Genomic DNA, 57,430 nt, shown 5'->3' on the forward strand with positions numbered 1-57,430 from the left:
CTCAAGTTGCAATACAGGCATCTTTCATATAATTCTAACCATATTTCTCACAATACAAACGTTCACAAATTAAGGGGGCGCAGCCCCTTACGACGGTGTGAAGAGCGCCCGTAGGGCGCGATGAATCACCTAGTTTATTATATAAGGTCCCGTGGCCAAAGCATTAACCCTACTGACTAGTCAGCCTGGCCAGGGGTCCTGGGGGAGTGGGGACCCCCCCAATAAAGGGGTCCCCCCCTCCAGGACTTACCTGGCCAGGCTGAAGCCTGGTGCTGTCCCCGGGCTGATAAAATGGTGTTAAAAAAATAGAATGAACTATTGTCCAATACTGTGGAACTATAAGTCCCAGCAAGCCTCCACCGCATGCTGGGACTTGGAGAACCACAAGTCCCAGCATGCAGGGCATTAAAGGGCCTGCTGGCACTTGTAGTTCCACAGTATTAAAAATAGTTAAATAAACACACATACTAATGTGATTCATTTATATATATATATGTGCATGTAGTGATTTATAGGCATACAATGCCATACTAATATAAGATATATTGTGCTATAAACATATGCTATCCCCACAGGGGTCATTGTCTGAGAAATGAACAATTCCCAGCAGTCTCTGCAACTGTTGAAGAGGTCAGGAGTTGGTCACATGACCAGGGTCAGGGGAGACAGTTGAGAGTGAGGAACAGTTGTGCTGTGCAGTCTGTGAGGGGAAGATGGAGAGTCCCTGAGGAGATGTGTAACAGGCAGAGCTATGCAGCAGGCAGGGCGGACAGCGGTGCTGACAGGCGGTCTCTGAGGTGGAGAATCAGCAGTGACGCAGCATCCGGAGGGCAGTCCCGGCCAGAGTCACAGGAGAATACTAATCCGCAGTCATAAGAGAGGTGCGGTGAGTCCCGCCCTGACACCCATATATATAGCAAAGGAGGGGAATGGCTAACTATCTAATACAGGGGTGGGGAACCTCCGGCCCACGGGCCGGATACGGCCCCCGCACCCAGTATGTCCGGCCCCCCCGCCCGCCTATATTACAGAAGTATCATCCGCCCGGCCGCCTATATATCATACCAGCCGCCGGGGATGGCTGCTGCTGCCGCCGCCGGGGAGATGTGCATAAGACGCGCCCGCCAATCACTGCCGGCGCATCCCCTCCACAGCCACTGTGATTGGCTGGCGAGTCTTCTACACATCTCCCCGGCGGCAGCAGTAGCAGCCATCCCCGGCGCCTGGTATGTAATATAGGAGGGAGGGCGGGCGGGCGGATGATAATACATCAGTAATATAGGCGGGCGGGCGGCTGATACATCAGTTATATTGGCGGGCGGGCAGCTGATTAATCGGTAATATAGCCGGGCAGGTGGCGGGGGAGATGTGCAGAAGACGCGCCCGCCAATGCTGCTTCTCTCACCCTCCCTTCCCCAGTGACTGACACATCCAGGGGTTGTCATTTACCCCTGGATTCACCCCCAAACAGGTTAATGTGATTATATCTGATTCTCATAATCAGACATAATCACATTAACCTGTTTGGGGGTGACACCCCCCCTTCCTCCACACTGTCACTTTTTATGGTGTCTCTGCCCACATGTATATGCCGCTGCCCGTGTGTATAATGCCCACATGTATATGTCGCTGCCTGTGTGTATAATGCCCACATGTATATGCCGCTGCCTGTGTGTATAATGCCCACGTGTATATGTCGCTGCCCGTGTGTATAATGCCCACATGTATATGTCGCTGCCCGTGTGTATAATGCCCACATGTATATGCCGCTGCCCGTGTGTATAATGCCCACGTGTATATGCGGCTGCCCTGTGTATAATGCCCACATGTATATGCCGCTGCCCTGTGTATAATGCCCACATGTATATGCCGCTGCCAGTGTGTATAATGCCCCATGTATATGCCGCTGCCAGTGTGTATAATGCCCACATGTATATGCTGCTGTCAGTGTGTAGAATGCCCACATGTATATGCCGCTGTCAGTGTGTATAATGCCCACATGTATATGCCGCTGCCAGTGTGTATAATGCCCCATGTATATGCCGCTGCCAGTGTGTATAATGCCCACATGTATATGCTGCTGTCAGTGTGTATAATGCCCACATGTATATGCCGCTGCCAGTGTGTATAATGCCCACATGTATATGCCGCTGCCAGTGTGTATAATGCCCACATGTATATGCCGCTGTCAGTGTGTATAATGCCCACATGTATATGCCGCTGCCTATGTGTATAATGCCCACATGTATATGCCGCTGCCCGTGTGTATAATGCCCACACGTATATGCCGCTGCCAGTGTGTATAATGCCCACACGTATATGCCGCTGCCAGTGTGTATAATGCCCACATGTATATGCCGCTGCCAGTGTGTATAATGCCCACATGTATATGCCGCTGCCCTGTGTATAATGCCCACATGTATATGCCGCTGCCCTGTGTATAATGCCCACATGTATATGCCGCTGCCAGTGTGTATAATGCCCACATGTATATGCTGCTGCCCTGTGTATAATGCCCACATGTATATGCCGCTGCCCTGTGTATAATGCCCACATGTATATGCCGCTGCCAGTGTGTATAATGCCCACATGTATATGCCGCTGCCAGTGTGTATAATGCCCACATGTATATGCCGCTGCCAGTGTGTATAATGCCCACATGTATATGCCGCTGCCCTGTGTATAATGCCCACATGTTTAGTGTTATGCCGCTGCCAGTGTGTAGAATGCCCACATGTATATGCCGCTGCCAGTGTGTATAATGCCCACATGTATATGCCGCTGCCCTGTGTATAATGCCCACATGTATATGCCGCTGCCCTGTTTATAATGCCCACATGTATATGCCGCTGCCCTGTTTATAATGCCCACATGTATATGCCGCTGCCCTGTGTATAATGCCCACATGTATATGCCGCTGCCCTTGTGTATTATGCCCACATGTATATGCCGCTGCCCTGTGTATAATGCCCACATGTATATGCCGCTGCCAGTGTGTATAAGCCCACATGTATATGCTGCTGTCAGTGTGTAGAATGCCCACATGTATATGCCGGTGCCCTGTGTATAATGCCCACATGTATATGCCGCTGCCAGTGTGTATTATGCCCACACGTATATGCCGCTGCCCTTGTGTAAAATGCCCACACGTATATGCCGCTGCCCTGTGTATAATGCCCACACGTATATGCCGCTGCCCTGTGTATAATGCCCACATGAATATGCCGCTGCCCTTGTGTATAATGCCCACATGTATATGCCGCTGCCTGTGTATAATGCCCACATGTATATGCCGCTGCCAGTGTGTATAATGCCCACATGAATATGCCGCTGCCCTTGTGTATTATGCCCACATGTATATGCCGCTGCCCTGTGTATAATGCCCACATGTATATGCCGCTGCCCGTGTGTATAATGCCCACATGTATATGCCGCTGCCCTGTGTATAATGCCCACGTGTATATGCCGCTGCCCTGTGTATAATGCCCACATGTATATGCCGCTGTCCTGTGTATAATGCCCACATGTATATGTCGCTGTCAGTGTGTATAATGCCCACATGTATATGCCGCTGCCAGTGTGTATAATGCCCACATGTATATGCTGCTGCCCTGTGTATAATGCCCACATGTATATGCCGCTGCCCTGTGTATAATGCCCACACGTATATGCCGCTGCCAGTGTGTATTATGCCCACACGTATATGCCGCTGCCCTTGTGTAAAATGCCCACACGTATATGCCGCTGCCCTGTGTATAATGCCCACACGTATATGCCGCTGCCCTGTGTATAATGCCCACATGAATATGCCGCTGCCCTTGTGTATAATGCCCACATGTATATGCCGCTGCCTGTGTATAATGCCCACATGTATATGCCGCTGCCAGTGTGTATAATGCCCACATGAATATGCCGCTGCCCTTGTGTATTATGCCCACATGTATATGCCGCTGCCCTGTGTATAATGCCCACATGTATATGCCGCTGCCCTGTGTATAATGCCCACGCGTATATGCCGATAATTGATAATTTTTTTATGGCCCCCGACGGGTTTTCAAATTTTCCAAATGGCCCTCGGTAGAAAAAAGGTTCCCCACCCCTGATCTAATAGAATCAAGCTGCAGGAATTGATAGTCAGGGAGCCAGCACAGCTTCCTATGCGTGATATACCTAGTGCTATACTGCTGGAACATCACACAGCCTTAGCTGAGGAACAGTACATTAGTATACAGGACAGTATTTATACAGCACAGCAAAGACTTCCGGCAGAGAGTTACACTATGATCCAGCTAAAGTGAGGATTACCTCATAAAACGTCCAGACTAATTTACATTGAGGATCCTGCATTTGAGTAAACAGATCATATACCTAAAGGGTTTCACCGCTAGCTAGTAGCTACACATACCGGTCAGCCAGTGCCCGACAACAGTAACTGTCACCGTAGCAACCTACTCCAGCAACGTCCAGTACTAAGGGAGCAGAGTCGCTTCCGAAAATTGTCTACTTTCACTGCAGTATATGGTGAGATTGATAAGCAGGCAAGTGTTGAAAGAAAGATTTATTAAGGACAGAGGCCCTTATTCTGATCGGTGCGTCCGGATCCGAATATGCGGCCAGCACCGTGCGTCCTAAAATCCGCCTTCCATACGGATCGCCAACTCCGTCCGTACGCTGTAAGAAGCTGTCCCAACGGACCGCACGTGTATTTCTCATGAATACACCTCCTCCATCTCAGGGAACCTCCCCCATCATTCGATGGTCGCAGACCTTCGAATGCAGGACCGAGTGGCCAGGCAGCTCCCGCAACCTCAGACCACACGGGCATTTCTCCGTGCAAAAGCAGGGATCTGGGCGGGCAGCTGACATCCGGCAATGTCATATGTCCGCCCCCTACACGTGCGTCACGGCCGCATTACCATACGTACGCCCAGCGTTTGCATGGGAACGCCCATGAAACGCGGGGTGTAAACATATGGTAATGAGCCCAGACAGCCCTTCACACCCCTCTCCACCCCCTGTTCGTAGTGTACACATTTCATGCGGAATGTGGCCGTGCGTCCCGCTCGCACATGCACAGAGACACCTCTGCACATGCGCAGACACAAAACATCGGCGGCACGAACGCACGCGGATATTACCGCACCAACCAGAATAAGGGCCAGAGTGACATATAGCACAGCCAGGAGAGCTCTGAATATTGGAAACATTATTGTATGTTTCGTGGGCATTCTACTAAGGAACTGAGCTGTCCGTGCAGCGAACATAGAATAATGCAGTTCAGTCATCTACATCTCTTATATATTTGGCTACATCTGTCACTCAAAGTGTGTCTGGAGATATAACCCTGGGTGGAGCCTCTGACTCACATGACTGACTCACATGACAGAGAACAAGCCCAGTGAGCCCACAGACAGTGCCAGACACCCTCTGCCTCTCCATGTTACACAGCAAAGACACAGCTACACACCAGACACACCAGGTGAGCGCCCCAAACCTCCATACCTCCCAACATGACCCTCTCCAGGAGGGACAGAATGCTCTGTTTGTGGACTTCCATCTTAATTTATGATTGTCATCACCTGTCATTTTAAACAGGGTAATTGATAAGAAAGGTGTTTAAGCACAGGTGATGGTAATCCATAAATTAAGAAGTCCAGAAACAGAGCAATGTGTCCCTCCTGGAGAGGGTCATATTGGGTATGCACCTCCCTCCCTCCCCCCCCCATTCACGGCATCCCCACGATTAAATGGCACATGCAAAACACTGACATGGCTATGGTCGACAATGAAAAAGGTTGACAAGATTTATTTTTCACTTTTTCAATGTTTTCATATTCATTCTCATGTGTCGACATGGACACCAATGAAGTGCCACACTTATGTCAACATTTACATGTGTTGACCTTTCTTGATTTTTTTCTTGTGGCGATTCGCGCCCCCCCCCCTCGACCCACCTCCCGGAATTTGCAGCACACCCCCCCGCAATTCGCGGCACCCCTGGGCCCCCCCTCACGCAGTTCACGGTGCCCCCCACGACCCCCCCTCCCGCGGTTCACGGTGCCCCCCACGACCCCCCCACCGTTATTCCCCACCCCTGACCCCCCTCCTGTCATTGCGGCAACCCCCCACCCCCGCGACCCACCCTCCCGCGATTCACTGCAACCCCCCGCGCCCCCCCATCCCACGATTCGTGGCACCCACACCCCCCCCCAACGACCCATCCTCCCGCAATTCACGGCATCCACCCACGACCCCTCCTCCCGTGATTCGCGGACACCCCTCACCTCCTCCCTCCCCCGCGCGTGATTCACGGCAACCCCAGGATTAAATGGCACATGCAAAACACTGGCACGGCTATGGTCGACAATGAAAAAGGTTGACAAGAGTTTTTGAAGATTTATTTTTCTTTTTTTGAATGTTTTAATATTCATTCTCATGTGTCGACATGGACACCGATGAAGTGCCACACTTATGTCAACATTTACATGTGTTGAACTTTCTGTGTTGATTTTTTCTTGTACCAATTTTTTTCCAGTGACAACTATGAACTATGTGCACGTCAACCTACACATCATCAACCAATTCTTTGAATAATATATAACACCTGTTCTGTTTTACTGTAGGTGTTTTTAGGCAGACCTTATACTGCTACTATTACTGTTTATGTAAATGCATTCTGAATGACAGCAACATCCTACCATCCTACTACAAGAATATATAACCAACTAGGTGATTCATCGCGCCCCGTGCCCCCCCCCCCCCTCCTGCAATTCTCGGACCCCCCGCGCACCCCCCCGCGATTGGACACCAATGAAGTGCCACACTTATGTCAACATTTACATGTGTTGACCTTTCTTGATTTTTTTCTTGTGGCGATTCGCGCCCCCCCCCCGCGACCCACCTCCCGGAATTTGCAGCACACCCCCCCGCAATTCGCGGCACCCCTGGGCCCCCCCTCATGCAGTTCACGGTGCCCCCCACGACCCCCCCTCCCGCGGTTCACGGTGCCCCCCACGACCCCCCCACCGTTATTCCCCACCCCTGACCCCCCTCCTGTCATTGCGGCAACCCCCCACCCCCGCGACCCACCCTCCCGCGATTCACTGCAACCCCCCGCGCCCCCCCATCCCACGATTCGTGGCACCCACACCCCCCCCCACGACCCATCCTCCCGCAATTCACGGCATCCACCCACGACCCCTCCTCCCGTGATTCGCGGACACCCCTCACCTCCTCCCTCCCCCGCGCGTGATTCACGGCAACCCCAGGATTAAATGCCACATGCAAAACACTGGCACGGCTATGGTCGACAATGAAAAAGGTTGACAAGAGTTTTTGAAGATTTATTTTTCTTTTTTTGAATGTTTTAATATTCATTCTCATGTGTCGACATGGACACCGATGAAGTGCCACACTTATGTCAACATTTACATGTGTTGAACTTTCTGTGTTGATTTTTTCTTGTACCAATTTTTTTCCAGTGACAACTATGAACTATGTGCACGTCAACCTACACATCATCAACCAATTCTTTGAATAATATATAACACCTGTTCTGTTTTACTGTAGGTGTTTTTAGGCAGACCTTATACTGCTACTATTACTGTTTATGTAAATGCATTCTGAATGACAGCAACATCCTACCATCCTACTACAAGAATATATAACCAACTAGGTGATTCATCGCGCCCCGTGCCCCCCCCCCTCCTGCAATTCTCGGACCCCCCGCGCACCCCCCCGCGATTCGCAACCCCCCCTCACGCAATTCACGCCCCCTCCCACGCTTTGCGGACCCCCGCCCTCTCCTGCGATTCGCCGACACCTGCGCCCCCTCCCTCCCTCCCTTGATTCACGGCACCCCCTGCGCCCCTCCTGCAATTCACGGCACCCCTAAACCCCTCTTTAGTCCCCCGTATACTCACACACCCCTATCACTACCCAGCTTCCTTTTTTCCTGTGTCGTAACCTCCGCCAGTGGGGAGCCGCTGACTCAGAAACACCCTACTATACTATTGCACACACACACACCTAAACAACATGCACACACAGCCCCCCCCCACACACAAATGTCACTGTACCATCCACACTATCAATGTACATCTTACTCTGTAACCGCTTTTTAATTAAACAAAACAATACACACCCCCTTCCACATCATATGCTCTCTATTTAACACATTTCACCTATAACTCAAGTTGCAATACAGGCATCTTTCATACAATTCTAACCATATTTCTCATATACAAATGTTCACAAATTAAGGGGGCGCAGCCTCTTACGACGGTGTGAAGAGCGCCCGTAGGGCGCGATGAATCACCTAGTTGATAAAGAATTGTCTTCATGTGAAGTACTGAACACCTGTCCTAAGAACAGAGAAACCGATTCTCTGTAAGTGGATACTTACCCGTGATAGATTTCACACTGATACTTATCTATCTTGATCCCGTAGGTAGGTCCCTGTGTCCGGTGTCCGTGGTCCGGGGGTCCGGTGTCCGACGCAATCCATAGGGGAACCTGTGGAAGGAAATTCTACTTACAACTGTCCGGCGAAGATCACATCCTCTATTTTTCCAGCAGTAGTCCAGGGGTCTTGGCAAAAAAATAAACCGGCAGTACCTGTCATGAACCATCATTTGGGCACCCCCGCACCTGGATCATGAGGGGGTAGACACCCCAAAATTCCTAAATACAGCCCAGAGACACAGACACCCTCTTAGCTGAATTCATAGACTGCAACCTCCTGGGAGCCGTGCCTCTCACACTAATGGAGCTATCCACAGGACTGTGTGTTCTATAGTAATAAAATGTGACTTTATTAGATACCAGTTGTTTCGGGAAGTAGTCCCTTGTTCTTATAAGTGTTGTGCCTATCAGGGCATATACCCCTGAGCCTGATAGATGTCTGTCTCCGTAATGTACTGTTTATTGCATGTGTGCAATTTCCTGCCATCCAGTGTGTGAGTGATACATGGGAAAGCCAGGACTGACCCCCCCTCTCCCCCTGCGCTCACAACCCCCCTGCACAGGAAGCAGCAATCAGCTGAGGGGGCTGTGACATCACAAATGACTACAAGGGGTTAACATGGCTCATTATACAATCCCAAAGTGGACATTTTCCTTATCAGCATAATTACCTGGCCTTTGTTCTAAGGGCAGTCATTGCAGACTACATGTCTCCAAAACCACAGGGGGTCTCCACATAGCTCTGAGACACCTTCTAAAGAGCAGGATTGAAATCCCTCCAATCAGGACACTCCGTGAGGTCACCAGGGGAGCGGAGCATTCTGGGAGGATGGAAGTTTTGAAGAGGGCACGCACCAGGGGTGGGGGTTGTTGTTGAGTTTGAGAGACTGCAGAGAGAGGCGGCTGCCAGGAACCAAGCCTGTCCGCCTGGTGCTGGTAGATGGGGACACAGCCAAGCATACTGCCCCCACCAGAGCATCACAGGTGCCTGGCTTAAGTGTGCCAGCAGGAGCTGGGTGACTTTTCCAGGGTGCCCTACTCCCAGGAGTAGTGATTGGCGCAGGCCAAGATCAGCAGGACACCATCATCGCCCTCCCAGCAACCAACATCCAGCAGACGCAAGTATTCCCTGAGGTGGATATTCCTGGTATTGGGGGAGGGGTTCTTGCTTTGTGTGGTTCTAGTCATATTGGTCTATTCATAACTGTGTTTAATGTAATGCTACCTGTATATATATGTACATAGTGTGGTTACGGTTTACATGTTTATTTAGTCTCTATGTAATAAAGGTTCCGTTGGACCTTGCTATTGCGTGCTTTCTGTGTGATCGCAGAATCGTGTGTGGCCCCAGGACCCGTGCAAAGCTCTAAACGCTGCCTTTCTCAAGGCGGAAAATACATGAGGCAAAAGTAATGCACATTATGAGCCTGGGGTCGTCACAGTACCCGAACCCAGACGGACTGAGCAGGAGCAGCACGTTGTCTTTGTTTACATAGTGCAGCTCCGCCCACCGAATACCACTATTGGCCGGTTGTGGCGCCTAGCGGCCAATCAGGAGCCGCTAGGCCGCAAGACAGCTAATAGCGGTCATTTCATAGTAAATCCCCCCCACCCGTTATGTTAAGCAGGCTGAGGGCCCATGCGAAAATGATACAGGATTCTGATCATTAGGTTCATGTCACTTTATATGCCCTTAAGAAGGCAGGCAGTAGCCTGAGCCCCTCTTGATTGGCTGGGCATTAGGGCATAATGTGCAACAAGGAGCCATACTGTGTGGGCATAATGTGCAACAAGGAGCCATACTGTGTGGGCATAATGTGCAATATGGACCCATACTGTGTGGGCTTAATGTGCAACAAGCGGCCATACTGTGTGGGCATAAAGTGCAACAACGGGCCATACTGTGTGGGTATAATGTGCAACAAAGGGCACTACTGTGTGAGAATAATGTGCAATAAGGGGCCATACTGTGTGGGCATAAGGTGCAATAAGGGGCCATACTGTGTTGGCATAATGTGTGGGCATAATGTAAAATAAGGGACCATACTGTGTGGGCATAATGTGCAATAAGGGGCCATACTGTGTGGACATAATGTGCAATAAGGGGCCATACTGTGTGGGCATAATGTGCAATAAGGGGCCATACTGTGTTGGCATAATGTGTGGGCATAATGTAAAATAAGGGACCATACTGTGTGGGCATAATGTGCAATAAGGGGCCATACTGTGTGGACATAATGTGCAATAAGGGGTCATACTGTATGGGCATAATGTGCAATAAGGGGACATACTGTGTGGGCATAATGTGCAACACATATTGGTACTATTGTGTGGACACCCCCCCCCCCCCTCCCTCACTGTGTGGACACTGTTTTTTTTTTTTTTTGCATAAAGGTCCCCACCTGGGAAATCTTTACATTACATTAGGCATCTATTGGGGCATCTATTGGGGCAATTCCCCATTCTACTGATGCCTAGGTCGGCCATCAACAAAATCCAAGATGTTGTAAATCCTAGAATGACTGATTCCATCCCAAAAATATTTTCCGCGTCCCCTCGCCACGCTTCGGGCTCGGTGGCTCGCTGCGCTCGACACGCTATATAAAATCAACTCTATGCCCACTTGGATAGTGGAGAAATGTACAGGACCATGTTAACATTGAATCCTATGGAAAATCGCATCGAATCGATCTTAAAATAGAGCGCCCAGATACTACATAAGTAACTAAAGTACTGCCAGTGACCACTAGTCGGCACTCAACGGACCAAATTACTCCTTTGTGTGCTAAAAAAATAGAAAGTGACAGCAATTTTTGCAGGGACACTGATCTGCTTCAATCTTGCTGGATATGGGGAGAGGGAGCTGTGAAGACAGAGATTGGAGGTAGGAGCAGAAAGGGGCTGGGGTGGAGAGTTTGTGGGCTAAAAACAATCACAGCTGAAAGTGAAAGTAAAAACTGCCACAGCTCAAAGTAAAAGTACATTGCAGGAGCCGTCATTTTGATGGACTTTTTATTAGTAAGACATAAAAACACAAATTGTAGGAGCTTATCTTTTAAAATGAGATATGTTCAGGAATCACCCAACGCGTTTCAATGTGTGGAGCAGGCTGCATTGTTCAGCTCCTACCTCTTCTGTTGATGCCTTAAAATGGAGGCGCGGATGTTTCTTCTGCCCCGTGGCTGTGACAGCAGCGCGCACATAGAGTAAGTAGATCCGCAACAGGTGAGGGAGCGGAGGGGAGATAAGGAGGTACTGTAGGTGGTTGGTCATAGTTAAGAGAAACTACTTTTTAGAATAAGTTTTTTTTTAAGATAATTGGGTTTTATTTTTGTGTTGAAGAGGCTAAGGGGCCCATTTATCATACTAAGGGGCCCATTTATCATGCCAATAGCTGCAAATATATTAAGTATCATTGGAATGTATCAGGAGGGACCACAGCAAGAATCTCTGATCCCTGCTGCGATCCCTCCTGCACTGCCACCGGCTGCTTCCCCCATAGGTTACTATGGGGGGATGCGAAGCTGGCCGATGTATCAACATCGGGCAGCAACGCTTCGCATCCCTGGGCTATTGCCATTCTGAGATGGCGGTAGCCCATTGTAGCCTATGGGCTATAGATTGCACTTCCGCTGGGGCAGTGCGGTTAGTGGGGTCGGTAAGGGGTCAGCACTAACCACACATGTGCGCCCGGCTCAGCACATCGCATGGACAGGCTCCTTTCGGAGCCCTGTCCCTGTGCGCCAGGAATGATACATCCCGCCAATAGGATCGCATTTTTACAATGCTATCCTGGGTGGTAACAATCCTCCCAGATCACATTGTAAATGCGATCTGTGATAAATGGGCCCCTAATGCTTTTAACTCCTTTGCCGCTGAGGGTTTTCTCACCCTGGTGCTTAGGGTATTTATATAGTAATTTAGTTAGAATCAGGGCTGGGTGCCGGGACACGGAGGCAGCACGAGTGTGGTGCAATGGGGGCCTTGATGGCCTCACTGGTGTCACCAATGTGGGCAGTACTGCGGCGCCAATGTCAATATGGGACGGGTGGTCCCACCAACGACACCGATGGAGGCGTGCCCGGCACTTACATAGGAGAATGGGAATAGATGTCGTGTGTGTGTGTAGGGCATCTATTCACGTGACGGCACGGGCAGGGTGTTTTAGCAGGGTGCTGCTAAAGTGCCATACAGAAAAGGAAGAACCACAAGTCTAGCTATAGCTGCTGTATAAGGAGTGTGTAAGTATCCTATAAATTGATAGGCCAAAAAGAAAAAAGAATTATACAGCGCTAGGTTTGACTGAATGAAACACACTACCACATGTAAAAAGTTAATAACACAGGGTTGCCGACCCTCCCGGAATTATCAGGAGTCTCCCGAAAATCGGGTCCCCCTCCCAGACCCCCCGGAAGGGTGAGCAACCCTCTCGGAATCAGACCCCCACTGAGCCCCCCCCCCCCCCCCCCATCACGGCATTTAAATGCCGCAATCCGCGGGTCTCAGAGGAGGGAGCAGAGCTAAAATGACACTCGTGTCGTTTTAGCCCCGCCCCCTCCATGGAGATCAGTGATTTTGACTATTTCCCTAGGTACTTATGTATTAACTGGGCTCCCATGTTAAATGCACCCCATTTTTTCATACCCCTACTATCCAACTACGCATGGATTTGATTTTATATAGTGTGGCGAGCCACCGTGCCCGAAGCGTGGTGAGCACACGTGGTCTCATAAGAAAAACGGGAGCCCAGATATTACATAAGTACCGTTTCTCTTCGTGGAACCCTTACTCTGCGACTGCAGCCAGAGTCCAGACACTCCTGTGCTGCCCGCACCTTTAATGACACCAGCGCAGGGTTGCCTAAAACCGGTACACTATGATTTAGCCGGTACAGACCATTTAAAAACGGTACTGTACCGACTAAATCAGTACAGTTGGAGGGTATGCTGTTGGTAGCTCTCGAGGGCTAGGGTTGGCTACCACTGCAATAAAGGACCTCACAAGTTAAGGAGGCGGAGCAATGAATCACCTAGTATAATAATATGTTTTGCAAATTAAGCTGAAAGTTGTCAGTACAGTCACACAGCGAGTCTGACAGCACAGTTACACGGTTCTAACTTAACAACAAAATGAATATTGCGTTGGTCCATGGTGGCTGTGCCACTACCAATTCTGAATGAATTGGTAACCCCATCGCCAAGGGGCCACGCCCGATAGCCATGCAATAACAGCCACGGGTGGGGGGGGGGGGGGGGGAGGGGAGGGGGAGTGGGATGGGATGGGTTTCTTTGTCTCAGGTTCCCAAGCCTGTATGTGGGTCTCTTTGTCTTCGGTTCCCAAGCCTGTATGTGGGTCTCTTTGTCTTCGGTTCCCAAGCCTGTATGTGGGTCTCTTTGTCTTCGGTTCCCAAGCCTGTATGTGGGTCTCTTTGTCTTCGGTTCCCAAGCCTGTATGTGGGTCTCTTTGTCTTCGGTTCCCAAGCCTGTATGTGGGTCTCTTTGTCTTCGGTTCCCAAGCCTGTATGTGGGTCTCTTTGTCTTCGGTTCCCAAGCCTGTATGTGGGTCTCTTTGTCTTCGGTTCCCAAGCCTGTATGTGGGTCTCTTTGTCTTCGGTTCCCAAGCCTGTATGTGGGTCTCTTTGTCTTCGGTTCCCAAGCCTGTATGTGGGTCTCTTTGTCTAACTCATGCTGCACCCACAACGTTTCAGAAATTTGGAGGCCCTTGACCTGGATGAGCCAGGGGGCACCTGCTCAGCTGGGCAATCAGCCACAGACAGGGGTGGGCATTTGGGAGCATTGACCGGGTCTGCTGGCTTGGTCTTGAATTTGTCTTCCGGCTTGGTCTTGAATTTGTCTGCCGGCTTGGTTTTGACTGGGTCTTCTGGCTTGATTTTGACCGGATCTGCCTGCTTGTCCTTGACCAGGTCTGCCGGCTTGGTTTTGACCGGGTCTGCCGGCTTGGTTCTGACCGGGTCTGCCGGCTTGGTTCTGACCGGGTCTGCCGGCTTGGTTCTGACCGGGTCTGCCGGCTTGGTTCTGACCGGGTCTGCCGGCTTGGTTTTGACCGGGTCTGCCGGCTTGGTTTTGACCGGGTCTGCCGGCTTGGTCTTTAATCTGTCTGCCGGCTTTATTTTGACCGGGTCTGGTGGAAAGATGTTGAATGGGCCTGCAGACTTGTACTTGAACGGGTCTGCCAGCTTTCTCATGCGTAGGTCTGCCAGCACGTACTCGAATGGGTTAGCCGGCATGTACTTGGATGGGTCTGCTAGCAGGGACTTGACTCTTTCTGCCACCAGGTACTTGACTGGGTCAGCCGGCCTGTACTTGGATTGGTCTGCCAGCCTGTACTTGAATGTGTCTGCTGGCTTGGATTGTTCTGCCGGCTTGGATTGTTCTGCCGGCTTGTGCTTGACCTTGTCCGGGTCTGCCGCCTTGTACTTTAATGTGTCTGCTGGCTTGGTACGTTCTGCCGGTTTGTGCTTGACCTTGTCCGGGTCTGCCGCCTTGGATCGTTCTTCCGGCTTGTGCTTGACCAGGTCTACCGGCTTGGCCTTGATCGCCGTTGCCGGCTTGGCCTTGACCGTGGTCGTCGGCTTAGCCTTGACCATGGTCGGGTAAGTGGCCTCTGGGTAGAGTGAGATCCGCTTAGATGTTGGGGGCCTTCGCGCCGGATGATTATTTACCACAAGCCTATACGGAGGCCAGTGTGGTGTTGCTGATATTTGAGCAATAGGCATGTTAGCTGTGACTACTTTGGACACTCTTGTGAAATGAATTTCCGCTGTGACTTCTCTAGACTGTGACTTATCTTCTTAAGAGGCTGCAGCAGAATGAGGACCAGGAGCTCTGAGCATTCTTATTTAGAACCTCTGTTTGGGCATTGTGATGTCATAATAGTTGTGTTCTATGCATTGTGATGTAATAAAGTACTTTCTAGATGCCCAGACATGCCCAGACATGCCCAAGCCAGTTCAAAAGTTTGGAATCGCATAGATATTTCCTTATTTTATAAAGAAAAGCAATGTTTATTTTTAAAATAAAGATAACCTTAAATTAATCAGAAATACACTACACTGTTAATGTGGTAAATGCATAGTTGCCTTCTCTCCTAAATTTTACAGGAGACTCCCTGAAATAGCAGCAATCGCCCTCTCTCCCTGATTAGTCTAGCAATCTCCCTCATTTCACCTAGCCCACATTATGTAGCTGTTACATTTTCGGAAAAAAAGGATAGAAGGATAGATGAACAATCCCTGACACGTACTAGTGACTCTTCTTTAGCAAGTATAGTAGCTCTTACTAACTGCTTTGGGGATCATCTACATTTGGATATGTAATTTTAATAGTTTCCTCTCAGATGTAGTAAAACACACCCACGCTTCTAGGTGCCAAATTCACAATATCTTCAAATATGGAACTAGACACGCCCTTTGGGTGGAGCATGACACACCCCCCCTCAATGGGCACTGTGCTACATTCTACTACCAACCATAATCTCCCTGAAATTAGTTTTGAAAAGTAGGCAAGTATGATCTTAAGCAATAAACCACATTCTAGAGCAGTAATCCTAGATAGTGTCTGGAAAACAGAAAGTGAAACTAACACTCTGGTTCCAGCTACCAAACACCATGAGGTGAGGTAGGGGACATGTACCCCAACACTAGGACAGTGTTGGTATTGAGTAGTAGTAACCTTCCTCTATCACACTAATCACCATGAGGTGAGGTAGCTGTGCATGACATAGGGCTGTTTCACACAGTACGGTTCCTGCCGCACGGTGAAATCCCGTACGGTCAGGGAGCCGCGCCGCACTCAGCAGTTGTGAATGGACACTATTGTGTCCATTCACACGGGACGGCCACGGCCCGGCCGCACGGCTGCAGCCGGATCCCACCACTGGAAGGGACGGCTGCCGGGCTGTGGCCATCCCTGCCATTATAAAATTCTGAGTGCGGCGCGGCTCCCTGACCGTACGGGATTTCACCGTGCGGCAGGAACCGTACTGTGTGAAACAGCCCATAGGCTGTGACAGGCAGCTCCACACTCCTCTGCTATAATGCCTAACCCACAGCACCTGGTGTGCACATGTGGTCTCCTACTCAGTACTAACCAGTAGGGATGGGTGATCATATGATGTTTCATCGGTAACATCGGATTTATGGTTCCAATGTTCGATGTTTAACCCTGCAATGTTGAGGGTCCAATGTTTCATCTACATCGCTAGATTTCTCCCCCGATGTTTTTCTCAATCTTCCAATGTTTTTTCTTTTGTGTGTCAATGTGTGCTGCTTTCAAATGCTTTGCAGCCAGCTCACTCTCTCCTTGATTTATATTCATTAAAAACTTAAGAGACTGATAAAAAAAAAAAAAACCATTAACAAACATGATAGTATCACTGCTGGCTGGGCCTTCATATGTGTGTGTGGCTGTGTGCTGCTTCTGTGGGTGGTAGCTGACAGTAGAGATGGGTCGTTCGTGAACGATCCGGTTCTTTTGAACGGTTCTTTCCAAAGAACGAGGGAGGCGGCGATCCCAAAATGGTGATCCGGATCAGTTACGCTTTACATTGCATACAATACAATGCATTGCTTGAGCTCAGCACTGCCACCTTTGGCAGCTGAGATATTTTCTTCTAATTGGAGACTGAGTGAATAGAAAAACAAGCCTGCTTGTGCTGCTGCTGCTGCTGATGCTGTGTCATGTACAGATCTAGATTCTTCTTGAAGCCCTGAAGGAGGTCAACAGCAGACTCAGCAGAGGCATTGTAAGATTGCTTCACCATCTTCTACTAGTACAGTATCACAGAAAGTTATGTAGAAGTATGAACACACATTCTCACAGACACACAGACTTTAGTTAGGGAGTGCACATGTTTTTTTTTTTTTTTTACTAGATCTGTGTTTGCTGGGCTGTGTAGTACTTTTAACTTTAATTTGGAGGGGGAGGGGGCCTTCTTTTAACTTTCATTTGGGGGGGGGGGGAGGCTTGGGAATAAGCAAATTTAGTCCCCCTTGGCAATGAACAAATTTAATCACCCTTGGCAATAAGCAAATTTAGTCTTCCTTGGCAACGAGCAAAATTAATACCCCTTTTACACCGCCGTAAAACCCCGGGTCTTCAGCGTGTCAGACCCCGGTCAGCGGCAGTGTAAATGGGACACGCCGTGTCCCTTTACACGGGACTTCTACCCAGGTCCTGGGAACTGGATTGTTCGTCAGACAAGCGTTGGTCAGACAGTCACTAGGTCGACATGCAGAAAGGTCGACATGGAACAAGGTCGACGTGGTTTTAGGTCGACATGGACGTTAGGGTGACATGAGGAAGGTCGAAAGGTCATAAGGTCGACATGGGGTTTTCGCTGTTTTTTGACCCGAATGTCAACACAGTTGGAAGTGAAATCGGACCCTCGCATCGCTCGCAATGCTTCGGGCACAGTGGCTCACTTGCCACACTATTATAATCTCACTCCATGCCCTAGTGGATGGTAGGGCATGAAATACCGCCTGTCGGCACATGTCGGCTCAAAAAAACAGTGAAAATCCCCATGTCGACCTTATGACCTGTCGACCTTCCTCATGTTGACCTATAACCATGTAGACCTTGTTCCATGTCGACGTAAAACCACGTCGACCTGTAACCACGCCGACTTTTTCAACACACCCTGTATGTTACCTTGTCATTTGTTTTTTTGTTTACTATGTACGGCGCTGCGGACACTTTGTGGCACCTTATAAATAAACCTACTACTACTACTAACCACGTCGACCTTGTTCCATGTCGACCTAAAACCACGTCGACCTAAAACCATGTCGACCTTTCAGCATGTCGACCTAGTTCAGTCGACCAAACGACCGTTTCCCCAGGTCCTGACCTGGGTAGAACATGACTATGACCTGGGTAGAGGGCAGTCGGTGTAAATGGGTACACTGGGTCATCCGACCCGGCTCCCATTTACATCAATGGGGGACCGCAGCATCCGCAGGTTGGACAGGGGGGCACAGACAGCCTGCGCTGCTGTCTGCTATATTCAGCAGACAGCAGCGGAGGAGGTGAATGGATGCCGGTGTGAGGCATCCATTCACCTCCAGGACGATGGCTGGAGGGGTGCACGGGGGCTGGGGGCAGCCCAGCAGCTTACCTTGGTGCTGGGCTGTCCCCAGCACGGCGATCAGTGGTCCCGGCGGGGATCACCGCGGGCCTGGCGCTTGGAGATGATGTCATTACATTTCTCTAAAATGTGCAATGTACAGAACGCTTTAAGGAGCCGCATCCCGCTGTAAGCTCCTCTTCTCCTTCTGACACCCTCTGTGTACTCCCTGGCTAGCAGCTGTACATGTACCAGAGACATGGTATCTTCTACTCTAGTAAGCCAGTATCCCCTAAATGTATCATCGGGGAACTGCAGCAGGAATCTCCGATCCCTGCTGCGATCCCCCTTTCAGCGCCGCCGGCCGCATCCCCATAGGTTTCTATGGGGGATGCGAAGCTGCCCGATGTACCAACATCGGGCAGCCCGGCTTCGCACCCCTGGGCTACCACCATTCTGAGATGGCGATAGCCCATTGTAGTCTATGCCTACACATCGCACTGCCCGGCTCGGATGAGAGGGGTCAGCAGGGGTCTGACCCCCCGGCTTCCAGGTTAGGGCTTCGCAGGGACGGGCTCCTTTCGGAGCCCTGTCCCTGCGCCCTCAAAATTGATAAATTGCCCCAATATGATCAATACCCCAGGACACCACCTCACAAAGGATTATTCCCTGTATTTGTCATTGTACAAGTATATAGGTAGGCATGAGGGAAATGGTTGTATTTAATGGGTGAGTAGACACTTATTTTTATATCATAGGGACCCCCTCCTCCCTCCCGAAACTGGCAATGAAAAGGGGTCTTCAAGAGGGAGGCCTGATTTGTACAGTGAGCCACAGAATGTCAGACTCCACCTCCCCCTACTCAGAGCCGAATTTCCCATTAGGCACGTGAGGCACCGGCCTAGGGGCGGCACATGTTTGGGGGCGGCACTTGGATGCTTGTGATAGTACTGTCAGCCCAAAATGTACCAATAACTGCAAAATATCCACTGTACTGTACTATATTCCATCTTAAATAGAGTGTAAATGGATAGGACATGCAGATACTGCCCCTATAAACTGTCCTACTTAGTAAACATTATTGTTATGCCTAGGGGCACCCTCATCCCTAAATCCGCCCCTGCCCCTACTGCCGTATCCGGCGGCGTGTATGCCTGAAATGCTGAGGGCCTATTGGGGAGATATTCAAGGGGAGGGGCTACAGGCTAATTGTAGTAGTAGTACAGAGACCGGTAGCCCCACAGGAAGGGACCCTGAGATATATATGGGGGCAAACCCAACGTATTCAATATTCAATTATCTACTGTGTTTACCACGCAGGGCTATTCAATTATTACTCAATTTCCCCTGTGTGTATAAACCGCTGAGCGCCTGATGCCCCTCACCAGTCAACAAACCTTGAACCCAAAGCATCATCTCCTCCCCTTCTTTCCCCTTTTGTAACCTTCCCCTTGTACCTGAAATAACCAGTCGGAGTCTAGTATTTTTGGCGAATTAAATGGTCACAATTTATTAACTTGATTTCAGATTTACTGTTACTTAATTTGGGTGGCAAAGATAGCACTGCGGTCCACCAGCCCTTATCAACTGAATCATGTAACCGCCTGGGGGGCCGGGATCCCCTTCTCGCAACTGACGACCTGTACCCGTGGGTGATCCCGTTTTGCCCCCCGACGCCAGGCCTGGCGCCCATCTTGGCTGGCCCGCAGTACTTCCGCCCCCGACGCCAGGCCTAGCGCCATACCATGGCTGGTCCGCAGTACTTCCGTCTGCTGCTTTGCCTTCTTGAAGTTGCTTAATGTTGTTCCTTCTTCCTCTTGTGGTGGGTGAGATCCTTGCGGGGGGTTGCTTCTGAGTGTAATGACCCCCTTCCTGCAAATTTACTGTTACTTAATTTGGGTGGCAAAGATAGCACTGCGGTCCACCAGCCCTTCTCACAACTGAATCATGTAACCGCCTGGGGGGCCGGGATCCCCTTCTCGCAACTGACAACCTGTAACCGCTGGGTGATCCCGTTTTGCCCCCCGACGCCAGGCCTGGCGCCCACCTTGGCTTGCCCGCAGTACTTCCGCCCCCGACGCCAGGCCTAGCGCCATACCATGGCTGATCTGTAGTACTTTCGTCTGTTGCTTTTCCTTCTTGAAGTTGCTTAATGTTGTTCCTTCTTCCTCTTGGGGTGGGTGGGTGGGATCCTTGCTGGGTTTGCTTCTGAGTGTAATGACCCCCATCCTCCCCCTTCCTTAAGTATGGCCTATCCCCTGGGGAGGGGCCATTTACCTTTTGTCCTTCCCCTTATCTTCCCTCTTGCTTCAAGCTGGCACCTACCCTACCTGCCTTCCCCCTGCAGCAATTATGTCTCTTTTTTGTGGTGCACAGGCTGAGTGTTTATACTCATTCGTTGCTATTTGCAGCTCATTCTCTTTAAACCGCTGAGCGCCTGATGCCCCTCACCAGTCAACAAACCTTGAACCCAAAGCACCATCTCCTCCCCTTCTTTCCCCTTTTGTAACCTTCCCCTTGTACCTGAAATAACCAGTCGGAGTCTAGTATTTTTGGCGAATTAAATGGTCACAATTTATTAACTTGATTTCAGATTTACTGTTACTTAATTTGGGTGGCAAAGATAGCACTGCGGTCCACCAGCCCTTATCAACTGAATCATGTAACCGCCTGGGGGGCCGGGATCCCCTTCTCGCAACTGACGACCTGTACCCGTGGGTGATCCCGTTTTGCCCCCCGACGCCAGGCCTGGCGCCCTCCTTGGCTGGCCCGCAGTACTTCCGCCAACGCTAGGTCCTAGGACCGTAGCCCGCCACCCTACCGTGACCCTACCTCGCCCTGGACTCTAGTCTGATGGGTTTTTCTGTCCCCTAATGCCTGCTGGTGTCCTAGTCCCCAGCTTACTCTCTGCCCAGATGGCTGTGACCGAGCTATGTTCTTGTCCATACTGCGCTCTGACTTTTGTTGCCTGTTGTTGTGGTAACATGGGTTGTGGGTGGGAATGGCCTGTAGCAAGGGTTGCGGTACTTATGTAGTATCTGGGCTGCCGATTTCTAAATCGGGTCGGATCGGGAGATCGCATCGCATCGCATGCGACCATGCGATTCGATGCGATGCGATGCGATGCGATGACCCGATTTTTCCATAGGAATCAATGTTAAAATGGACTGAGTCCATTTTAACATGGAATTCAATGGGAAAAATGGGTCCTTTTCATACCCCTACTATCCAAGTGGGCATGGAGTTGGATATAAACCTGTGGCGAGCGTAGCGAGCCACCGAGCCCGAAGCGTGGCGAGCGAAGCGAGCCCCGCGAGGGGACGAATACCGTCCCCTCGCGGGGCTCGCTTCGCTCGCCACGCTTCGGGCTCGGTGGCTCGCTACGCTCGCCACAGGTTTATATCCAACTCCATGCCCACTTGGATAGTAGGGGTATGAAAAGGACCCATTTTTCCATAGGAATCATTTTAACATTGATTCCTATGGAAAAATCGGGTCATCGCATCCGATATCGGATGCGATGCGATGCGATATCGCATCGCATCGCATCTGATTGTATGCCTTAACTTAAGGCATACAATCAAAAAATCGGCAGCCCAGATACTACATAAGTACCAGGGTTGCTAATGAATCCCTCACCATCTTGTTCACCTCGTCTTCACAATCTGCCATAAGTGAGGAGGACAGGTTAGACCTTGCAGCTGAGCCTGCGGTGCTGCCTCCCTAAAGGCTTCGCATTTTCCCCTGGAGAGGGCATCGGCTATTTTGTTGTCTACACCTGGCACGGAAGTTAATGTTGTGTTGCAGACACCCCAATACCAGGTGCCTGATCAGGTTAATCGCTGGCGGGGAGGAGGCCTTTCCTTGTTGACCGCCTGCACCACCCCAAGTTGTCACACCAGAAAGTTATCTCCTTGTTGGCTAACCTGCTGCCCCACAATTCCACTGCTACTATTATTGGGAACAGCTCCAGAAGCAGCAAGTTCTTAGTCAGCCCCTCCTCTGCCCAGCTCTGGGGCCACAGTGCAGCGCACCATTCTCCCTCTAGGTAATCTCCGAAGCCCCTTGACCCCGCTGCATCAGTGTATAGTTGCAGCTTCTTGTTTGGCACAGGCGCTGCCAGCCGGATCCTTACTCCATTGACTTTCTAGAAAAAGGTTTCCCACGTGAGCATGTCTTCTCTAATCTCTGCTGTTAACCTAAATGATGCCCCTTTTCGTCCCCGCTGTGGCCCTTTCCAGATTGCGACAGAAGATTCTGCCCATGGGGATCATCCTGCATGCAAAGTTTAGTGACCCCAGCAATGATTGGAGCTGTTTTAGTGTCAATTTATTTGCCCTTGCGTGCTCGCTAATCTGCCCCAGGAGGTTGGACACCTTGTCTTCTGGTAACCTAAACGTCTTGTCTGAGGTGTCTATTTCTATGCCTAGGTAGGAGAGCCTTGTTGTTGGTCCTTCCGTTTTTTCGGTTGCTATTGGTACCCCAAATGTGTGGAATAGTGCCTGGGTGGATTTGAGCAGCTGCTCGCGTCTATCGGTATTAGCCCGGCCGACCATTAGAAAGTCGCCCAAGTACTGTGCCATTGTCTTACTGCCTGTTCCTGCTTCCACACACCAGTGCAGGAACGTACTGAATTTTTCGAAGAAAGCGCATGAAATGGCGCAGCCCATTGGTAAGTATAGGTCAATGAAATAACTGCCCTCAAATTTGAGTCCCATGAATCTTTGACTCTGGGGGTGAAGCAGAAGGAGCCTGAATGCTGATTCGATATCTTTCTTCCCCATAAGGGCCACTTCCCCGCAGCTGCGCACTATTTTGAGCACGTCCTTAAAAGACTGGTAAGCCACGCTGCACTGCTGCTTTTCTATAGCATCGTTTACCAACCCTCCTGCGGGGTATGACATGTGCTGTATTTATATGAATTTTCCAGGCGTCTTTTTTGGTACTACCCCCAAGGGGGACACTACTAGCTGCTGTAAAGTGGGTTCCTTTTCCAGAAACTCTGCATCTTCTTTGTTGTGGTACCATCCTAGCCATTTTTGCATGTTTTCAGTTGTATCGGGGTTGCTGCCTTACTTATTGCGCTGATGTCATTCTGTTTCAGGCACTGTGTAACCCCCTGCTCTCTTGTAGCATTACTTTGCTGGGTGCCCTTTGCCGCAGTGTCTGCATGCGTGCCTGTATTTGCAGTACTGGCCCCTGGTGCTGTATGTGCTGTTATATGTGAAGCATTATTGGGGACAGCTCCAGTAGCAGACCCTCCTCTTGCCTGCATGACGGGTACCTCATACCTCCTCCATGCTGGCCTTAACTTGTTCTTTACTGGGGCCCCATGAATGGCCATGCTAGCTTCACCCCTCCTTCCTGTCAAGGAAGAGTACTTTTGCATACTACACTTTCGGCATTGTCATAGCTCAGCGTCCGTCCAGGTCATCAGCCTGCCCGCCTCCTCCGATCATTAGGCATCTGCAGGTGGAAGAAGAAGGGTTGCACTGCGAGGTGACATAAAACATGTTAGTTTGTATTGTGTGTAAATACGTTGAACCATGCAGCCTCCCAAACCTGAGCAATAATCCTATAATGCCACCTCCATACATTCTCCTCTTTCCGTTTCTTAAACTGCCTCTATCCATATACAAGTGACTTAATTTGCACTGATAACTACCCCCATGGAATTTGTAACGTCCCCTTAAGCCCCATTGGCATTAGACACTTCACTAAGCTTGTTCAGTAAATAGTTCATTACCTTTGTTCTAAATGACCATGATACTTGTACTAAGCTTAAACGGAGAACCCAATTTCCTAATGAAAATTGGGGTTGCTAAACTGCTAGCATGTTGTCGAAGGGGCTGTTATCCCTCGTATTTGCATAAAGGTTAGAAGATTTAGCCACCACATTGCTGGCAGGTGCACTGCGCATATGTCTGCTTGCACCCTTCTGATACCTGTCATTATTGCAGCTATGATGGTTTACTACCCAAGTTACATAAAATGACATAGCTTTTCTTATAATTATTTTGCTTTGCTTATTCCATGTCAGAATTTCCAGCACATTCCTCCTAATTGGCAAGCTAATGCCCACTGAGCAGTTACCTGTACTGTGTAGTTAATTTATTGATTTATTAACAGCATCTTATATAGCGGCAGCAGATTCCGTTACAGTGTCTTATATAGCGGCAGCAGATTCCGTTACAGTGTCTTATATAGCGCAGCAGATTCCGTTACAGTGTCTTATATAGTGCAGCAGGTTCTGTTACAGTGTCTTATATAGCGCAGCAGATTCCGTTACAGCGCCTTATATAGCGCAGCGGATTCCATTACAGTATGTTATATAGCGCAGCAGATTCCGTTACAGTGTCTTATATAGCGGCAGCAGATTCCGTTACAGTGTCTTATATAGCGCAGCAGATTCCGTTACAGTGTCTTATATAGTGCAGCAGGTTCTGTTACAGTGTCTTATATAGCGCAGCAGATTCCGTTACAGTGTCTTATATAGCGCAGCAGATTCCGTTACAGTTTCCTATATAGCGCAGCAGATTCCGTTACAGTGTCTTATATAGCGCAGCAGATTCCGTTACAGTGTCTTATATAGTGCAGCAGGTTCTGTTACAGTGTCTTATATAGCGCAGCAGATTCCGTTACAGCGCCTTATATAGCGCAGCGGATTCCATTACAGTATGTTATATAGCGCAGCAGATTCCGTTACAGTGTCTTATATAGCGGCAGCAGATTCCGTTACAGTGTCTTATATAGCGCAGCAGGTTCTGTTACAGTGTCTTATATAGTGCAGCAGATTCCGTTACAGTGTCTTATATAGCGGCAGCAGATTCCGTTACAGTGTCTCATATAGCGCAGATTCCATTGCGCTTTACAATTGTAAACAGAGATAAAACAAACTGGGTAACAACAGCTAGACTTGGAGGGAAGATTATGCGTACACCCATTTTTATTTATTTATTTACTTATTTATTTTGCCTTATCTGTTAAAGGATCCATCTACCTTTGCACCCAGCATCAGTAATATTTCTTCCATGCGAAGGCCATGCATGTACCGCAAACTTAGTTGCTATCAGAACTATGGTTCCCTCCCTGTGCCCTTATTAATAATACCCATTACATATTGCACAGCGCTTTACAGAGAATATTTGAACATTCAGTCTAAGGGCAGTATTCAATGTGAAATATTGTCCGTGCATGGCGAGAGATTTTTTCTCTCGCCATGCACTCTCCGTGTTCCGGAGCCTCCTGCTCCCCCTATTCAACGTGTTAAAGACTCGCCGCCACTCGCGGCGAGTCTTAACCCCTGCAGCGGACGAGCGTCCGCGGCAGGGAGCTGTCAGGGAGCCGGGGGACGTAGCAGCCAAGAGAGATTAAAGTCTCTCTTGGCTGCTGCAGGGGATATGGGGAGGGGAGCAGGGCTCCCCTGGACCCAGACAGCACAGGCTGGCCCCCCTTATAGCCAGCGGGGGGCCCAGTATTCACTGCACCGGATCGTGCATACGGTGCAGTGAATGTATGAATATCTAATGAGCGGCTCGAGCGCTCCGGCCCCCTGCTGGCTGCACTGTGTAAAAAAAAAAAAAAAAATGTAAAAAAATATTTTTTTTACAATTAAATATATATTCATGTGCTATAGGCACATGAATAAAAATAACATGGCCCTTCACAGAAAAAAAAACCTGATTTTTTGACACCAAAATTAAAAAAAACACCCTTTTAGTTTAAAAGTTCACATTCCTGCTCTCCATCAAAAGATGGAGAATTTCTACACGGAGAGAGACGGCGAGAATCACTTAGAAAGACGGAGAATATTTCACATTGAATAGGGTGGCTCGCCTTTGGAGAAAAAAAACCTCTCTCCACCGCGTGAAAAGCACAAACTCTCCAGAAATCACAGCGAATTTTTCTCATTGAATACTGGCCTAATACTGAAGTAAAATGCTAAACATGCACAAACATAATTAATTCACTTATTGATATCATGTACTACCATTATGATTGTACATATAACATGTAACAATGAAGTTACTATTTTGTATGCAACACCATGTTATACTTCTGAATGCAGCTTAATCTAACCTGATACAATATATCATTCCCCCATTCAGCAACATCTTTCTTTTTTTTTTTTTTTTTTTTTCAAAACTTTTTTATTAAGACATTCCGTGCATGTTACAAGTTATTTCAGTTGTTACAGTAGTTTACATGTTTATCGTTTTTAAATGAACAAATAAACATCTCCTTTTACAATAGCAAACATTTGTGTATCTTTAATTTCTTTTGCTTTCCTTCATGAGTTCTGACACGTTATCATGTTTAGTTATTAGTGGTCATTCAGTGGGACCGGAGGGTCTAGTGCGGCTAGTCTACCCAAGTACCATGTAGTAGATTGTAAGCTGCTGTGTATCATCTTCCTGGTACTTAGTGGGAGTGTCGGTATATATGAATCCCAAAGCATAAAAAACTTCCCAACTGTTTTACCTCTATCCACTATGGCCTCCACCCAGTCCATTCTAAACAGGAAGTGTAGTTTAGATCGAAATAGAGTGAATTGTGGGGGTGCGGGATCAATCCAGCCTTGGAGAATGGTCTTTCTGCCTGCTGCACTCAAAGCCAGTAGCATTTTTTTGCATTCTTTGGTCGTGCGGGTGTTTGGGTCAAATATTCCCAAGATTGCCCATTCTGGGGTAAAGGGGACAAAGTTGACAAGGTTTGCCTCTGCATATCGTTTTACCTTTAACCAGAAATGACGAATTATAGGGCATGCCCACAGACAATGGTAGGTGTCTGCGTTGTCTGAGTGGCATTTGGGGCAGGTGTGGGTGTCTGAGGTTCCCATATGGAAACGTCTGACGGGAGATAGATATGAGTTATGATAGGTGTTTAGGAATAGTTCGGTGTACATACTGGCTTTGAGTGTTTGTCTGGAGTATAGGAGGCCTTTCTGCAATTGTGGGATTGTAAGTGTGGGGAAGTGATCTAACCAAGTAATCATGCCACCTTTGATCTTGGTATAGTCTAGGATCTGTCTTAAGAAGGTGTAGTGAATGGATATGGCTTTTGAGGTCGGGACCGTATAAGTGAGCATTGTGTCCAAGGTGTTGTTCCAGTCCTTATTAGAGAAGTGTCTTATCACATGTAATACATAAAAATTGGTTTGCAGAAAGGCCAATGGGTATGGGCTGACCATAGGGTATTTGTCGGATAGTTCCGCGAAGCGTACAGCTCGCTTCTCTTCTTTTACCACTAGAGAATCTATTGATTTTATCCCCACTGCTGCCCATGCGGTGTATGGATGAGCAGCCATGCTGTCCAGGAATGCGGGGTTCTTAAGGAGGGGTAGGAATAAGGAATGGTATTGGTTTAATCCTGTTTTATGTTTTAGTATATGCCAGATTCTTTTGGTTGACCATAGTAAAGGGTTGTTTCTAACTTGGTCGGATATCTCCTGATTATGTAGGTGTAGAAAACTAATGAGATTCATGTTGCTCAAAAAACCCTGTTCTAGGGGTGTGTTCGTGTAAATTGAACTTGAATGTAGCCAGTCTCTTAGGTGTCTAAGTAAGGCTGCGTGGTTGTAGGTTATTATGTCCGGGAAGTTGATGCCTCCATTAAATACCGGTTGTGTCAGTTTCTTCATGGCTATGCGTGAGCGGCCTCCTGCCCATATGAATTTGCGGGCGATACAAGTAATCTGTTGGGAATCTTTCTGGGTTAGTAAAATTGGGAGCATTTGTAGTGGATAGAGTAGTTTTGGGATTGCTACCATTTTCAGTAGGTTGGCTCGACCCAGATAAGATAATGAGAGACGTTCCCATTTGGCTATATCATGTGAAAGGGTGCTGACGGCTTTGGTTATGTTTAGGGCATATAGAGTGGCCGGGTTTCGTGGAATTTGGATACCTAGGTAGGGGATCTGTGTGGTCTGCCATTTTAGTTTATATTGCTGTGTCCACGGGGGGGGAGTTTTAGGTCCATAAAGAGGTAGGGCAGATGATTTATCCGTGTTTATACTAAAGCCGGTCACATGTTCTAGGGAGGACAATTTATCTAGAATTATATGTAAAGTGTGTTCGGGGTCGGCTATGTAAAGAAGAATATCGTCCGCGAAAGCTGATAGTTTTAATTCCTGGGTGCCTATTTTTATTCCCTTGAATTCTGGCCAATTTTCTAGTGTTCTTAGAATGGGGTCTAACGCTATATTGAATAGGAGTGGTGACAGGGGGCATCCTTGTCTAGTTCCTTTTTCTAAGTAGAAGCGTGGGCCTTTAGATCCGTTAATCAGTAGTGAGGCTGAGGGGTTATGATATATTGTCCGTATGAAATTGATAAAATCCGCATCAAATGCCCTTTTCTCTAGTACATTGAACAAGTGTGGCCATAGGATCATATCGAATGCCTTGTTCGCGTCTAGACTTAGGAGCATGTTCCGGGTGTTAGGTGAGTTGTGTGATGCTATGACCGCTGCCAGGGCTGCACGTACCGCTTTAACAGAGTGTCTATTCCGTACAAAGCCTGTTTGTGATGGAGTAAGTATATCCGGGAGGATATTTTGCAGGCGTAGAGCGATTATCTTTGTCAAGATTTTATAATCTACATTTAGTAGGCTTATAGGTCTATATGAGGGCATTAGGGCGGGGTCTCTGTCTGGTTTGGGGAGAAGTGTGATGAAGGCTTCATTAAATATAGGGGATGCGACCCCATCTTTATATATTTTTTGGTAGAGCTCTAGAAGGGATGGTGTGATGTGGGGCTGAAGTATGCGGTAGTAGTCTCCCGTGAAGCCGTCAGGCCCTGGGGATTTACCATGTGGGAGTTTAGATATTACTATGTTGATTTCTTCGGGAGTTATGTTCCCTGTCAGGGCCGTTTGTTGCTCTGGGGTAAGTGATGGTAGAGCTTCGCTTGGAAAGGGTGTGTCTTGGTCGGTTATGTGTTCAGATGGTGAGGCAAAGAGGTTTTCAAAATATGTTTGAAACTGTGAGGCAATCTCATTTGATTTCGTTATATTTGTTTTTGTAATTGGATGCTTTAGCATGGTGATGATATTGCGTTTCTTAGGAGGTTTTGAGATCATTGCCAGTAGTTTTCCGGCTTTGCCTCCCCATCTGTAATATCTATGTCTAGTATGGTCTAATGCATGGCTTGCTTGTGTTGCTAGGTATGTCTCGAATAGTTGTCTGGCCGTTTTGTATGTTTGAAGGGTGGTGTCTGAGGGGTTGGTGTTATAGGCTTGAAATGCGGTTTTCATAGTGTTGTTTAGTTGGTCGTGTTTTATTCTAGCTTCTTTTTTCTTTTTAGAAGTATATCCTATAATATGACCACGCATTACGGCCTTGGATGCGTCCCAAAAAAGTTCTGGTTTGTCCCAGAAATCTATGTTTTCGTCTATGTAGTTGGTCCAATTATAGATCAAATATGATTTGAAATCCTCAGAGGCAGACAAATAGGACGGAAATCTCCATATGTAGTCAGTTTGGTGCATAAATGCGTGGTTCAGGGCCACCATGACTGGCGCGTGATCCGATATTAAAATATCGTATATGTCAGCTCTGGTGACCTCTGTCATTAATTCGTCTGCCACCAGGATTCTGTCTATGCGTGATGATGATCTATGGACCATTGAGAGGTGTGTGTGTGTCCTGTCTGTGGGGTTCAGCAGTCTCCATGGGTCGGTGAGGCCTAGAGTGGCTCTCAATGATGTTAGGGATCGGCTCTGGTAATCCGAGGTTCTGGGTGTGGTGGGAGATCTGTCTATTAAGGGGTCTTCTACCATATTAAAGTCTCCTCCTATTATCAGTGAGTAATTTGTTCTAGCTTGAATTAGGTGTTCTAAGTCTTGGATGTATGTGTGTGTGTTAGTGTTCGGGGCATATATGTTCACTAGAGTGTATTTGGTATTGTATAGTTCTATATCTAGGATTATATAGCGGCCTTCAGGGTCTAGGGTCTCCGAAAGGATTAAGACTGGGACATTTTTTGAGAATATTATCGCCACGCCTCTTGTTTTCCTATGGAAGGAGGCTGTGTGGCATTGGCCTAACCACGGGGCTTTTAAGGTGTTTGTTTCCTCTGAGTTCCAATGTGTTTCCTGTAGGAAAATCACATCTGGATTGAAACGTTTGAGACGTGTTAGGACTCTTTTTCTTTTTACAGGGTTGTGTAAACCATTGACATTCCAGGAGATAATAGTCAGGGGTTTAGGGGGCAGTGTCAGTTGGCAATCAGGGGACGGCATGGCTACTCACCCATTTTGTGGAAATTCTGCTGAGTTTTTTCAAAACAGTGTATGTGGTGTAACACAGATCTCGGGGTTCCTCATTCAAGCAAGGAGGGTAGTATTCAGTGAGAACGCTACTATAAAAACATGTAAAAGGGTATAGTGTTAGTTTTTCTTTTTGCATTGGTGTTAAACTTACATGATAACTGCAAAGTAAATGATTATTTATGCACATAGAATGTCTCATTTCAACTTTTTCAAACATTTTCCAAAACCAATAGAATTCAGGTGTGGGCACCCCCTGTTTGTAGGGGCACGCACTTGAATCCTTCCAACAGTAACATAACAATTTAAGAACAGTTAGAACGAACAAAATGTATAATAACATCATACTATTATGTCATTCCCGCCCGGGGATGTGGCATTATAGTGTTTAAGTGCTTATGATATGCATATGCGTCATCTATTAGGTGATCTTCTTGGTGAGGCATCAGACATGAAGTGTCTTCTTGCTTCCTCCGGGTCGGTGAAAAATAGTGGGGTGCCATTCTCCATTACCCGTAGTTTGGATGGATATAGGAGGGCGAATCGCACTCCCTGTCTGTGTAAGTGGGTGCATACACTAGAGAATTCTTTTCTCTTTTGTGAGACCGCCACCGAGAAATCCTGAAAAATTAGGATCTTGTTATCTCCTACCCTTAGCTCCCTGGCCCGTCTATATGCCGCCAGAATGGCCTCCTTTGCTCTATAGTCTAAGTATCGGGCTATGACTGGTCTGGCTCGAGTAGGTTGGCCTTCCCTTGCTGCACCTAACCTGTGTGCTCTTTCTATATGTGGCAGTTCAATGCTCTCTAGTATACCCAGGGCTCTAGGCAGTTCCTCGCTTAGGTAGGTGAGGAGGGTTGCACCTGTTACAGATTCAGGGATACCTACGAAGCGGAGGTTATTCCTGCGCGATCTGTTTTCTAATTCTTCGAGCTTTTCTTGCAATTGCTGGATGACCCCCTCTTGGGTGGTCGCCTCATCACAGCATTTTTGTAGTTCATCCTCTACATCACTAACCCTAGATTCCAGGGCAACAATACGGGAGGCATTAGCTTCAATTCGTGCCAGCCCTGCATCCACACTAGTTTGCAGGCTATTAAACCTCTGGTCGATGAGAGGCATCATAAAATCAGATATGTCTCTGGCCGTCAGACCAGGTGGTCTGTCCTCGAGTATCTCAAGGCTATCACCTGCAGCGCTACTGGGAGATGAGGGGCCTGACCTTTGAGACATGGTTTTGTTTTTCCCTGCTTTGGTGGTTGTGTTTGCGTGTTTAGGAGGCATGTTTTTCCCAATAAATTTATCCATGCCCTGTATGCATGGGTTGTATTAAGATGTGGCACCTGTACCACACTGAATGGGGGTTATTTTACTATACAATAAGGGTAGGAGAATGGATAAGCACGGTGTGAGTCCGGGCTAGAATGACATTAATATACTAGAATCCTTCTTGCTTTTCCAACATTTTAAAATCTGAAGCAGGTCAGTTCCTGTAATAAATCTTTTCTCCACTAGATGTCGCTCAAACCTTATAGTATTATTTAAAGCTATGTGCTTTTGGCTTAAGAGTGTGTAGAATACTTGTTCTGAGCATACATACAGGGAACAATGAACCTGAAAACAGAGCAATAAAGATTATCACAGGTATAGCTTTGCAGTGCTGAATTATGTCACACAGTTGGCAACTGTCCTTCTGCTATTATGCCGATAACAATAGTGGTACGTTGGGGGGGGTACATAAACCAAGACAGTCTTTAGTTAGCAGGCTTGATGTCCTTAGGATCACACTTTATATCTGGGTGTTACAATTGTTTTAGGGATGCAAAGCCCAAAGGTGTCACCAGAGGGCAATGGGGGTCTTTGGTTCTGTGTGTCAGATAAGTATGGAGCTGTGCAGTCTCAGAGGTAGGGGCTTTGCAGAGAATTGTCCAGCACTGACACGGTATTGAGGTTCAGATGTGGCGGGGGGTTAACTCAGTTCTTTAGGTATGCTTGAAGAGCGTTGAAGGGGCGAGTGTGTTTCACAGGTTTTCCCCAGGCAGAGTGGGGTCAGGTATGAAATATAGGCAGTTTTTATCACCTGTAACAATTGGTGAAGTCACGGAGTCAGGGGTATGTCCAGGGGATGTGTTGGGCTGATGGTCAGTTTTTCCAGGGAACAGGGGCTTGGGATTCAGAGGTATATGCCTCCCAGGTAGTGGGTAATTCTGAGGTGGTCCGCAGAAGGGGTTGGGGGGTCTGGAGGTTGCTAGTGTAAGCAGTATCTCAGCCTTTAGTGAGATTGTGGAGCAGGCGATGACTGTTAGAGGTCGTGTAAAAACAGTTGCCTCAGCACAAAATAAGCCTGGGGTTGTGGTTATACGGGCATTGGGGGGGGGGGGATATGCTGGTCTTACCCCCTTTATGAAGCTGAGTTTATGGGGCCTCTGCCGCGTTGTTCCTCTGCTATTTTTCCTCTGTTCGCTGCTCCCTCCCTTTGCAGTGGGATGTCTGGAGCGTTGGTATAGGGGTTGCTCCGTGGGGTCTGTGGGGGATTTGGTGGGGGTTATGCGGGCTGTGGCGTTTTCTGTGTGTCGATCACCAGAGTAAGGTGCGGCTGGTTACAGTCTTGGGTGTCACACTTCTTGCTCCCTCCTGTCGGTATCTGTGGCCAGTTCTGGCGGGGACTGTATGGGCTTTGCTGTGTCCTGTGTGCCAACCACCGGGGCAAGATGGGGCTGATCGCAGTCTCTAGCGTTGTATTTTTTTTTTTTTCCTCCTGTCGGTGTTTATGGGGGGTTCTAGCGGGGACTGTGCGGGCGTTGGCGTGGGCTGTGTGACGGCCGCCTGGATGGAATGCGGCTGGCCGTGGTCTCCAGCGTCGTGCCTCTTACCCTCTTCTGACGGTCTCTGTGGGGGTTTTAGCGTGGGCTGCGCGGGCCGCGGCGTGGTCTGTGCGCCTGCCACCGGGGTGAGACGCGACCGCCTGCAGTCACGGGCGTTGCGTTCCTTACCCTCTTCTGCTGTGTCGGCGGTGTGGTGAGTATTCGGGGGGGTTTCTCCCGGCGTGGGTCTCCAGGTTCAGGCTGTCGTCTCCCAGTAGCCGGGGATCCGTTCCCCTTGTGATCTTTCAGGCAGACGCCGGGTGTGTTTCGCGGGCAGGTCTCCCGAGTCGGAGACCGGACTTCGGTGCTTGGTCACAGCTCCGGGAAGCGGCTTATCACGACCAGCGTGATGTCGGCTTCTCTGTGGGGTGCTTGCTGTTGTTTTTGGTGCCTTTTTAGTCCAGGATGGTTGTGGATATCCAGCAACATCTTTCTAATACTGTATATTATAATCCTATGATGCCTTGCACGCTGAAAAATGTGCCACCATATTAATTCTCCTGCCTTATATTGCATTATATTAACATTATAAATATACACTTGCAACCATGCATTCCCATATTTGCATTCTGCCTCTTACATTATTGATTAGCCGTATCTTAATAACGCTGCTACGCAATATTATATTATGTTACATTTATCTGTACAAAACTATGCATTTGTTTTCCATTGCTAGGCAGCCTGGTTCATGGTTCATGTTGGGAGGAGTAGATGCAGGGTGAAAGGCGATATCATCTCTATCAAAGAAAATCCCCCCTGCTATGTCATGTAAACAAGCCCTCAGTAATTTCATTAAGGGGGGTGGGGGGGGGGGGATCATGAGACTTGTTTTAAACTTGCTTGTCTCCATTGGGCCTAATTCTCTGCTGCTTTGCAAAAGGTTGCAGGGAGTATAATCTTAAATCCCATATATATATATAAAGTACTTATATTTTGGCCTTGTCCCTTGTAGTAACCTCCTATTAAGCAGCTTTGAACTACTCCTGCCCTGAATCCCAACTGTACTGTTAGGTAATTGGTGTACAAACCCTATAAGGTGCCTTTATTCCTTAGGGGAAAGTTGCCCAAACAGTATGTGGTATTACTGAGAGAGGACAGATGCATAATAAGAGAGCAGCAAAGGTAATCATTCCCACTGTGACCAGGCAGAACCAGAAACAGAATCTCTATATGCTACATTGACTATTGAATTCATAACATACATTGGGAGCTTGTGACGGGCGACTATAGAGGGTGGCAGGGGGCCGAATAGGAGATTAAGTAAAATAATAAGAAGGAATACTTGTAAATAAATATTTCCAGATACTTAGGATAATTTCTGGTTCCTTTTTCTTGCTGCTGGATGATCCTTGCTGGGGTTGCTTCTGAGTGTAATGACCCCCATCCTCCCCCTTCCTTAAGTATGGCCTATCCCCTGGGAGGGGCCATTTACCTTTTGTCCTTCACCTTATCTTCCCTCTTGCTTTAAGCTGGCACCTACCCTACCTGCCTTCCCCCCTGCAACAATTATGTCTCTTTTTTGTGGGGCACCGGCTGAGCGTTTATACTCATTCGTTGCTATTTGCAGCTCATTCTCTTTATTACAAGCCTTCGTTGGGAGTTTTCAGAATTGGACCTTAGCTTTACAGTCTTTATTCATTTCAAAACATATCTGTGGCTTGCCCCACAAAAATGTCTTGTGGGGGGTAAAGGGGGATGCAATGCTGGTACCACTTTACCTTATTTATTTATTTACAGTTTCTTATATGGCCGCAGGGGTCTTCAACCTGTGGCCCTCCAGATGTTGTGAAACTACATGTTCCAACATGTATTGCCACATTTTTTCCTAGAAGAGCATGCAAAAAAACCTCAGGGCATGCCGGGACATGTAGTTCCACAACATCTGGAGGGCCACAGGTTGAAGACCTGTGGGCTACACATTGCATAAATAGCCTGCAGAAAGGTTTTCTGGAAACGCCCACGGAAATGGACGTTGTGCATGTTCGTTGTCAGTAGGACCGCACCCAGCTTAGTTGTCCGGCTTCCACACTGAGTACATTGCAGGGACTTGGTCCTTTCAGTGCCGCTGTCCCTGCAGGTGCACAATACATGATCACACTGAACATTTGATAATTGAAAAATAGACCCCACAAACTGGTGTTTCCCTTTTTTTAATGGGGTGTAACTAGAGACTACGAATACCATCGCCGAAACGTGAACCGGCCCCCAATATAGAAAATAATAAGAGCAAACCTACAGATTTCCCATTTTTCCGCCTCCTCCCTAATATTCGGATGATGTAAGTGGCATATGTATCATTATTCCTCTATTGCTACCAACACAAGGTCCCCGCAGTTCATTTAAATCCTAATAAAACATTTTTTCAATGTCTTCTTTATTCAGTCATAATAGGCGATCTGGCTATTCCCTACATAATTATATCCTTTTATATAAACGTCCTATTCTTTTGTATAAGAGTCAATGTGCTCCTATATACTGTATGCTGGGACTTCCAATTGTATAGCAGTTTCCATGTATATACAGAGTAGATGGGGGTGTACTGGCAGGGATGTATTCCACGTATACCAGCTGTCATATAAAACAGAGCTACAACGAAGGATAATTAAATATAACATTATAAATATAATGAATATTATAAATATAATATTATATAAATATAACAGTATGTAATGATATATATACTAGAAATCCTGAATGGGACAGGTCCCAATGGCTGATAATTAGCAGATGGAACGCACATCCGGAAGCAGGTGGAGCGCAAATACGGAAGCAGGTGAACGCTTATCCGACACGTGGAACACACAGGCCGGAGGTGATCTGTATACGATGAAATAGCAGCTGTTGCGCATGTGCAGTAGGCGGCGGGAGGATCCGACGCTGCCCTGGCTGTAATACCGGTAATTGCACTTATTGCTCCGTGTAGGGGGGTGGAAGTTCAGCCATTATACCCTAATGCTAAACTAATAAGAGGTGCTACCATGCTGATACTTGTAGTTCCACTCTGAACAATTAGAATAAATCCTGCAGTTTAACATAGGGTAAAGTTGAGGTTCCTAGCATAATTTTAGCCCCAAAATATATGGTTCATGACCATGGTCAGGTGACGTTATCCGTCAGGTCCAAAACCAGGGACCCACCGAGTCGGCACAGCCCAACCGTACCATGGTGTCACACAAGAGAAAAGTAGCAATGCTAATGTTAAGTCTCTGCATGGGTGAGAAGAAGTAGCATGGGGGGGATTACAGCTGCCTTGAGTATTCATTGCAAGAGCTGCTGGGTACTCGAATGGTCCCAATTTGATGCTAGCAATTTATAGATCTGTGTGTACCTTGCACTCACCTCTTGGTGCATGCAGATGCGTGGAGCGGAGATGTGTATTACCATACTTGCCTACTTTTGAAAAGCAAAATGAGGGAGATTTTAGATGCTAGCAAAATGCACCGAGAGCAGCGTCGCGCACCATTGACGGGGTGTGTCATGTTTCAAAGGGCTTGTCTAGTGACACATATGGACGGATCTATGCTGTTAATATAGAGGATTTAGTTTTGTGCTCGCCGAAGGCCACTGGAAAAGGGGACATGTCTTTAAGTGAAGTGTACCACACAACATACCACTTATACACCAGACTAGTAGGACTCCTTATTCTATCTAGTACATGTGCCCTTACACATTGTGCCACACAGTATGAGCCAAAATTCAAGGACAAAGGGACAGGGAGAGTGGAAACACAGAGAAATTGACAGCAGGGACACAGAGACAGCCACATATGTACTGTATATTGGGCATCATGGTATGTGGCATATGTATAATGGGCATCACGGTGTGCGGCATATGTATAATGGGCATCACAGTGTACGGCATATGTATAATGGGCATCATGGTGTACAGCATATGAGATCCAGAGGTCCGGCACAGCCACTATAAAGATTGCCACACTGGGTGCCCGCTCAGTGGTAGACGTACAGTAGATAAAGCAGGGAGCAGCACACCAGCGATTTCTTATGCAGGAAGGAAACTTTATTTGCAACGTTTCAATGCCTCTGCGGCATCGTCGTCACTGTATATGCTGCTTGTATCCGGCGGCACTCAGGGACTGAACAACTTGTATTACCATTAATACCAAGTAAAATGTTCACTTGGTAATACAAGTTGTTCAGTCCCTGAGTGCCGCCGGATACAAGGAGCATATATATATATATATACACACACACATCTATCCCCAAGACTGGTGCTAATCACAGAGAAACACAAGTTTAATGAGACAGTAACAGTGACTATTGATGCTGTTACTTTGCTAAGAATAACACTGACCCTGGTCTTCCTCCCATATACATTCAGTACATACACATTTAAACATCTGCAGTCACCCACCTCTGCTGCTGACTGTTCCTGGCTGCTGGGGAGTACCACCTGCTGCTGGAGTTCTACACCTTGGCTCCCATAGCTGCCAGCTGACCCCCTCCTGCCCTGCAACACGGCGGAAGAATGCCTTTCTCCCCCGGTGGTGCAGAGTGGCTGCTGCCACTGCCAGGTGCCGCCGCTGCGCAGCAGGACATGAAACAACCTGCCTCTGCGTGCGCCACTTATCCGGGCAGAAGAAGAGAGAAGACCCTGCCGGGTGCGCTGCAGCACCAGCGGCGGGAGAACACAAGACTTCAAAAAAGGAAAGCCCATAGTGAATGGGCAGCCACTGATTGACTGAGAGAGGTCTCAGCCAATCGTGGATTGATTGAGAGAGGTCTTAGCCAATGAATGGCTTTCCATTCATTTGTATGGACTTTTTTTTTTTTCAAGTCCTGTTCTCCCTCCGCTGACGCTGCGCGCTGTATAGCAGGGAAGGGAACCTGGGCGGATGGCAGCTCTCTCACCAGCGAAACAGGGACACACTCTTCTGTGTGTCCAGTTCCCGGACACGGCGTCGCGCATTTAGGCCCCGCCCCCGCAATGACACATTCGCACATGCGCAATCTCGTTTTTGGGGTAAAGGGGCCGAAAAACCGGGAGAAACCAAGGGATTTGCGGGTGGCCGGGAGAATGATTGACAAAGCGGGAGACTCCCGCTAAATGCGGGAGGGTAGGCAAGTATGGTATTAGTAACTCAGAATATGTGAAGATATGCCCCCCAAAAATAGTACGTGGGATGTCTGTGTGTGTGTGTATATGCGCTCTCGTGCCAGATTGGCATACAAGTTCCGTTAAAATGCTTTATTGACTTTGTATACACTGACCGGTATACTGCATATTTCTGAATTACACCAATAAGCCAGTTGAAGGGAACATCCGGTATGCCAGTCTTGTAGGAGCATGCACACGTGCAGGTGACAGCCGAGGAATAATATTATTCCATGCTTTTTCGCTATAATAACCCGTCCCGATTTACTTTGTGGGGGTAAAGTTCGGCCTTAAGGTAACTGCCATATGGCTGTGCCAATGTAACTTACTGATGGCACCATTACTGTATGTACATTGTGCTGCAACATCAGCCTTTCCGTACCACAAGCATTAGATCCTACATGCCAGTTGTATACCCTTCCTTACATGCACATGGGCAGTATGACTGGTGAGTTCCTGAGCGCCCATACACATTACAAGGGGAGCTACATGTGTATTAGCCTAGGGTACCTGGAACTGTTAATAAGGCCAAGAGCCTTAGCTTGGTCCCTACCATTACTACTTTTAACAGTTATACTCCATTGTATTGGCAGGGGAAATATTGTTATTTTTGGCTTATAATAGGAAATGGTACTTGTTTCCTAGCACGGCCACACCGATTTGTATCGGGGTGATCGTGTCGGAAGAATCGCGTCGGTCGCATCGCATGCGATGCGATGGACCCGATTTTTACATTGAATCAAATGTAAATAAGGCCCCTGGGACCCTATTTTACATTGGATTCAATGTAAAGTATTCCCCAGACCCCCAATTTTACCCCCTCAACGGCACCCCACGATTGACGCCAACCCGAAGCGTGGCGAGTGGCGGCGGTGCGCGTCCTCCGACCTTTTCATACCCCTACTATCCACGTCGGCGTTGAGTTGAGAATATAGAGTGTGGCGAGCGCAGCGAGCCTCCGAGCCCGTAGCGTGGCGAGCGGACGCGTATAAGTTCACAGGTATACGCGTCCGCTCGCCACACTTTATATTTTCAACTCCACGCCGATGTGGATAGTAGGGGAATGAAAAGGTCGGAGGACGCTCACCGCCGCCCCTCGCTGCGCTCGCCACACTTCGGGTTGGCATCAATCGTGGGGTGACGCTCACAATGGGGTTGCGTAACTTTTTTACCATGACGGGCCCATATGCAATGTGAAATGGGTCATATTGGCCCATTTCACATTGTTTCCTATGTGAGATGGACTTAATCAAGTCCATCTCATCTTGTGCCATTATAATGGCACAAGACCGGGGGCCATGTTAATGCACGCGACCGACGCGATGCCCCCGATTTTGCCTTTGCCGGCAAAATGGACCTGATTTCAAAGGAAATCGGGTCCATCGCGTCCCTTAACTTTAAGGTACACGATCCCAACGATTGTGGCCGTGCTAGGAAACAAGTACCTAGGAAATTAATTAATGTGAGCAGTTTATTGGAAAATTCCCAAACATGCTGTATTCCAAGCTGATGAACAGCTGCGTAATCCAAAGCAAATGCAGCTTTATTAGTATTTAAAACAAACAGTCAAGACAGTGGGCAGTATTCAATGAACATAGTTGCGGCGTGCAGCGAATCCTGTTTAGGATTCGCTGCACAGTTGCCGTGTTCCAGAGCCTCGCTGTCCCCCTGCTATCCCCGTATTCAACGTTGCAGGGGCTCGCTACCCCTGACGGCGAATCTTAACCCCTGCGGCGTCCCGCAAGGAGCCAGGGGACGGCGGCAGGCAGGGAGATGGAATTCTCCCTGCCTGCCCCAGAATGTATGTGGAGGGGAGGAGGGCTCCCCAGGACCCAGGCAGCACAAGCTGCCCCCCGGGAGAGCCAGCAGGGGACTGGGTATTCACTGCTCCTGATCGTGCATATGTAATGATCGGGAGCAGTGAATATATGAATATCTAATGAGCGGCTCCCGGACCCCTGCTGGCTGTTATGTGTAAAAAAATATATATATATTTTTTTAATTAAATATATATTCATGTGCTATAAGGACATGAATAAAAATAGCATGCCCCTTCACAGAATAAAATTCCTGATTTTTTTTACACCAAATGTAAAGAAAAAAAAAAAGTTTATTTTAAAAGTTCACATTCCATTTCACCATGAAAATATGGCGATTTGCTACACGGTGACACACGGCGAAAAGTGCATGTTGAATAGGGTGATTCACTTTCTGACACAAAAAATCATCTTCCAGACTTCCGGTTCCGGAGCTGGAGGAGCAAGCTGCTTTAGCTTAGAGCTCCGTGCCTCCCAGCCTTACCATCGCCGGACCGGACCCGCAGACATCCCAGCAGACCTGCCTGACACACCACTAAACACCCCAAGACAACCCCCGCTGCCTACCCGATCCGCCTGAGACGCGTCCGCCCGCCCGCCCTGACGCCGCGATCCCGGCTCCCTCCCGCAAGCCGCCATTGATCCTAGCCGGCCGCGTCCACGTGACCTGTGGCGCGGCGGCTGCCCCGCTGCTGAGAGTGACGGGGGAACGGACTTTACCGGCGGGGCGCACCGGACGACCGCCCAGCCTGAATCTTCCAGCCCAGCGGCCTTGAAGGGGACAAACGCCAGAGATCAGCACCCTGTGATCGCCCGCCATTACGCCTGACCGCCTACACCCAAAAGACCGGTGACACGGAGGCGCACGCACACAGCACCGCTGGGGGTCCTGGAAAGGAACTCACCTGTGGTACCAACCACCCCACCCTCAGCCCATTTAACTGTGAGTAACCCATAAGTGGAGGACACGCCATTACTACTCCCTCCTGACTCCCCCTCCACCCCCCCCACCGCCAAGTCATTGGGAGAGACAGGGCTCTATATACCTAGCCATTTCACTACCCTCATCCCCTGGCTGAATATTACAACAGCCCAGCTACAATGGCTACTATCAAGCCTGATAAGTCACAGGGGACCCCAGCTCCTGAGGATACCCCCAGGCACCGCTCCTCTAGTCGCAGCACTAGAGACAAGATGGCGCCCGCCCCAGCCACTCAACCCCAGAACAAGCAGCCACAGCCCACTGGCAGAGGGAGAAAGGGGACAGACACACTGGAGACTCTGGTGCCTGAGCCACTACCCACGAGCGAGGACTCATCCTCGATACCAGACCCTGGATCACCTACCCTTGCTAGTGCTGCAGATAACCCCCCCCGACCCACAGATGCATCCCCGCTACCACCTCCCCATCAACAACAGGAGCCTCCTATAACATACTCCGCTATGGTGAAAGCCATTCAGGACACAATCACTCCTATAATGGAGGCCCATGCAAATAAGGTAACACAGGCAGTGCAAGACTTAAAGTCACAATACAAGCAGATGTCTAAGAGGCTCACCACCACCGAACAAGTGGTGGGAGGAGTTTTCCAGGACGTCGCAGAGCTGAAAGATAAGACGACGCTTATGCAGAAAACACAATGGCCCTTATTCTGGTTGGTGCGCCTCCACCATGGTGGGAGCTGCCCCCTGCATTCGATGGTCGTCGACCATCGAAGGCAGGTCCGCACGCCGCGGCAGCTCCCGCAAGCTGAGACCACACGGACAATCGTCCGTGTGGTAGCTTGTATGGGGGCTGAAAGCTGACATCCGGCGACGTCAGCTTTCCGCCCCCATGAGTTGCGTCATGCCCTCATTAGCATGCGTACGCCCCGCGTTTGCATGGGAACGCCCATGAAACGCGGGGCGTATACATAGGGAAATGAGGGCATGAAGCCCCTCACTCCCCTATACGCCCCCTTTGCGGCGTAGTAAATTTCTGTGCGGCGAATTCGCCTGCACATGCGCAGATTGACCTCTGCGCATGTGCAGACGGAAAACATCGGCGGTACGGCCGCACGCGGGCCGTACCGCGCGAATCTGAATAAGGGCCAATATCAGATCCAGGCCAAACTAGATGACCTTGAAAACCGATCCCGTAGGAATAATTTGCGAGTGGTGGGACTCCCTGAGTCTCTGAAGGGACAGGCCCTCTTTATCTTTATCCAGACCACACTTCCTGAGCTCCTAGGAATCTCCGAGGAATGTGAGGGAATAATTGTGGAAAGAGCTCACAGAATAGGCCCGCAGAGACCCTCAACTGACTCCCGCCCCCGCCCCGTAATATTCCGATGTTTGAACTTTGTTCATAAGGAGGCGATGTGGACCGCGTCCCGACGCAAAAGAGATCTTACTTGGAACGATACAAAACTATACATCTTCCAGGACTACTCGGCTGAGGTAGCCAGGGCGAGGAAGGAGTTTGCCCCCTTATGTTCACGCCTAGCAAGGAGCAACCGAAAATTTGCTCTGATGTACCCGGCCCGGCTCCGTCTGTTCTCTGGTTCAACGTTTAAAGACTTCTCCACAGTAAAGGACGCGGAGTCCTTCCTACAAGAAGAGAACACCGGGCCGGCCTCCCCATCTTTGTTTTCCCAGGACCAGCCTGCTGATGAAAATAATGACGCCTAAGACGTTTTAGGGTTCATATATCATCTAATGCTAAGTGTTGTTGAGAACTAGAAGTTAATTGAATTATTGAAAACTTATATAATGCTGTTCTGATACTGAAGTGTCGGGGTGGGAGGAGGGGGTAGGGGGCATTTTTCCTCCCCCCCCCCTTCCCGACTGAACATTGTTTAGATATTTAGATAATTGTTTTCCTTCCATGTTTAATTGGAAACAGGTTTGCTAGGAGTATAGATTAAGCAAATTAATACATTGATAATTGATTGGGTCCGGAATGGCGGGCGAAAGCCCTAATCGACACCTGATGGGTGCCATATAGTACCACCCCAATGAGGCAGAAGAGGCCCATGGTCTGCTGGCTCGGATCTTGGGGCGCCTGCCTGATCTTGCCACACCTGCCACTACCCGGAGGTTATTTAATCGTAGATTGCTATATTTGTATTTGTGTTTATATGTTTGTTTGTCTGTCTGTTTATTGATTTATTTTGAACAGGCGAGGATGGTGAGAGACCCTCTCGTGGGCCATCTTACTGCCACGATAACTTTGTTAATTACCCTTTCTACCCTCATGTTGTTCCCCCTTTTGTGTCAGATTGTGTCTAATGTCATAATTTTTATCCGTAGAATGTTCTTGCTCACAACTAAGCTCATAATGATAAGATCAGAAGACGTGGTGGACTCCAGGACCTGTAGGTTGCCTCCCCCTCCCGACTGACAAATGACATTCATTAAGGTTGGTACGATCAACGTGGGGGGCTTCCACTCCCCTGCCAAGCGTAAAAAAATATTACTATACCTATCCAAACTGGCCCTAGACATAGTATTTATCCAGGAAGCCCATCTGATCCCTGCGGAGATCCTAAAACTAAATACCTTGGGATGGGCGGTATTATCTTCAGCCCCATACAATTCGAAAGCTAGAGGGGTGGTCACGTTGATTAGAAGAAACATTCCAACAACAACTCATTCAGCTCAGGCAGACCCTGAGGGGCGCTATACTATACTAGACGTAACTATAAACAACTCCAGATACATTCTGGCTAATATTTATGCACCTAATACAAACCAAAGCCAATTCTTCATCACCCTAACGGCCAAACTGCTCCCTTACGCCCACCAAAATATAATACTAGCAGGCGACTTTAACTCAGTGGCATCAGCTGCCTTAGACAGAAATACCACATCCTCTACCAAGCGTACTAACCCTAAGTATGGGATCCAATACCTCCTCACGCAGCTGCAACTAATAGATGTGTGGAGGGCATGCCACCCTATTGAAAGGGAATACACTTGCCTTTCGGCAGCACATGGCACTCTCTCGAGAATCGACTATGTGCTGATTTCCTCTTCCCTTTTCCCTGGGGTGGAGGGATCAGAACTTGAACCCATAACAATCTCGGACCATGGTGTCTGCTGGATGGCGGTGGCAACGTCTGTAGATAGGGGACCAGTTAAACAGTGGAGATTCCCATCCCAGTTGACAGATACCCCATCTTTCCGTAACATGTTAGAAGCGTCCTGGATGGACTACACAAACAATAATCCCCAATCAGAAGAAGATTCCCCCTCCCTATTTTGGCAGGCCTCCAAACCTGTCATCAGAGGAAATATCATGTCTTACCAGGCTAAGCATAGAAAAGACTCCCAGAAACTATATATTGAAGCCCAGTCACGCCTCACTGAAGCATACCATAATTTCCAGACTTCTCCTACACTAGCAAATAAAACCAAATACACCGACCAGAAAGCACTCTTTGATGCCCTACTGGTTCAACTAGAGACCAAACTCACTTTCCTGTCTCGGGCAAGATTCCATAGATACGGTAATAGGTCTAACCGACTGATGTCTAACCTGCTTAGAGGCCAACATCCCCCCTCGATCATACAAGCCCTACGTAGAAAAGATGGCATAGTGATCCATTCCGGACAACAAATAACTGAAACACTACATGAGTTTTACGAGACACTCTACGCCCCCCCACACACAGATAAACAACAAAGGGCAACGTTTTGGGAACCACTCTCACACCCAACACTAGATACTGACTCATCCAATACCCTGATAACCCCTATCACAGAGGAAGAGGTACTGGCCACGATTCAGGCACTCAAAACAGGAAAGTCCCCAGGCCCGGACGGCCTGTCCAACGAATACTACAAACTACTTGCTCCCAAGATTGTCAAACCACTTGCGGCCCTATTTAATTTAATACTACAAGGCTCCCCCCCCCCCTCTACTTCAATTCGGCCATCCTTAAAATTATTCATAAACCCGGCAGAGACCCACTACTCCCAAGCTCTTATCGCCCTATTTCACTCCTTAATACGGACTATAAAATTTTTACGAAAATACTAGCGGACAGGCTCAAGTTCAAACTTCCCTCCCTGGTTCACCCCGACCAAACGGGATTTGTATGGGGCAGGCATTCTGCACTTAATGTGCGTAAAGCATTAACAGTCATGCAGTGGGTGGAATCCACAGACAACTCTGAGCATTGCGCTCTACTATCCCTAGACGCCGAGAAGGCTTTTGACCTCGTTACGTGGGACCACTTATTCTTTACAATGGAAAAGTTTGGGCTACCGGGGGAGTTCACCCGCACAGTTAAGCTACTATACTCGGGATCATCTTCCCAAATATTATCAAATAACTATATGTCTAGACCCATACCACTATTTAGGGGGACCAGGCAGGGCTGTCCCCTGTCTCCCCTACTGTTTGCCCTGGCAGTAGAACCGCTAGCTATAGCATTGAGAACCTCTGAAGACTTTACAGGTGTGCGGGTGGGCTCCTCCGAGGTCAGGCTAAGTCTCTTCGCGGACGATATACTATTATTCATATCTAAACCCAATACCTCCATCCCAGCGATCCAGCGTATTATATCGCATTTTTCCCATTTCTCTGGCTTTCGAGTGAATTATGACAAATCCAGACTGCTACCACTCTCAACCCCTGACACAACACCAGACACACCTCAGCACACCTCGCAATTCACTGTATGCACACACACACTCAAATACCTAGGAGTCCTGCTCCCAAGAAAATTGAAAGATCTCTATAACGCTAATATTCCCCCCTCCCTTAGATCGGTCGACAAATTGCTATCCGGCTGGATGGAATTACCCTTATCATTGGCAGGCAGAATCACAGTAATTAAGACGATAGCCTTCCCTAAGCTGTCCTATCTTCTGCAGATGTTGCCACTTCAAATCCACAGCGCCGACCTACAGAAACTCAAAACCCTATACCTTAAATTTACATGGGCAGGGAAGAAGGCCCGCATACCATTTAGTAGACTTAAACTAAGTAAATCAGATGGCGGATTTGGCATGCCTGATATACAAGCCTTTTCACAGGCAGCCCATTTTAGATATATCACTGACTGGTTCACCTCTAGATCGGAGTATACCATCCCCACGTTAGAAAAGCAGATATTCAACCAGTATTCCCCGGCAGCCCTGTTACATGCCCCGATAAGACTTATCCCCAAGACAATTAGAGATTCTATCCTGTTCAAGGCGACTTACAGGTCCTGGAGGCAAATCAACAGGGCCGTACATAGACGGTTCACCTCCTCACCATTTACCACCCTTTGGGGTAACCCCTTATTCCCCCCTGGTCTGGAGAGTGTGGAGTTTCTCGGCTGGAGGGACAAGGGCATCACATGCATACGCAAAATATTTGACCCAGGGGGCGGAGTACTCCCATTCTCAGCGTTGCAGGAGAGATTTGAGCTGCCGCACAGACAGTTCTACATGTACCTCCAGTCGAGACATTTTGCGCAAACACACCTAAAATCAATGGACAGGGAGGCTGATGTGGACCCAATTTCAGATTTATTGAGACCAGACTGTATACTGGGATATAGAATCAAATATTTATACTCTGCGCTAATAGCGACAGATAAGGAGGCACACTACCAGCAACTCCAAACTAAATGGACCAAGGATATCCCAGACCTATCACCTGTAGCAACTATACTTAAAAAACTCCCAGTCACCATGAAGCACTTGCAGTCGGTTGCTTTACAAGAGACCCACACAAAATTTTTAAATAGGGCATACATAGCCCCGGTACAGAGGGCACATTTTGTCCCCAGTGATACGGGAAGATGCTATAAATGTCAAAAAACAGACGCCTCGTATTTCCACAATTTCTGGGAATGCAGGAAAATCAGAACCTTTTGGGACAAAGTAATAAATTTTGTCAACTCTACATACTCTCTGAGGCTCCGGAAGCAGCCGACTGCATGCTTATTCTTATACTTTAGAGATTGGGACCTTGGTCCAAACAAGGCCCGGATCATCCCGACTCTCACTATTATATTAACGATTGCAAAAAAATTGATTTTAACACATTGGATACATAGGACTTCCCCATCCATCATGGAGTTAAAGCGAAATATCTTAAACACATTGTTCTATGAGAGACAGGCGCTGAGAGCCGATCTTGAGAAAGGAGCAGGACGCTTCTATAAAAAATGTGGGCTCTATATCAGCAGCTTAGATCAGCTAACCCAAAATAGAATCCAAAAAATGTTTGAGTCTACGACCTGGTACCTGCTCAGGCAACTATCTACTTAAATGAAACTAGCTTGGTGATACCACCCGCGTTTTCATTGGCAACAAGAAGAAAAAAAGAGTCACGTCATTAGAACCTTCCAAACGGACAACTTAAATAAGGACTTTTCGCTTAATTGGGCTGCTGTCTGACGTCTCCCCCTCCCCTCCCCTACCCTCCTAATACTTTCCTACCCCATCTGCCCTGTTAGATTTATAGATAGGATTAAGAGGTTCATTGATTTGTGAGACAGATAGTGTTAATTATAAGGATTATTACACCTAAGAATCCATGTGGACCCCATGGGACTTGCTCCCATGATTGCTCGTAGCCATTTTGACTATAATACAATTAAGTTTTATAAGTAAGACAACTTTATGGAAATGTTGCGTATATTGGTGTATTTGTGTATGTATGCCATAACACCTGATGCTCTGAACAAAGAGATACATGGTTATACCTAAATATTCCCATATGGCGACTATGTCTCACAATATATGTATCTGTATATTTTATTCTCTTCCTTATGTACTAAATAATTGAAAAATACAATAAAATTGTTTTTCAAAAAAAAAAAAAATCATCTTCCATCGTGAAAATAGCACAAATTCGCCGTGAAACATGACGAATTGGCCTCATTGAATACTGCCCAGTAGATTGTATTAGAGGTCTTCATGAGATCAGCCATTGATAAAGATATGTTCTGGTATCTAATCTCCTGGGTGTCCATTTTGTGCAGTGTTCATCAGAAGGCGGAGGAAACGCTGAGTTATAACCGAAATGGAGAAATGCTTCCAGGGTTCCGGGAGCCTGGTTGATAATTCCACCAGAAGCTTGAGATAGATCTAGGAGAGGTACTGTGATTTGTGTCCCTCATATGGTTTTTATCTAGATAAATTAAATTTTGTCACTGTGTCATATATAGATTTTTATCTTTCTGTTTATAGATCAAACTTTGAGGTAATGTGAATGTGGAGGCCATCTATAGGGAATAGAGTCCTGTGTAGATCCTCTGACTCACTGAAGATGGATAACGCCAAAAGTCATCTGACTGAGCGGATATTCAACCTGACTATGGAAATTATCTGCCTGCTGATTGGAGAGGTGAGAGAGTCTGGGAGTGTCACAGTGACATCACCTATATCTATAGTAATAATACAGGGAGGTGACTGGGGAGGTGAGGGGATCTGGGAGCGTCACTGTGACATCACTTATATCTATAGTAATAATACAGGGACATGACTGGGAGGTGAGGGGATCTGGGAGTGTCACTGTGACATCACTTATATCTATAGTAATAATACAGGGACGTGACTGGGGAGGTGAGGGGATCTAGGAGTGTCACTGTGACATCACTTATATCTATAGTAATAATACAGGGACGTGACTGGGGAGGTGAGGGGATCTGGGAGCGTCACTGTGACATCACTTATATCTATAGTAATAATACAGGGACATGACTGGGGAGGTGAGGGGATCTGGGAGCGTCACTGTGACATCACTTATATCTATAGTAATAATACAGGGACGTGACTGGGGAGGTGAGGGGATCTGGGAGCGTCACTGTGACATCACTTATATCTATAGTAATAATACAGGGAGGTGACTGGTGCGGTGTGGGGATCTGGGAGTGTCACTGTGACATCACATATATCTATAGTAATAATACAGGGATGTGACTGGGAGGTGAGGGGATCTGGGAGTGTCACTGTGACATCACTTATATCTATAGTAATAATACAGGGACATGACTGGGGAGGTGAGGGGATCTAGGAGCGTCACTGTGACGTCACTTATATCTATAGTAATAATACAGGGACGTGACTGGGGAGGTGAGGGGATCTGGGAGTGTCACTGTGACATCACTTATATCTATAGTAATAATACAGGGACATGACTGGGAGGTGAGGGGATCTGGGAGTGTCACTGTGACATCACTTATATCTATAGTAATAATACAGGGATGTGACTGGGGAGGTGATGGGATCTGGGAGTGTCACAGTGACATCACTTATATCTATAGTAATAATACAGGGACGTGACTGGGGAGGTGAGGGGATCTGGGAGCGTCACTGTGACATCACATATATCTATAGCAATAATACAGGGATGTGACTGGGGAGGTGAGGGGATCTGGGAGTGTCACTGTGACGTCATTTATATCAATAGTAATAATACAGGGACATGACTGGGGAGGTGAGGGGATCTGGGAGTATCACTGTGACATCACTTATATCTATAGTAATAATACAGGGACGTGACTGGGGAGGTGAGGGGATCTGGGAGTGTCACTGTGACATCACTTATATCTATAGTAATAATACAGGGATGTGACTGGGGAGGTGAGGGGATCTGGGAGTGTCACTGTGACATCACTTATATCTATAGTAATAATACTGGGACATGACTGGGGAGGTGAGGGGATCTGGGAGTGTCACTGTGACATCACTTATATCTATAGTAATAATACAGGGACATGACTGGGGAGGTGAGGGGATCTGGGAGTATCACTGTGACATCACTTATATCTATAGTAATAATACAGGGACGTGACTGGGGAGGTGAGGGGATCTGGGAGTGTCACTGTGACATCACTTATATCTATAGTAATAATACAGGGATGTGACTGGGGAGGTGAGGGGATCTGGGAGTGTCACTGTGACATCACTTATATCTATATTAATAATACAGGGACGTGACTGGGGAGGTGAGGGGATCTGGGAGTGTCACTGTGACATCCCTTAGCATTTCCTGGAGAATTTACAGTCCCACAGAAACAGAATACATGATTTTATCCCACACATACCCATAGTTGTAGTGTGGCTGTTCTATGTTTTTATTAAAAAAATTCCGCAGGATCGGCATCCCTAATTGTAAATAGGTAACTATTTACAATTAGGGATGCCGATCCTGCGGCATTTTTTTAATCCCGACTTTCCTAATCCCGAGATTACCAGGATTGAGTTTGTCAAGATAATGACAAATTGTAACTCCCCTTTGTCGTCCCCCCCCCAACCATTGTCACAGTACCCGGGTAGCGGCGTCCGGGAGGCCCGGGTCTGGCGGCGGTGAGAAGGTTGGATGCTGGGCAGTTGTGTGACGTGGATCAGAAGAAGTTGGGCAGCGTCTGAGCTGGTCTCTCAGCACTGCCCGGCATTTGCGCGTTGGCAAGTCTCAGCCGATGTGATATATGGCTTACTATTTTGTATTTAGTAAATAGTACATGCAGAGATGCCACATGGTTGTCTTTAGCAGGTGTTTTATATAAATAATAATTGTTATTCGTAACCTATTTCTATCCAAAATACAGGACTGTGTAGTAATGAGGAAGGAATCCAGTGAGTGTGTGACACCCATCAACAGCCGTCGTTCCCAGAGGTCATCAGGACAGAACCAGACCCTGAGCCCCATCACAGTGCCTCCACCTCACTCACCGGTACATGGGAGAGACAATGAGCAGAAGATCCTGGAACTCACCAACAAGATCATCCAGCTGCTGACCGGAGAGGTGACTGCTGGGAATGGGACATTATAGAGTAACATCGGAGAGGTGACTGCTGGGAATGGGACATTATACAGTAACACCGGGGGATGTGACCGGAGAGGTGACTGCTGGGAATGGGACATTATACAGTAACACCGGGGGATGTGACCGGAGAGGTGACTGCTGGGAATGGGGCATTATACAGTAACACCGGGGGATGTGACTGGAGAGGTGACTGCTGGGAATGGGACATTATACAGTAACACCGGGGGGATGTGACCGGAGAGGTGACTGCTGGGAATGGGACATTATACAGTAACACCGAGGGATGTGACCGGAAAGGTGACTGCTGGGAATGGGACATTATACAGTAACACCGGGGGATGTGACCGGAGAGGTGACTGCTGGGAATGGGGCATTATACAGTAACACCTGGGGATGTGACCGGAGGTTTGACTGCTGGGAATGGGGCATTATACAGTAACACCAGGGGAGGTGACCGGAGAGGTGACTGCTGGGAATGGGACATTATACAGTAACACCGGGGGATGTGACCGGAGAGGTGACTGCTGGGAATGGGACATTATACAGTAACACCGGGGAATGTGACCGGAGAGGTGACTGCTGGGAATGGGGCATTATACAGTTACACCGGGGGATGTGACCGGAGAGGTGACTGCTTGGAATGGGGCATTATACAGTAACACTGGGGGATGTGACCGGAGAGGTGTGACTGCTGGGAATGGGACATTATACAGTAACACTGGGGGATGTGACCGGAGAGGTGACTGCTGGGAATGGGACATTATACAGTAACATCGGGGGATGTGACCAGAGAGGTGACTGCTGGGAATGGGACATTATACAGTAACACCGGGGGATGTGACCGGAGAGGTGACTGCTGGGAATGGGACATTATACAGTAAAATCGGGGGATGTGACCAGAGAGGTGACTGCTGGGAATGGGACATTATACAGTAACACCGGGGGATGTGTCTGGGTGATGACTGTATCACTGTGTGTGTCAGGTTCCTAGAAGGTGTTAGGATGTTACTGTCTATCTCTCCATACAGGAAGGACAGTATATCGAGGAACACAAAGATCTGTACGAGGACGTGATGATGGAGAATCATCGGCCCCTAATGTCATTGGGTAAGAGGTGATTTTATCTTCATAGAAGTCAATATATATATATAATATCATTGGTGCCTAATCTCTGGTAGATGTAAGACAAGTCCTTCTGGGGGAGAAGCTGCTAAGCAGAGAATTGCAGCTGCAGATCGAGCTCCTGTCAATGAATAAACATCGGATTAATATTCTGTAAATCTCCAACAGCAATTCTAGAGGTTGTACATAGCGGCAGGGAGTCCACATCAGTCGTTCCCAGGGTCCGGATCTATCAATCCAACTCTCCTGATACTCACACAGCGCTGCTACCTGGCTCACCCAATGACTGTTCATGGCGGATCAGGTTATAGGAGTGGGCAGGGGCAGCAGCAGGGGAATCGGGCCCATTGAGTGTAAACATTGTAATGTTCCTTGATTTTTTTTATGGGATTGTGCCAGACTCTTCCCATTTCTGGGTTCTGGTTACATTGCTTACTGGGTATAATTTCCCTTCGTTATCTGTGTATGTAAGCAACACAATATCAAGTCCAATGCAAAACAAAATGGTAACATTGATGCCGTTTTGCTCCGATATCAATACAGGGATCTATGCGACACATTCAATAATAAAAGTTGGGAGTTTTGTAAAGAGAATGCTTTGCTGCTGGCTCCTCCCCCTCACATGACTTCTGGCTCCTCCCATGACTTCACAGGAGCGGCAGTGAGCCCGGCTCTGCCACCGGTTATAGACTACACCGCCCTTGGCCTACTGGAATAGACGCCTTAGTCTACACCTGAGTGCTGCAATGTCACTTGTATGTGTATATTATTATATATTATTTCTCTCCACCAGGTCTCACTGAGGATACCAAAATATCTGGAGGATCCTGCGGCCCTGTTTCTCTCCCAGACTGTAGGAATAAAGATCACAATGTTGGTGTAAATATCCAGCTTTCATTATCCCCACCAAACAATGGACCAGCACCCGTAATCTGTCCGGGGAATGTTACAGAGAAATCGGCTTCATATGAAACTGATAATCTCACCAGCGATTGCTCACCCACCGATTACACTTCTCTGCGTATTAAGGAGGAATCGGCCTTGTGTGACAGAGGAGACCTCCCTAGCACGGACACTTACACACAGAACGCACCTACTCAGATTAAGGCAGAATCAGTCTCATGCGAGGGAGGAGACCTCACACACACGGATACTTATACACAGCGCACATGTGCTCATATTAAGGAGGAATCGGCCTCGTGTGACAGAGGAGACCTCCCTAGCACGGACACTTACACACAGAACGCACCTACTCAGATTAAGGCAGAATCAGTCTCATGCGAGGGAGGAGACCTCACACACACGGACACTTATACACAGCGCACATGTGCTCATATTAAGGAGGAGTCGGACTTGTGTGAAGAACATCTTACAGATACCGAAATATCTACAGATTGTTCACAGTACTTATCGATTCTCATTAAGGAGGAGTCCGTCTCGGGTGACGAGGACCACGACACAGACATGTATACACCTACAGGTGACGCCCATTATACAGCTACTGCTGGTGAGGATTGCAGTGGGCCTGATGACAAACAACTATCAAAAGAGTACATGTGTTCGGATTGTGGGAAGTGCTTTAAGTGTAACTCGGAACTAGTGATACACCACAGGATCCACACTGGAGAAAAGTCTGACTCGTGTTCTGGGAGTGGGAAATGTTTTACCAGTAGCTCACACCTGATTAAGGACAAGAGAATACACACGGGGGAGAAGAGACACCCCTGTGCGGAATGCGGAAAGGTTTTTGTCAGCAACTCGCACCTTATTAAGCACCAGAGAATCCACACGGGGGAGAAGCCATACCCCTGCACGGAGTGTGGGAAATGTTACATCAGTAAGTCGGATCTTATCATGCACCAGAGAATCCACACGGGGGAGAAGCCATACTCCTGCACCGACTGCGGGAAATGTTTCATCAGTAACTCTGCTCTTATCCGACACCAAAGAATCCACATGGGGGAGAAGCCGTACCCCTGCACGGAGTGTGGGAAATGTTACATCAGTAAGTCGGATCTTATCGTGCACCAGAGAGTCCACACGGGGGAGAAGCCGTACTTCTGCACCGACTGTGGGAAATGTTTTATCAGCAACTCTGCTCTTATCCGACACCAAATAATCCACATGGGGGAGAAGCCGTACCACTGCACGGAGTGCGGAAAGTATTACATCAGGAAGTCGGATCTTATCGTGCATCAGAGAATCCACACGGGGGAGAAGCCGTACTTCTGCACCGACTGCGGGAAATGTTTTATCAGCAACTCTGCTCTTATCCGACACCAAATAATCCACACGGGGGAGAAGCCGTACCCCTGCACGGAGTGCGGAAAGTATTACATCAAGAAGTCGGACCTTATTGTGCACCAGAGAGTCCACACGGGGGAGAAGCCATACTCCTGCACCGACTGCGGGAAATGTTTCATCAGTAACTCTCCCCTTATCCGACACCAAAGAATCCACACGGGGGAGAAGCCCTATTCCTGCGCTGAGTGCGGAAAGTGTTACATCAGTAAGTCAGATCTTATCGTGCATCAGAGAATCCACACGGGGGAGAAGCCATACTCCTGCACGGAGTGCGGAAAGTGTTACATCAGTAAGTCAGATCTTATCGTGCATCAGAGAATCCACACGGGGGAGAAGCCATACTCCTGCACGGAGTGCGGAAAGTGTTACATCAGTAAGTCAGATCTTATCGTGCATCAGAGAATCCACACGGGGGAGAAGCCATACTCCTGCACGGAGTGCGGAAAGTGTTACATCAGTAAGTCGGACCTTATTGTGCACCAGAGAGTCCACACGGGGGAGAAGCCCTATTTGTGCGCTGAGTGCGGCAAGTGCTTCATCAGGAACTCTGACCTTATCCGACACCAGAAAATCCACACGGGGGAGAAGCCCTATTTGTGCGCTGAGTGTGGCAAGTGCTTCATCAGGAACTCGGACCACCTCAGGCACCTGAAGACTCACACGGGAGAGAAGCCCTATTCCTGCGGCCACTGCGGCAAGTGCTTCGTGAGCAACTCCAACCTGGTCATACACAAGAGAGTCCACTCCAAAGAGAAGCCGTAATCCTGCTCCGATTGCGGGAAAGGTTACACCCGCAAGTCAGGTCTGGTTATACACCAGAAAATTCACAATGGAGTGAAGCCATATTCCTGAGCGAGTGCATGAAGTATTTTGTAGAGAAGTCACTACCTTGTCACCAGACAAGTCATGCAGGAGACCCTTAATCAGGCATGTCCAAACTATGGCCCTCCAGCTGTTGTGAAACTACACATCCCAGCATGCCTTGCCATAGTTTTAGTATTCCCTAATAGCAAAACTGTGGCAAGGCATGATGGAACTTGTAGTTTTACAACAGCTGGATGGCCATAGCTTGGAACATGCCTGATCTTAATAAAAGCCAACTTAGCGCTGTGCAAAATCCAATTACTCTTTTCACTGTGGTAGTTGGAACTGGGCCCTCAGTCACACAGTGTGTCCGGACCACACATTCCAAGTGGCGCACTTGAGTTCATTCTTCTGCCGATGTCTCTTCTGGATTGACTGCAGCTGGGTTAAGATGGTGGCTAGTCTTCTTCTCAGTCATATGTACCAATGAGAAGTTACTCTGGGACTAATCATCTTTTCACTTTCATTCATTATGGGGTACTGAGGTCTTATAACCTTGGGGAATAGAGGGTATCCGACAGGCACATAACATTTTCTTCAACCAGGGTGTGCTAGCTCCTCCCCTCTACTTCCCCCTACCATTCAGTTTTAGAAAATGTCCCCTCAGGGAAGGGACTGCTGCAGGCCTTTCAAGGAACCGAGCTGATCCCTGCTGCAGGTCCACCGACCTGAGAGGGTGCTGTTACCGCGGGCATTGCGCTGCAGAGAGCACACCCCCATCTGCCGCACACCCCTGGCTCAGCCTAAAAACGTCGGTGGTGATTAATAACCGGGTCCCCTCAGTGGGGACGCCGGTTTTATGTGAGGCATAATGGCGATGGCGGCGCGATGTCCCTGCACAGGGATCGCACGCAGCTGTTTTAACACTGCAGCCACGCCGACAGACTGGATGCCAGGCATTGCCACTGGACCACCAGGGCATATACCGCTATGTGGGTCAATCCTTATTAAAGGGTTACCAGGCGCCAGTATAAATATTAGCATAGCCCGGACGCCATTACAAGGGGCGGGGCTTAGCTCAGAGCGGGACCTGAGCGCGCCTGTACACTGCTTCTTCTCATGCTGTGGGCGCCAAGAAGAAAATGTTATTTGCCTGTCTCCTGTCGGATACCCTCTATTCCCCAAGGTTATAAGACCTCAGTACCCCATATGAATTCGGTGAAAAGGATTTACCGGTAGGTATTAAAATCCTATTTTTACAATGGGTTATCAACAAAAGAATTCCAGAAAAAAAATGTCTGGCTTCATACAAACCTGAGGTAATATTTGTAGATTTGTTAAATAAAAACTTGAAACCATCCATCACGGTTAATCTGGTTTTTAATTTATTGTTAGAAGACGCATTTTACGAGACATTGGCCACGGAACGGTGGTGTCGCCGCCTCCTCCTTCTTCTTTGCACCTACATCCACAGCAGGTACATCTAGGGTCATGTTCCTATAGCGACTAAGAGCACCATCACAGTACAGAGATCCGTAAGATCAAAGCCAACGTTTACTCCTACAGGTTTTCCATATTGCACCTCCTCCCCGATATTCAAGTGGTGTACTGTAAGTGGCATGAAGTGTGAGTGACTATGTTCCTGCTTCTCCGGTGGCTCCCACTCTTCTTTGAAGGCTTCCACAAGAATTGGAATTTTTGCCCGTTCATTCTGTAGAGCATTTATGAGGTCAGACCAGGGGCGTAACTATGCTGAGGCAGCCACCGCGGTGGCTTGGGGGAGCCAGGGTCTGCGGGGTGCCTTTAAAATACCCTGCCTGCCCATGTGAGTATAAT

The 57,430-nt window shown here is 48.2% G+C and overlaps 1 protein-coding gene across 1 annotated transcript; it reads left to right on the top strand.

Annotated features, from left to right (window-relative positions):
• Nucleotides 1-600: 600 nt before the first annotated feature.
• On the top strand, nucleotides 601-56,954 carry LOC146010136 (uncharacterized). Its single transcript, XM_083151075.1, has 7 exons — nucleotides 601-881; nucleotides 36,364-36,575; nucleotides 48,575-48,689; nucleotides 48,783-48,939; nucleotides 51,146-51,343; nucleotides 52,393-52,471; nucleotides 53,280-56,954. The coding sequence occupies exons 4-7, from the start codon at nucleotides 48,805-48,807 to the stop codon at nucleotides 55,550-55,552; spliced, it is 2,685 nt and encodes an 894-aa protein (XP_083007201.1). The 5' UTR covers nucleotides 601-881; nucleotides 36,364-36,575; nucleotides 48,575-48,689; nucleotides 48,783-48,804; the 3' UTR covers nucleotides 55,553-56,954.
• The last annotated feature ends 476 nt before the right edge of the window (nucleotides 56,955-57,430 follow it).

The sequence above is a fragment of the Crinia signifera genome, chromosome 6 (genome assembly GCF_055691185.1).
Source record: "Crinia signifera chromosome 6, ASM5569118v1, whole genome shotgun sequence".
NCBI lineage: Eukaryota > Metazoa > Chordata > Amphibia > Anura > Myobatrachidae > Crinia > Crinia signifera.

Coding starts and splice junctions, on each gene's coding strand:
- LOC146010136 (XM_083151075.1), top strand. CDS start 48,805: ATGTGGAGGCCATCTATAGGGAATAGAGTCCTGTGTAGATCCTCTGAC. Junction 51,344..52,392: donor TCCAGCTGCTGACCGGAGAG/GTGACTGCTGGG, acceptor CTCTCCATACAG/GAAGGACAGTATATCGAGGA. Junction 52,472..53,279: donor TCGGCCCCTAATGTCATTGG/GTAAGAGGTGAT, acceptor TCTCTCCACCAG/GTCTCACTGAGGATACCAAA.